This window comes from Leuresthes tenuis, unplaced genomic scaffold, assembly GCF_036924035.1.
Source record: "Leuresthes tenuis unplaced genomic scaffold, fLeuTen1.0.hap1 SCAF_21, whole genome shotgun sequence".
Lineage (NCBI taxonomy): Eukaryota > Metazoa > Chordata > Actinopteri > Atheriniformes > Atherinopsidae > Leuresthes > Leuresthes tenuis.
In genome coordinates this window covers 14,179,950-14,252,038 of record NW_027325375.1, presented here as the reverse complement: position 1 = coordinate 14,252,038, position 72,089 = coordinate 14,179,950, and the positions used below count along the sequence as shown (strand labels likewise).

The 72,089-nt window shown below is 42.9% G+C and overlaps 10 non-coding genes across 10 annotated transcripts; 4 read left to right on the top strand and 6 right to left on the bottom strand.

Moving 5' to 3' along the window:
- Positions 1-14,374: 14,374 nt before the first annotated feature.
- On the bottom strand, positions 14,375-14,485 carry LOC140280783 (U5 spliceosomal RNA). Its single transcript, XR_011909708.1, has one exon. It is a non-coding gene; the product is annotated as a U5 spliceosomal RNA (small nuclear RNA).
- Positions 14,486-16,753: 2,268 nt separating this feature from the next.
- Positions 16,754-16,937, bottom strand: LOC140280460 (U2 spliceosomal RNA). The gene has a single exon (XR_011909426.1). It is a non-coding gene; the product is annotated as a U2 spliceosomal RNA (small nuclear RNA).
- A 308-nt stretch (positions 16,938-17,245) lies between these two features.
- On the bottom strand, positions 17,246-17,359 carry LOC140280694 (U5 spliceosomal RNA). The gene has a single exon (XR_011909627.1). It is a non-coding gene; the product is annotated as a U5 spliceosomal RNA (small nuclear RNA).
- Positions 17,360-19,567: 2,208 nt separating this feature from the next.
- On the bottom strand, positions 19,568-19,751 carry LOC140280459 (U2 spliceosomal RNA). The gene has a single exon (XR_011909425.1). It is a non-coding gene; the product is annotated as a U2 spliceosomal RNA (small nuclear RNA).
- Positions 19,752-20,059: 308 nt separating this feature from the next.
- LOC140280693 (U5 spliceosomal RNA) lies at positions 20,060-20,173 on the bottom strand. The gene has a single exon (XR_011909626.1). It is a non-coding gene; the product is annotated as a U5 spliceosomal RNA (small nuclear RNA).
- Positions 20,174-41,540: 21,367 nt separating this feature from the next.
- Positions 41,541-41,654, top strand: LOC140280620 (U5 spliceosomal RNA). The gene has a single exon (XR_011909560.1). It is a non-coding gene; the product is annotated as a U5 spliceosomal RNA (small nuclear RNA).
- Positions 41,655-41,962: 308 nt separating this feature from the next.
- LOC140280513 (U2 spliceosomal RNA) lies at positions 41,963-42,146 on the top strand. The gene has a single exon (XR_011909473.1). It is a non-coding gene; the product is annotated as a U2 spliceosomal RNA (small nuclear RNA).
- A 3,243-nt stretch (positions 42,147-45,389) lies between these two features.
- LOC140280649 (U5 spliceosomal RNA) lies at positions 45,390-45,503 on the bottom strand. Its single transcript, XR_011909586.1, has one exon. It is a non-coding gene; the product is annotated as a U5 spliceosomal RNA (small nuclear RNA).
- Positions 45,504-61,223: 15,720 nt separating this feature from the next.
- LOC140280591 (U5 spliceosomal RNA) lies at positions 61,224-61,337 on the top strand. Its single transcript, XR_011909532.1, has one exon. It is a non-coding gene; the product is annotated as a U5 spliceosomal RNA (small nuclear RNA).
- A 327-nt stretch (positions 61,338-61,664) lies between these two features.
- On the top strand, positions 61,665-61,855 carry LOC140280797 (U2 spliceosomal RNA). Its single transcript, XR_011909717.1, has one exon. It is a non-coding gene; the product is annotated as a U2 spliceosomal RNA (small nuclear RNA).
- Positions 61,856-72,089: the final 10,234 nt, after the last annotated feature.

The window sequence follows — 72,089 nt, the reverse complement described above, 5'->3', positions numbered from 1 at the left end:
ATTATGATCCGACATTCACACCTACTTGCAGTCGAACAGCTCTGCTCCCCCGCTTTTGATTATGTTTGGTTGGATATTCGAACCTTTTCTTAACTTCTTTTTACAAACTTTGGTCGGACGTTCACAATATCTTGCAGCCGAACACCTCCGCTCCCTCTTTTGATCATACATTGTCGGGCATTTCGCCCCCTTGTCTTACACGTTTTTTACAAACTTTAGTCAGACATTCACACCTTGCAGCTGAACCACCTCCATTCCCTGTTTTGATCATGTGTGGTCTGGAAATACTACCTTTTCTTCCCCCGTTTGTGAGTAATTATGGCTGGACATTCACACCTACTTGCAGCCGAAAAACCACCTCTCCCGCTTTTGATGATGTATTGTCCGGCATTCTAGTCTTTTCTATCACATTTTTCAGCAATTATGATCTGACTTTCACACCTTCTTGTAGCCGAACAACTCCGCTCCTGCTATTGATTGTGTACAGTCGGGTATTTTAACCTTTTCTTACCCGCTTTTTACCAACTATGGTCGGACATTCACACCGTCTTACAGCGGAACACCTCTGCTCCCGCTTTTGATGGTGTATAGTCGGGCATTCGAACCTTTTCTTACCCGCTTTTTACAAACTATGGTAGGACATTCAAACCTTCGTGTATCCGAAAACCTCCGCTCTCTCTTTTGATTATACATTGTCGGACATTCGCACCTTTTCTTACCCGCTTTTTACAAACCATGGTCGGACTGTCACACCTTCTTGTAGCCTAACACATCCGCTCCCGCTATTGATTGTGTACAGTCGGGTATTTTAACCTTTTCTTACCCGCTTTTTACCAAGTATGGTCGGACATTCACACCTTCGTACAGCGGAACACCTCCGCTCCCTCTTTTGATGGTGTATGTTCGGGCATCCAAACCTTTTCTTACCCGCTTTTTCCAAACTATGGTCGGCTATTCACAGCTTCCTCTCCACCATACTTGTATGGTGGGATATTCACACCCACTTGCATCCGAAAACCTCCGCCCCAAATTTTGTTGATATTTAGTCGGACATTCGCACCTTACCCGCTTTTGGCAAACTATGGCCTTCTTGCAGCCTAACAACTCTGATCTTGCTTTTGATGATGTAAGGTTGGGCATTCAGACCTTGCTTCACCTGCTTTTCACCAAATATAGTCGGACATTCACACCTTCTTGCAGCCGAACACTTCCGCTCCACCTTTTAGTGTTCTATCACACCTTTTCTTTCACCGCATTTTATACATTATGGTTGGAAATTTTCAACCACTTTCATCCGAAGACCTCTCCTCCCGCTTTTGTTAATATATTTGAACTTTAGTTTGACATTCAAACCTTCTTGCAGCTGAACCACCTCCGCTCCCTGTTTTGATCATATATGGTCTGGCAATACTACCTTTTCTTACCCGTTTGTGAGTAATTATGGCTGGACATTCACACCTACTTGCAGCCACAACCTATCTCGCTTTTGATGATGTATGGACCGGCATTTTTACCTTTTCTAACACATTTTTCAGCAATTATGGTCGGAGATTCACACCTACTCACAGCCGAACAACTCCGCTCCCGCATTTGATGATGTATAGTTGGGCATTCTCACCCTTTCTCATCAGCTTTTTGCAAATTATGATCTGACATTCACACCTACTTGCAGTCGAACAGCTCTGCTCCCGCTTTTGATTATGTTTGGTTGGATATTCGAACCTTTTCTTAACTTCTTTTTACATATTTTGGTTGGACGTTCACACCTTCTTGTAGCCGAACACTTCCACTCCTGCTTTTGATGATGTATGGTTGGGCATTCACACCTTTTTTTTGCCCATTTTTCAGGAATTATGGGTGGACATTCACACCTTGCAGCTGAACACCTCCTATCCCACTTATGATCATGTGCGGTTTGATTTTCGAAAAGTTTCTTTCATGTTTTCTAGCAATTATTGATGGACATGTAGACCTTCTTGCAGCTGAACACCTCCGCTCCCGCTTTTGATCATACATTGTCAGGCATTCGCACCTTGTCTTACCCACTTTTTACAAACTTTAGTCGAACAGTCACACCTTTTTGCAGCCGAACACCACCTCTCCCGCTTTTGATGATGTATGGTCCAGCATTCTTACCTTTTCTAACACATTCTTCAGCAATTATGGTCGGACATTCACACCTACTCAGAGCCGAACACCTCCGCTCCCGCATTTGATGGTGTATAGTCGGGCATTCTCACCCTTTCTCATCAGCTTTTTACAAATTATGATCTGACATTCACACCTGCTTTTGATAATGTATTGTTAGGAATTCGCACCTTTTTTTTTACCCATTCTTCATGAATTATTGGTGGACATTCACACCTTCTTGCAGCCGAACACCTCCTCTCCCGCTTATGATCATGTGCGGTTTGATATTCGAAAATTTACTTTCTTGTTTTAAAGCAATTATTGATGGACATTCAGACCGTCTTGCAGCTGAACACCTCCGCTCCCACTTTTGATGGTGTATACTCGGGCTTTCGAGCCTTTTCTTCCCGGTTTTTACAAACCATGGTCGGACTTTCACACCTTCTTGTAGCCGAACAACTCCGCTCCCGCTATTGATTGTGTACAGTCGGGTATTTTAACCTTTTCTTACCCGCTTTTTACCAACTATGGTCGGACATTCACACCGTCTTACAGCGGAACACCTCTGCTCCCGCTTTTGATGGTGTATAGTCGGGCATTCAAACCTTTTCTTACCCGCTTTTTACAAACTATGGTGGGACATTCAAACATTCTTGTATCCGAAAACCTCCGCTCTCTCTTTTGATCATACATTGTCAGACATTCGCACCTTTTCTTACCCGCTTTTTACAAACCATGGTCGGACTTTCACACCTTCTTGTAGCCGAACACATCCGCTCCCGCTATTGATTGTGTACAGTCGGGTATTTTAACCTTTTCTTACCCGCTTTTTACCAAGTATGGTCGGACATTCACACCTTCGTACAGCAGAACACCTCCGCTCCCTCTTTTGATGGTGTATGTTCGGGCATTCAAACCTTTTCTTACCCGCTTTTTCCAAACTATGGTCGGCTATTCACAGCTTCCTCTCCACCATACTTGTATGGTGGGATATTCACACCCACTTGCATCCGAAGACCTCCGCCCCAAATTTTGTTGATATTTAGTCGGACATTCGCACCTTACCCGCTTTTGGCAAACTATGGCCTTCTTGCAGCCAAACACCTCTGATCTCGCTTTTGATGATGTAAGGTTGGGCATTCAGACCTTGCTTCACCTGCTTTTCACCAAATATAGTCGGACATTCACACCTTCTTGCAGCCGAACACTTCCGCTCCACCTTTTAGTGTTCTATCACACCTTTTTTTTCACCGTATTTTATACATTATGGTTGGAAATTTTCAACCACTCTCATCCGAAGACCTCTCCTCCCGCTTTTGTTAATATATTTGAACTTTAGTTTGACATTCAAACCTTCTTGAAGCTGAACCACCTCCGCTCCCTGTTTTGATCATATATGGTCTGGCTACTACCTTTTCTTACCCGTTTGTGAGTAATTATGGCTGGACATTCACACCTACTTGCAGTCGAACACAACCTCTCTCGCTTTTGATGATGTATGGACCGGCATTTTTACCTTTTCTAACACATTTTTCAGAAATTATGGTCGGAGATTCGCACCTACTCACAGCCGAACAACTCCGCTCCCGCATTTGATGATGTATAGTCGGCCATTCTCACCCTTTCTCATCAGCTTTTTGCAAATTATGATCTGACATTCACACCTACTTGCAGTCGAACAGCTCTGCTCCCGCTTTTGATTATGTTTGGTTGGATATTCGAACCTTTTCTTAACTTCTTTTTACAAACTTTGGTCGGACGTTCACAATATCTTGCAGCCGAACACCTCCGCTCCCTCTTTTGATCATACATTGTCGGGCATTCGCCCCTTGTCTTACACGGTTTTTACAAACTTTAGTCAGACATTCACACCTTGCAGCTGAACCACCTCCATTCCCTGTTTTGATCATGTGTGGTCTGGAAATACTACCTTTTCTTCCCCCGTTTGTGAGTAATTATGGCTGGACATTCACACCTACTTGCAGCCGAAAAACCACCTCTCCCGCTTTTGATGATGTATTGTCCGGCATTCTAGTCTTTTCTATCACATTTTTCAGCAATTATGATCTGACATTCACACCTACTTGCAGTCGAACAGCTCTGCTCCCGCTTTTGATTATGTTCGGTTGGATATTCAAACCTTTTCTTAACTGCTTTTTACAAACTTTGGTCGGACGTTCACACCTTCTTGCAGCCGAACACCCCCGCTTCCGCTTTTGATGGTATATATTCGGGTATTCGAACCTTCTCTTACCCACTTTTTACAAACCATGGTTGGACTTTCATACCTTCTTGTAGCTGAACAACTCCACTCCTGCTTTAGATGATTTATGGTTGGACATTCGCATCTTTTCCTACCCATTTTTCAGTAATTATAGGTGGATATTCACATCTTCTTGCAGCTGAACACCTCCTCTCCCGCTAATGATCATGTAAGGTTTGATATTCGAAAATTTTCTTTCATGTTTTAAAGCAATTATTAATGGACATTCACACCTACTTGCAGCCGAACACAACCTCTCTCGCTTTTGATGATGTATGGACCGGCATTCTTACCTTTTCTAACACATTTTTCAGCAATTATGGTCGGAGATTCACACCTACTTGCAGCCAAACAACTCCGCTCCCGCATTTGATGGTGTATAGTCGGGCATTCTCACCCTTTCTCATCAGATTTTTGCAAATTATGATCTGACATTCACACCTACTTGCAGTCGAACAGCTCTGCTCCTGCTTTTGATTATGTTTGGTTGGATATTCGAACCTTTTCTTAACTGCTTTTTACAAACTTTGGTTGGACGTTCACACCTTCTTGTAGCCGAACACATGCACTCCTGCTTTTGATGATGTATGGTTGGGCATTCGCACCTTTTTTTTACCATTTTTTCAGGTATTATGGGTGGACATTCACACCTTCTTGCAGCTGAACACCTCCTCTCCCACTTATGATCATGTGTGGTTTGATTTTTGAAAATTTTCTTTCATGTTTTCTAGCAATTATTGATGGACATTTAGACCTTCTTGCAGCTGAACACCACCTCTCCCGATTTTGATTATGTATGGACCGGCATTTTTACCTTTTCTAACACATTTTTCAGCAATTATGGTTGGAGATTCACACCTACTCACAGCCGAACAACTAGGCTACCGCATTTGATGGTGTATAGTCGGGATTTCTCACCCTTTCTCATCAGCTTTTTGCAAATTATTCTCTGACATTCACACCTACTTGCAGTCGAACAGCTCTGCTCCCGCTTTTGATTATGTTTGGTTAGATATTCGAACCTTTTCTTAACTGCTTTTTTACAAACTTTGGTCGGACGTTCACACCTTCTTGCAGCCGAACACCTACACTTCCGGTTTTGATAGTGTATATTCGGGCATACGAACCTTTTCTTACCCGCTTTTTACAAACCATGGTCGGACATTCACACCTTCTCTTAGCTGAACAACTCCGCTCCCTCTTTTGATTGTGTACAGTCGGGTATTTTAACCTTTTCTTACCCGCTTTTTACCAACTATGATCGGACATTCACACCGTCTTACAGCGGAACACCTCCGCTCCCTCTTTTGATGGTGTATGTTCGGGCATTCGAACCTTTTCTTACCCGCTTTTTACAAACCAGGGTCGGACTTTCACACCTTTTAGTAGCCGAACAACTCCGCTCCCGCTATTGATTGTGTACAGTCGGGTATTTTAACCTTTTCTTACCCGCTTTTTACCAACTATGGTCGGACATTCACACCGTCTTACAGCGGAACACCTCCTCTCCCGCTTATGATCATGTACGGTTTGATATTCGAAAATTTACTTTCTTGTTTTAAAGCAATTATTGATGGACATTCAAACCTTCTTATTGATGGTGTATAGTCGGGCTTTCGAGCCTTTTCTTCCCGGTTTTTACAAACCATGGTCGGACTTTCACACCTTCTTGTAGCCGAACAACTCCGCTCCTGCTATTGATTGTGTACAGTCGGGTATTTTAACCTTTTCTTACCCGCTTTTTACCAACTATGGTCGGACATTCACACCGTCTTACAGCGGAACACCTCTGCTCCCGCTTTTGATGGTGTATAGTCGGGCATTCGAACCTTTTCTTACCCGCTTTTTACAAACTATGGTGGGACATTCAAACCTTCTTGTATCCGAAAACCTCCGCTCTCTCTTTTGATCATACATTGTCGGAAATTCGCACCTTTTCTTACCCGCTTTTTACAAACCATGGTCGGACTTTCACACCTTCTTGTAGCCGAACACATCCGCTCCCGCTATTCATTGTGTACAGTCGGGTATTTTAACCTTTTCTTACCCGCTTTTTACCAACTATGGTCGGACATTCACACCTTCGTACAGCGGAACACCTCCGCTCCCTCTTTTGATGGTGTATGTTCGGGTATTCAAACCTTTTCTTACCCGCTTTTTCCAAACTATGGTCGGCTATTCACAGCTTCCTCTCCACCATACTTGTATGGTTGGATATTCACACCCACTTGCATCCGAAGACCTCTGCCCCAAATTTTTTTGATATTTAGTCGAACATTCGCACCTTACCCGCTTTTGGCAAACTATGGCCTTCTTGCAGCCAAACACCTCTGATCTCGCATTTGATGATGTAAGGTTTGGCATTCAGACCTTGCTTCACCTGCTTTTCACCAAATATAGTCGGACATTCACACCTTCTTGCAGCCGAACACTTCCGCTCCACCTTTTAGTGTTCTATCACACCTTTTTTTCACCGCATTTTATACATTATGGTCGGAAATTTTCAACCACTCTCATCCGAAGACCTCTCCTCCTGCTTTCTTTAATATATTTGAACTTTAGTCGGACATTCAAACCTTCTTGCAGCTGAACCACCTCCGCTCCCTGTTTTGATCATATATGGTCTGGCAATACTACCTTTTCTTACCCGTTTGTGAGTAATTATGGCTGGACATTCACACCTACTTGCAGCCGAACACAACCCCTCTCGCTTTTGATGATGTATGGACCGGCATTTTTACCTTTTCTAACACATTTTTCAGCAATTATTGTCAGAGATTCACACCTACTCACAGCCGAACAACTCCGCTCCCGCATTTGATGATGTATAGTCGGGCATTCTCACCCTTTCTCATCAGCTTTTTGCAAATTATGATCTGACATTCACACCTACTTGCAGTCGAACAGCTCTGCTCCCGCTTTTGATTATGTTTGGTTGGATATTCGAACCTTTTCTTAACTTCTTTTTACATATTTTGCTTGGACGTTCACACCTTCTTGTAGCCGAACACTTCCACTCCTGCTTTTGATGATGTATGGTTGGGCATTCACACCTTTTTTTTGCCCATTTTTCAGGAATTATGGGTGGACATTCACACCTTGCAGCTGAACACCTCCTATCCCACTTATGATCATGTGCGGTTTGATTTTCGAAAAGTTTCTTTCATGTTTTCTAGCAATTATTGATGGACATGTAGACCTTCTTGCAGCTGAACACCTCCGCTCCCGCTTTTGATCATACATTGTCAGGCATTCGCACCTTGTCTTACCCACTTTTTACAAACTTTAGTCGAACAATCACACCTACTTGCAGCCGAACACAACCTCTCTCGCTTTTGATGATGTATGGACCGGCATTCTTACCTTTTCTAACACATTTTTCAGCAATTATGGTCGGAGATTCACACCTACTCACAGCCGAACAACTCCGCTCCCGCATTTGATGGTGTATAGTCGGGCATTCTCACCCTTTCTCATCAGCTTTTTGCAAATTATGATCTGACATTCACACCCACTTGCAGTCGAACAGCTCTGCTCCCGCTTTTGATTATGTATGATTGGATATTCGAACCTTTTCTTAACTGCTTTTTACAAGCTTTGGTTGGACGTTCACACCTACTTGTAGCCGAACACATGCACTCCTGCTTTTGATGATGTATGGTTGGGCATTCGCACCTTTTTTTTTACCCATTTTTCAGGTATTATGGGTGGACATTCACACCTTGCAGCTGAACACCTCCTATCCCACTTATGATCATGTGCGGTTTGATTTTCGAAAAGTTTCTTTCATGTTTTCTAGCAATTATTGATGGACATGTAGACCTTCTTGCAGCTGAACACCTCCGCTCCCGCTTTTGATCATACATTGTCGGGCATGCGCACCTTGTCTTACCCACTTTTTACAAACTTTAGTCGAACAGTCACACCTACTTGCAGCCGAACACAACCTCTCTCGCTTTTGATGATGTATGGACCGGCATTCTTACCTTTTCTAACACATTTTTCAGCAATTATGGTCGGAGATTCACACCTACTTGCAGCCAAACAACTCCGCTCCCGCATTTGATGGTGTATAGTCGGGCATTCTCACCCTTTCTCATCAGATTTTTGCAAATTATGATCTGACATTCACACCTACTTGCAGTCGAACAGCTCTGCTCCTGCTTTTGATTATGTTTGGTTGGATATTCGAACCTTTTCTTAACTGCTTTTTACAAACTTTGGTTGGACGTTCACACCTTCTTGTAGCCGAACACATGCACTCCTGCTTTTGATGATGTATGGTTGGGCATTCGCACCTTTTTTTTACCATTTTTTCAGGTATTATGGGTGGACATTCACACCTTCTTGCAGCTGAACACCTCCTCTCCCACTTATGATCATGTGTGGTTTGATTTTTGAAAATTTTCTTTCATGTTTTCTAGCAATTATTGATGGACATTTAGACCTTCTTGCAGCTGAACACCACCTCTCCCGATTTTGATTATGTATGGACCGGCATTTTTACCTTTTCTAACACATTTTTCAGCAATTATGGTTGGAGATTCACACCTACTCACAGCCGAACAACTAGGCTACCGCATTTGATGGTGTATAGTCGGGATTTCTCACCCTTTCTCATCAGCTTTTTGCAAATTATGATCTGACATTCACACCTACTTGCAGTCGAACAGCTCTGCTCCCGCTTTTGATTATGTTTGGTTAGATATTCGAACCTTTTCTTAACTGCTTTTTTACAAACTTTGGTCGGACGTTCACACCTTCTTGCAGCCGAACACCTACACTTCCGGTTTTGATAGTGTATATTCGGGCATACGAACCTTTTCTTACCCGCTTTTTACAAACCATGGTCGGACATTCACACCTTCTCTTAGCTGAACAACTCCGCTCCCTCTTTTGATTGTGTACAGTCGGGTATTTTAACCTTTTCTTACCCGCTTTTTACCAACTATGATCGGACATTCACACCGTCTTACAGCGGAACACCTCCGCTCCCTCTTTTGATGGTGTATGTTCGGGCATTCGAACCTTTTCTTACCCGCTTTTTACAAACCAGGGTCGGACTTTCACACCTTTTAGTAGCCGAACAACTCCGCTCCCGCTATTGATTGTGTACAGTCGGGTATTTTAACCTTTTCTTACCCGCTTTTTACCAACTATGGTCGGACATTCACACCGTCTTACAGCGGAACACCTCCTCTCCCGCTTATGATCATGTACGGTTTGATATTCGAAAATTTACTTTCTTGTTTTAAAGCAATTATTGATGGACATTCAAACCTTCTTATTGATGGTGTATAGTCGGGCTTTCGAGCCTTTTCTTCCCGGTTTTTACAAACCATGGTCGGACTTTCACACCTTCTTGTAGCCGAACAACTCCGCTCCTGCTATTGATTGTGTACAGTCGGGTATTTTAACCTTTTCTTACCCGCTTTTTACCAACTATGGTCGGACATTCACACCGTCTTACAGCGGAACACCTCTGCTCCCGCTTTTGATGGTGTATAGTCGGGCATTCGAACCTTTTCTTACCCGCTTTTTACAAACTATGGTGGGACATTCAAACCTTCTTGTATCCGAAAACCTCCGCTCTCTCTTTTGATCATACATTGTCGGAAATTCGCACCTTTTCTTACCCGCTTTTTACAAACCATGGTCGGACTTTCACACCTTCTTGTAGCCGAACACATCCGCTCCCGCTATTCATTGTGTACAGTCGGGTATTTTAACCTTTTCTTACCCGCTTTTTACCAACTATGGTCGGACATTCACACCTTCGTACAGCGGAACACCTCCGCTCCCTCTTTTGATGGTGTATGTTCGGGTATTCAAACCTTTTCTTACCCGCTTTTTCCAAACTATGGTCGGCTATTCACAGCTTCCTCTCCACCATACTTGTATGGTTGGATATTCACACCCACTTGCATCCGAAGACCTCTGCCCCAAATTTTTTTGATATTTAGTCGAACATTCGCACCTTACCCGCTTTTGGCAAACTATGGCCTTCTTGCAGCCAAACACCTCTGATCTCGCATTTGATGATGTAAGGTTTGGCATTCAGACCTTGCTTCACCTGCTTTTCACCAAATATAGTCGGACATTCACACCTTCTTGCAGCCGAACACTTCCGCTCCACCTTTTAGTGTTCTATCACACCTTTTTTTTCACCGCATTTTATACATTATGGTCGGAAATTTTCAACCACTCTCATCCGAAGACCTCTCCTCCCGCTTTCTTTAATATATTTGAACTTTAGTCGGACATTCAAACCTTCTTGCAGCTGAACCACCTCCGCTCCCTGTTTTGATCATATATGGTCTGGCAATACTACCTTTTCTTACCCGTTTGTAATTATGGCTGGACATTCACACCTACTTGCAGCCGAACACAACCTCTCTCGCTTTTGATGATGTATGGACCGGCATTTTTACCTTTTCTAACACATTTTTCAGCAATTATGGTCGGAGATTCACACCTACTCACAGCTGAACAACTCCGCTCCCGCATTTGATGATGTATAGTCGGGCATTCTCACCCTTTCTCATCAGCTTTTTGCAAATTATGATCTGACATTCACACCTACTTCCAGTCGAACAGCTCTAATCCCGCTTTTGATTATGTTTGGTTGGATATTCGAACCTTTTCTTAACTTCTTTTTACATATTTTTGTTGGACGTTCACACCTTCTTGTAGCCGAACACTTCCACTCCTGCTTTTGATGATGTATGGTTGGGCATTCACACCTTTTTTTTGCCCATTTTTCAGGAATTATGGGTGGACATTCACACCTTGCAGCTGAACACCTCCTATCCCACTTATGATCATATGCGGTTTGATTTTCGAAAATTTTCTTTCATGTTTTCTAGCAATTATTGATGGACATGTAGACCTTCTTGCAGCTGAACACCTCCGCTCCCGCTTTTGATCATACATTGTCAGGCATTCGCACCTTGTCTTACCCACTTTTTACAAACTTTAGTCGAACAGTCACACCTTTTTGCAGCCGAACACCACCTCTACCGCTTTTGATGATGTATGGTCCAGCATTCTTACCTTTTCTAACACATTCTTCAGCAATTATGGTCGGACATTCAGACATTCAAACCTTCTTGTAGCCGAACACATCCACTCCTGCTTTTGATGATGGGTATTCAAACCTACTTGTTGCCCACTTTTCATGAATTATGGATGGACATACACACCTTGTCGCAGCCAAACACCTCCGCTCCCTGTTTTGATCATGTATGATTGGACATTCGCACCTTTTCTCACCCGCTTTTTACTATGGTCGGCCATTCACAGCTTTCTCTCCACCATACTTGTATGGTGGGATATTCACACCCACTTGCATCCGAAGACCTCCGCCCCCACTTTTGTTGATATTTAGTCGGTCATTCGCAGCTTACCCGCTTTTGGCAAACTATGGCCTTCTTGCAGCCAAACACCTCTGATCTCGTTTTTGATGATGTAAGGTTGGGCATTCAGACCTTGCTTCACCTGCTTTTCACCAAATATAGTCGAACAGTCACACCTTCTTGCAGCCGAACACTTCTGCTCCACCTTTTAGTGTTCTATGGGGTATTCACACCTTTTTTTTCACCGCATTTTATTGATTATGGTTGGAAATTCTCACCCACTCTTATCCGAAGACCTCTCCTCCTTCTTTTGTTAATATATAGTCGGGCATTCAAACCTTTTCTTACCCGCTTTTTACAAACCAGGGTCGGACTTTCACACCTTTTAGTAGCCGAACAACTCCGCTCCCGCTATTGATTGTGTACAGTCGGGTATTTTCACCTTTTCTTACCCGCTTTTTACCAACTATGGTTGGACATTCACACCTTCTTACAGTGGAACACCTCCGCTCCCTCTTTTGATGGTGTATGTTCGGGCATTCGAACCTTTTCTTACCCGCTTTTTACAAACTATGGTCGGACATTAAAACCTTCTTGTAGCCGAACACATCCACTTCTGCTTTTGATGATGTATGGTTGGGCAATCGTACCTTTTCTTACCCATTTTGCAGTAATAATTGGTGGACATTCACACCTTTTTGCATTTTAACACCTCCTCTCCCGCTTATGATCATGTGCGGTTTGATATTCGAAAATTCTCTTCCATGTTTTCTAGCAATTATTGATGGACATTCAGACCTTGCAGCTGAACACCTCCGCTCCAGCTGTTGATGGTGTATAATCGGGCTTTCGAGCCTTTTCTTCCCCGATTTTTAGAAATTATGGATGGACATTCAGACCTTCTTTCAGCCGAAAACCTCCGCTCCCTCTTTTGATCATACATTGTTGGGCATTCGCACCTTTTCTTACCCGCTTTTTACAATTCATTATCGGACTTTCACACCTTTTAGTAGCGGAACAACTCTGCTCCCGCTATTGATTGTGTACAATAGGGTATTTTAACCTTTTCTTACCTGCTTTTTGCCAATTATGGTTGGACATTCACACCTTCTTACAGCGGAACACCTCCGCTCCCTCCTTTGATGGTGTATGTTCGGGCATTCGAACCTTTTCTTACCCGCTTTTTACAAACTATGGTCAGACATTCAAACCTTCTTGTAGCCGAACACATCCACTCCTGCTTCTGATGATGGGTATTCAAACCTACTTGTTGCCCGCTTTTCATTAATTATGGGTGGACATACACACCTTGTCGCAGCCAAACACCTCCGCTCCCTGTTAGGATCATGTATGGTTGGGCATTCGTACCTTTTCTTACCCATTTTGCAGTAATTATGGGTGGACATTCACACCTTCTTGCATTTGAACACCTCCTCTCCCGCTTATGATCATGTGCGGTTTGATATTCGAAAATTCTCTTCCATGTTTTCTAGCAATTATTGATGGACATTCAGACCTTCTTGCAGCTGAACACCTCCGCTCCAGCTGTTGATGGTGTATAGTCGGGCTTTCGAGCCTTTTCTTCCCAGATTTTTACAAAATATGGATGGACATTCAGACCTTGTTTCAGCCGAAAACCTCCGCTCCCTCTTTTGATCATACATTGTCGGGCATTCGCACCTTTTCTTACCCGCTTTTTACAAACCATGGTCGGACTTTCACACCTTTTAGTAGCGGAACAACTCTGCTCCCGCTATTGATTGTGTACAATCGGGTATTTTAACCTTTTCTTACCTGCTTTTTGCCAACTATGGTCGGACATTCACACCTTCTTACAGCGGAACACCTCCGCTCCCTCCTTTGATGGTGTATGTTCGGGCATTCGAACCTTTTCTTACCCGCTTTTTACAAACTATGGTCAGACATTCACACCTTCTTGCAGCCGAACACTTCCGCTCTACCTTTTAGTGTTCTATGGGGTATTCACACTTTTTTTTTCACCGCATTTTATAGATTATGGTTGTAAATTCTCACCCACTCTTATCCGAAGACCTCTCCTCCTGCTTTGGTTAATATATAGTCGGGCATTCGAACCTTTTCTTACCCGCTTTTTACAAATTATGGTCGAACATTCACACCTACTTGCAGCCGAACACTTCCGCTCTACCTTTTAGTGTTCTATGGGGTATTCACACTTTTTTTTTCACCGCATTTTATAGATTATGGTTGTAAATTCTCACCCACTCTTATCCGAAGACCTCTCCTCCTGCTTTGGTTAATATATAGTCGGGCATTCGAACCTTTTCTTACCCGCTTTTTACAAATTATGGTCGAACATTCACACCTACTTGCAGCCGAACACCTCCGCTCCCGCTTTTGATGGTGTATAGTCGGGCTTTCGAGCCTTTTCTTCCCCGGTTTTTACAAATTATGGTTGGACATTCAGACCTTGCAGCCGAAAACCTCCGCTCCCTCTTTTGATCATACATTGTCAGGCATTCGCACCTACTTGCAGCCGAATACTTCCGCTCCACCTTTTAGTGATGTATGGTTGGCATTTGCACCTTTTCTTACCCTTTCTTACCCTACTGATTATTTAAGATTAAGTTGTTTTTTCTCAAACTATAACATTTCCGATTTTAGTGTTCTATGAGGCATTCACATATTTTTTTTCACCGTAATGAAGTCTTTAGTAAAAGGCGAAAGACTTGTACGTTATGAAGAGAAACCAGAGTACGATTATCCGTCACTGCGGGAGCAGGGCATCAGGCTAGTTGGCATAGCCACCTTCCCCATGGTGAGCTTTGCTTGGTTGAGACGCTTGCCCCCCCCCTTGCTCCTCGGCTGACCAAGTAGGAACAATCGGGCCCTATTCGATGGCTGCCTTGTCTTTTACTCTGTGCAAAAGACAAGGCAGCAACAAAAACACCACGGGAAAACCGTATTGAGGCTTTGTTCTGACCGCTCATTCGGTGTCGCGTTTCTTTCAAGCAATTCTCCCGGTTAGCCCGCACTCGGCTCGCTCCCAGAGCCGTGTTAAAGTCTACTTCGCATTCACTCTCTTTTCTCAGCAGACTCTTGGGATTTTATCAATAAAATGAATTCCTTCACTCAAACTATGTTAAAACTGCTTTGTCCTTCATATTTACCATGTCTTGAAAGATTTAAACAAAAAAACCAACGTTGTACTTTGCAGTAAAAGAAATAGCAAATCTAAAGTTTCAGGAATCCGAGAATAAGCTTACTTTCATGAGTTCTTCACGATTTCGGATTTTGCTATAAAATGAATTCCTTCACTCAAACTAAATTAAAACTGCTAAACCGCTAATCTGTTACATGTAAGGCAGATGTCAAATTCACCGAATTAGGATTATTCGGTATTCGGCCAATCGAGCTGTAGCAGCTTCGGTAAAAGAGTATAAGTTGAAGAGTTTGTGAATAAAGGTGTGCGCACACATAGTGAGCTGTAGGAAAATAGGCAGGGAGCAATGCCGGCTGGGGTATATGTTCTTGTATGTTGTCTGACTGTTTGATTTGAATGTGTTGTGTAAGTGTCCTGTTGAATGTTACATGTTTGGGCTTTGACACGCTTCACTGTGGTTGTTAACTGTCTGGGGTGTCCTGAAATGTTATATGTTTGGGCTGTGTGACATGCTTAATGCTTGTCAGTAGCTACCCACTTATTCATATATAGCAACTGACAACGTAAGAAGTCCGGACATACTTTGATAGAGTAGTTGTAGAAGTATCCTTATTGATAATAGATAAACTAATTCATAGTGATAGAACAGTAGATGAACAGGTGCCTGCACATGTCTCACGAAAATAAAATGGATGTATGATTGCTGACGGCAGAGCAATACTGCCAAACTTATGAGTTCTTGTGGCAAACTTGATTCAGTGTCTTGACGTGTATACGCTGTTTCGCTGACTTGATTGTCACAAGAAACAAAGTGTGTTTGATAAGATCCGACCATTTTATTACGGGAGGATCAGTATGTATGGATTTTGATGTGACTGATAAACCCATTCGTATCTTAAGCACAATCTAATACGTGAGACAACGCCCTGGCACACGATAAAAAAAAAAAGAGAGAGCGGTTTTGTGTCCCCACAGTCCATAATGTAGAAAAGAGAGAAAAAAGCCTTTCTGATTTGGTGTGTGTGCTCATAGTGCAGAGTGTAGAGAAAAGAAAGCCGTTTTGGTGTCACGGGTGTTGTGACTTACACACACACATTTCTAAATTGAGAAAGGAAATTATTTTAGAGGAAGCACTAGAGTTTAGATCCCACATTTGTTGATAGGCATTCATTTATTTCTTCACTTCTGATAAAAATGATAAGACTGACCTAAAGAATTGGAGGCCCATCACACTTTTAAACTTTGACTGTAAACTTTTTAGCAAGGTTTTAACGACACGGATGTCCTCTGTTTTAGAGGAGGTAATTCACCCAGACCAGGCTTGTGCCATCTCAGAGAGACAACTCACCGACAGCCTCGTACTGATTCGAGACATCATTGATTACGCTAGAGACAGAAACACCCGGCTTGTCATCTTAAATTTAGACTTTGAAAAAGCTTTTGATCGGGTCTCGCATCAATATCTCTTTCAGGTGTTGCAGCCATCGAATAGGGCCCGATTGTTCCTACTTGGTGAGATTTGCTTGGTTGAGACGCTTGCTCCCCCCCCTTGCTCCTCGGCTGACCAAGTAGGAACAATCGGGCCCTATTCGATGGCTGCCTTGTCTTTTACTCTGTGCAAAAGACAAGGCAGCCACAAACACCACGGGAACACCGTATTGAGGCTTTGTTCTGACCACTCATTCGGTGTCGCGTTTCTTTCAAGCAATTCTCCCGGTTAGCCCACACTCGGCTCGCTCCCAGAGCTGTGTTAAAGTCTACTTCGCATTCACTCTCTTTTCTCAGCAGATTAAAAGAAAGTTTCATCTTGGGCTCCCTGAAACTTCCATCCTGCACCGCTGTTTGCTTTTTCACAAGAGCAGAGAAGAGCGCACCGTTCCCAGCGGCACTGCAGTACTGGGTCGATGCTTGGAGTGAACGGAGCAAGCTTCTTTTTCAACTCCTATTCTTAAAAATCCATTTAATATGTAGTCCTCGTATAGAGGACATATTAAACTGATAAGAACAGATACTACACTTGATCTTAGCCAAAAGGCCGAGAAGCGATAACTGTCCACTGTTTCAGGTCCGAGGGCCCTTGCTGGCACAATGCGCACTTGTAGCAGTGTTCTTTTTATGGCCATAGGTGGCCAGAGTGTCACGTTGCACCTCCGCCCACCCGCTGCACTGAGCACTCTTCAGCCCTTTTAAATGGTATAACTTTGCACTCCCGCGTGCTCCAGCAAGCACCATTCAAGCAACAACTTTGCACTCCAGCTTCGAATATCGGCACAATCGCAACAAGTAAGGCGACTCTACTCAGAGAAGTCACTCTGCACAGTAACAAGATTTCTTTTGCACAGACAGAAAGGGCTTCACCCGCAAAGGTAAAGCCTGCCAAAAATAGAAACAACTCATTAGTGCTGCTCTCCACGAAAGTCTTTAGTAAAAGGCGAAAGACTTGTATGTTATGAAGAGAAACCAGAGTACAATTATCCGTCACTGCGGGAGCAGGGCATCAGGCTAGTTGCCATAGCCACCTTCCCCATGGTGAGCGCTGTTTGGTTGAAACGCTTGCCCCTGTGCAATCGACAAGGCAGCAACAAAAACACCACGGGAAAACCGTATTGAGGCTTTGTTCTGACCGCTCATTCGGTGTCGCGTTTCTTTCAAGCAATTCTCCCGGTTAGCCCACACTCGGCTCGCTCCCAGAGCCGTGTTAAAGTCTACTTCGCATTCACTCTCTTTTCTCAGCAGACTCTTGGGATTTTATCTATAAAATGAATTCCTTTACTCAAACTATGTTAAAACTGCTTTGTCCTTCATATTTACCATGTCTAGAAAGATTTAAACAAAAAAACAACAACGTTGTACTTTGCAGTAAAAGAAAGAGCAAATCTAAAGTTTCAGGAATCCGAGAATAAGCTTACTTTCATGAGTTCTTCACGATTTCGGATTTTGCTATAAAATTAATTCCTTCACTCAAACTAAATTAAAACTGCTAAACCGCTAATCTGTTACATGTAAGGCAGATGTCAAATTCACCGAAATAGGATCTAAGGGTATTCGGCCAATCGAGCTGTAGCAGCTTTGGTAAAAGAGTATAAGTTGAAGAGTTTGTGAATAAAGGTGTGCGCACACATAGTGAGCTGTAGGAAAATAGGCAGGGAGCAATGCCGGCTGGGGTATATGTTCTTGTATGTTGTCTGACTGTTTGATTTGAATGTGTTGTGTAAGTGTCCTGTTGAATGTTACATGTTTGGGCTTTGACACTTCACTGTGGTTGTTAACTGTGTGGTGTGTCCTGAAATGTTATAGGTTTGGGCTGTGTGACATGCTTAATGCTTGTCAGTAGCTACCCACTTATTCATATATAGCAACTGACAACATAAGAAGTCTGGACATACTTTGATAGTAGTTGTAGAAGTATCCTTATTGATAATAGATAAACTAATTCATAGTGATAGAACAGTAGATGAACAGGTGCCTGCACATGTCTCACGAAAATAAAATGGGTGTATGATTGCTGACGGCAGAGCAATACTGCCAAACTTATGAGTTCTTGTGGCAAACTTGATTCAGTGTCTTGACGTGCTGTCAGCGCTGTTTCGCTGACTTGATTGTCACAAGAAACAAAGTGTGTTTGATAAGATCCGACCATTTTATTACGGGAGGATCAGTATGTATGGATTCTGATGTGACTGATAAACCCATTCGTATCGTAAGCATAATCTAATACGTGAGACAACGCCCTGGCACACAATCAAAAAAAAAAGAGAGAGCGGTTTTGTGTCCCCACAGTCCATAATGTAGAAAAGAGAGAAAAAAGCCTTTCTGATTTGGTGTGTGTGCTCACAGTGCAGAGTGTAGAGAAAAGAGAGAAAAGAAAGCCGTTTTGGTGTCACGGGTGTTGTGACTTACACACACACATTTCTAAATTGAGAAAGGAAATTATTTTAGAGGAAGCACTAGAGTTTAGATCCCACATTTGTTGATAGGCATTCATTTATTTCTTCACTTCTGATAAAAATGATAAGACTGACCTAAAGAATTGGAGGCCCATCACACTTTTAAACTTTGACTGTAAACTTTTTAGCAAGGTTTTAACGACACGGATGTCCTCTGTTTTAGAGGAGGTAATTCACCCAGACCAGGCTTGTGCCATCTCAGAGAGACAACTCACCGACAGCCTCGTACTGATTCGAGACATCATTGATTACGCTAGAGACAGAAACACCCGGCTTGTCATCTTAAATTTAGACTTTGAAAAAGCTTTTGATCGGGTCTCGCATCAATATCTCTTTCAGGTGTTGCAGCCATCGAATAGGGCCCGATTGTTCCTACTTGGTGAGATTTGCTTGGTTGAGACGCTTGCTCCCCCCCCTTGCTCCTCGGCTGACCAAGTAGGAACAATCGGGCCCTATTCGATGGCTGCCTTGTCTTTTACTCTGTGCAAAAGACAAGGCAGCCACAAACACCACGGGAACACCGTATTGAGGCTTTGTTCTGACCACTCATTCGGTGTCGCGTTTCTTTCAAGCAATTCTCCCGGTTAGCCCACACTCGGCTCGCTCCCAGAGCTGTGTTAAAGTCTACTTCGCATTCACTCTCTTTTCTCAGCAGATTAAAAGAAAGTTTCATCTTGGGCTCCCTGAAACTTCCATCCTGCACCGCTGTTTGCTTTTTCACAAGAGCAGAGAAGAGCGCACCGTTCCCAGCGGCACTGCAGTACTGGGTCGATGCTTGGAGTGAACGGAGCAAGCTTCTTTTTCAACTCCTATTCTTAAAAATCCATTTAATATGTAGTCCTCGTATAGAGGACATATTAAACTGATAAGAACAGATACTACACTTGATCTTAGCCAAAAGGCCGAGAAGCGATAACTGTCCACTGTTTCAGGTCCGAGGGCCCTTGCTGGCACAATGCGCACTTGTAGCAGTGTTCTTTTTATGGCCATAGGTGGCCAGAGTGTCACGTTGCACCTCCGCCCACCCGCTGCACTGAGCACTCTTCAGCCCTTTTAAATGGTATAACTTTGCACTCCCGCGTGCTCCAGCAAGCACCATTCAAGCAACAACTTTGCACTCCAGCTTCGAATATCGGCACAATCGCAACAAGTAAGGCGACTCTACTCAGAGAAGTCACTCTGCGCAGTAACAAGATTTCTTTTGCACAGACAGAAAGGGCTTCACCCGCAAAGGTAAAGCCTGCCAAAAATAGAAACAACTCATTAGTGCTGCTCTCCACGAAAGTCTTTAGTAAAAGGCGAAAGACTTGTATGTTATGAAGAGAAACCAGAGTACAATTATCCGTCACTGCGGGAGCAGGGCATCAGGCTAGTTGCCATAGCCACCTTCCCCATGGTGAGCGCTGTTTGGTTGAAACGCTTGCCCCTGTGCAATCGACAAGGCAGCAACAAAAACACCACGGGAAAACCGTATTGAGGCTTTGTTCTGACCGCTCATTCGGTGTCGCGTTTCTTTCAAGCAATTCTCCCGGTTAGCCCACACTCGGCTCGCTCCCAGAGCCGTGTTAAAGTCTACTTCGCATTCACTCTCTTTTCTCAGCAGACTCTTGGGATTTTATCTATAAAATGAATTCCTTTACTCAAACTATGTTAAAACTGCTTTGTCCTTCATATTTACCATGTCTAGAAAGATTTAAACAAAAAAACAACAACGTTGTACTTTGCAGTAAAAGAAAGAGCAAATCTAAAGTTTCAGGAATCCGAGAATAAGCTTACTTTCATGAGTTCTTCACGATTTCGGATTTTGCTATAAAATTAATTCCTTCACTCAAACTAAATTAAAACTGCTAAACCGCTAATCTGTTACATGTAAGGCAGATGTCAAATTCACCGAAATAGGATCTAAGGGTATTCGGCCAATCGAGCTGTAGCAGCTTTGGTAAAAGAGTATAAGTTGAAGAGTTTGTGAATAAAGGTGTGCGCACACATAGTGAGCTGTAGGAAAATAGGCAGGGAGCAATGCCGGCTGGGGTATATGTTCTTGTATGTTGTCTGACTGTTTGATTTGAATGTGTTGTGTAAGTGTCCTGTTGAATGTTACATGTTTGGGCTTTGACACTTCACTGTGGTTGTTAACTGTGTGGTGTGTCCTGAAATGTTATAGGTTTGGGCTGTGTGACATGCTTAATGCTTGTCAGTAGCTACCCACTTATTCATATATAGCAACTGACAACATAAGAAGTCTGGACATACTTTGATAGTAGTTGTAGAAGTATCCTTATTGATAATAGATAAACTAATTCATAGTGATAGAACAGTAGATGAACAGGTGCCTGCACATGTCTCACGAAAATAAAATGGGTGTATGATTGCTGACGGCAGAGCAATACTGCCAAACTTATGAGTTCTTGTGGCAAACTTGATTCAGTGTCTTGACGTGCTGTCAGCGCTGTTTCGCTGACTTGATTGTCACAAGAAACAAAGTGTGTTTGATAAGATCCGACCATTTTATTACGGGAGGATCAGTATGTATGGATTCTGATGTGACTGATAAACCCATTCGTATCGTAAGCATAATCTAATACGTGAGACAACGCCCTGGCACACAATCAAAAAAAAAAGAGAGAGCGGTTTTGTGTCCCCACAGTCCATAATGTAGAAAAGAGAGAAAAAAGCCTTTCTGATTTGGTGTGTGTGCTCACAGTGCAGAGTGTAGAGAAAAGAGAGAAAAGAAAGCCGTTTTGGTGTCACGGGTGTTGTGACTTACACACACACATTTCTGAATTGAGAAAGGAAATTATTTTAGAGGAAGCACTAGAGTTTAGATCCCACATTTGTTGATAGGCATTCATTTATTTCTTCACTTCTGATGAAGTTTCAACAATAAACAACAAACTTTGTATTATGAGAAAGAACCAGACTCATTCTTCAGGAATCCGAAAATAAGCTCTATTTTACGAGTTATGCACGAATTCGGATTCTCCTATAAAACGAATTCCTTAACTCTAACCAAGTTAAGACTGCTTTGTCCTTCATATTTATTCATGTCTAATCAAGTTTCAACGATAAACAACGTTGTACTTGTAGAATGAGAAAGAACTTCTTCAGCAATAAGCATCTCTCGACATATGACGAAATACAGATTTTGCTATAAAATTAATTCCTTCTATCAGCCTGAATTAAAACTGTTTGTCCTCCTTATTTATCCACTTCAAATCAAGTTTCAACAATTAAAAAAATGTTGTAGTTTGAGAAAAAACAACTTAATCTTAAGCAATCAGTAGGGTAAGAAAGGGTAAGAAAAGGTGCAAATGCCAACCATACATCACTAAAAGGTGGAGCGGAAGTATTCGGCTGCAAGTAGGTGCGAATGCCTGACAATGTATGATCAAAAGAGGGAGCGGAGGTTTTCGGCTGCAAGGTCTGAATGTCCAACCATAATTTGTAAAAACCGGGGAAGAAAAGGCTCGAAAGCCCGACTATACACCATCAAAAGCGGGAGCGGAGGTGTTCGGCTGCAAGTAGGTGTGAATCTTCGACCATAATTTGTAAAAAGCGGGTAAGAAAAGGTTCGAATGCCCGACTATATATTAACCAAAGTAGGAGGAGAGGTCTTCGGATAAGAGTGGGTGAGAATTTACAACCATAATCTATAAAATGCGGTGAAAAAAAAGGTGTGAATACCCCATAGAACACTAAAAGGTAGAGCGGAAGTGTTCGGCTGCAAGAAGGTGTGAATGTCTGACCATAGTTTGTAAAAAGCGGGTAAGAAAAGGTTCGAATGCCCGAACATACACCATCAAAGGAGGGAGCGGAGGTGTTCCGCTGTAAGAAGGTGTGAATGTCCAACCATAATTGGCAAAAAGCAGGTAAGAAAAGGTTAAAATACCCGATTGTACACAATCAATAGCGGGAGCAGAGTTGTTCCGCTACTAAAAGGTGTGAAAGTCCGACCATGAATTGTAAAAAGCGGGTAAGAAAAGGTGCGAATGCCCGACAATGTATGATCAAAAGAGGGAGCGGAGGTTTTCGGCTGCAAGAAGGTCTGAATGTCCAACAATAATTTTGTAAAACCGGGGAAGAAAAGGCTCGAAAGCCCGACTATACATCATCAAAAGCGGGAGCGGAGGTGTTCAGCTGCAAGAAGGTCTGAATGTCCATCAATAATTGCTAGAAAACATGAAAGAAAATTTTCGAATATCAAACCACACATCATCATAAGCGGGAGAGGAGGTGTTCAGCTGCAAGAAGGTGTGAATGTCCGACCATAGTTTGTAAAAAATGGGTAAGAAAAGGTGCGAATGCTCAACCATACATCATCAAAAGCAGGAGTGGATGTGTTCGGCTAAAAGAAGGTTTGAATGTCTGACCATAGTTCGTAAAATGCGGGTAAGAAAAGGTTCGAGTGCCCGAACATACACCATCAAAAGAGGGAGCGGAGGTGTTCCGCTGTAAGACGGTGTGAATGTCAAACAATAGTTGGTAAAAAGCGGGTAAGAAAAGGTTAAAATACCCGACTGTACACCATCAATAGCGGGAGCGGAGTTGTTCGGCTACAAGAAGGTGTGAAAGTCCGACCATGGTTTGTAAAAAGCGGGTAAGAAAAGGTTCGAATGCCCGAATATATACCATCAAAAGCGGAAGCGGAGGTGTTCAGCTGCAAGAAGGTCTGAATGTCCAACAATAATTTTGTAAAAACCGGGTAAGAAAAGGTTCGAGTGCCCGAACATACACCATCAAAAGAGGGAGCGGAGGTGTTCCGCTGTAAGACGGTGTGAATGTCCAACAATAGTTGGTAAAAAGCGGGTAAGAAAAGGTTAAAATACCCGACTGTACACAATCAATAGCGGGAGCGGAGTTGTTCGGCTACAAGAAGGTGTGAAAGTCCGACCATGGTTTGTAAAAAGCGGGTAAGAAAAGGTTCGAATGCCCGAATATATACCATCAAAAGCGGAAGCGGAGGTGTTTGGCTGCAAGAACGTGTGAACGTCCAACCAAAGTTTGTAAAAAGCAGTGAAGAAAAGTTTCGAATATCCAACCAAACATAATCAAAAGCGGGAGCAGAGCTGTTCGACTGCAAGTAGGTGTGAATGTCAGATCATAATTTGCAAAAAGCTGATGAGAAAGGGTGAGAATGCCCGACTATACACCATCAAATGCGGGAGCGGAAGTGTTCGGCTGTGAGTAGGTGTGAATGTCAAACCATAATTGCTGAAAAATGTGTTAGAAAAGACTAGAATGCCGGACCATACATCATCAAAAGCGGGAAAAGTGGTGTTCGGCTGCAAGTAGGTGTGAATGTCCAGCCATAATTACTCACAAACCGGTAAGAAAAGGTAGTATTGCCAGACCATACATTATCAAAACAGGGAGCGGAGGTGGTTCAGCTGCAAGGTGTGAATGTCTGACTAAAGTTTATAAAAAGCGGGTAAGACAAGGTGCGAATGCCTGACAATGTATGATCAAATGAGGGAGCGGAGGTTTTCGGCTGCAAGGTCTGAATGTACAACCATAATTTGTAAAAACCGGGGAAGAAAAGGCTCGAAAGCCCGACTATACACCATCAAAAGCGGGAGCGGAGGTGTTCGGCTGCAAGTAGGTGTGAATGTTCGACCATAATTTGTAAAAAGCGGGTAAGAAAAGGTTTGAATGCTCGACTATATATTAAAAAAAGCAGGAGGAGAGGTCTTCGGATAAGAGTGGGTGAGAATTTCCAACCATAATCAATAAAATGCGGTGAAAAAAAAGGTGTGAATACCCCATAGCACACTAAAAGGTGGAGCAGAAGTGTTCGGCTGCAAGAAGGTGTGACTGTTCGACTATATTTGGTGAAAAGCAGGTGAAGCAAGGTCTGAATGCCCAACCTTACATCATCAAAAACGAGATCAGAGGTGTTTGGCTGCAAGAAGGCCATAGTTTGCCAAAAGCGGGTAAGCTGCGAATGACCGACTAAATATCAACAAAAGTGGGGGCGGAGGTCTTCGGATGCAAGTGGGTGTGAATATCCCACCATACAAGTATGGTGGAGAGAAAGCTGTGAATGGCCGACCATAGTAAAAAGCGGGTGAGAAAAGGTGCGAATGTCCAATCATACATGATCAAAACAGGGAGCGGAGGTGTTTGGCTGCGACAAGGTGTGTATGTCCACCCATAATTAATGAAAAGCGGGCAACAAGTAGGTTTGAATACCCATCATCAAAAGCAGGAGTGGATGTGTTCGGCTACAAGAAGGTTTGAATGTCTGACCATAGTTTGTAAAAAGCGGGTAAGAAAAGGTTCGAGTGCCCGAACATACACCATCAAAAGAGGGAGCGGAGGTGTTCCGCTGTAAGACGGTGTGAATGTCCAACAATAGTTGGTAAAAAGCGGGTAAGAAAAGGTTAAAATACCCGACTGTACACAATCAATAGCGGGAGCGGAGTTGTTCGGCTACAAGAAGGTGTGAAAGTCCGACCATGGTTTGTAAAAAGCGGGTAAGAAAAGGTTCGAATGCCCGAATATATACCATCAAAAGCGGAAGCGGAGGTGTTCGGCTGCAAGAAGGTGTGAACGTCCAACCAAAGTTTGTAAAAAGCAGTGAAGAAAAGTTTCGAATATCCAACCAAACATAATCAAAAGCGGGAGCAGAGCTGTTCGACTGCAAGTAGGTGTGAATGTCAGATCATAATTTGCAAAAAGCTGATGAGAAAGGGTGAGAATGCCCGACTATACACCATCAAATGCGGGAGCGGAAGTGTTCGGCTGTGAGTAGGTGTGAATGTCAAACCATAATTGCTGAAAAATGTGTTAGAAAAGACTAGAATGCCGGACCATACATCATCAAAAGCGGGAAAAGTGGTGTTCGGCTGCAAGTAGGTGTGAATGTCCAGCCATAATTACTCACAAACCGGTAAGAAAAGGTAGTATTGCCAGACCATACATTATCAAAACAGGGAGCGGAGGTGGTTCAGCTGCAAGGTGTGAATGTCTGACTAAAGTTTATAAAAAGCGGGTAAGACAAGGTGCGAATGCCTGACAATGTATGATCAAATGAGGGAGCGGAGGTTTTCGGCTGCAAGGTCTGAATGTACAACCATAATTTGTAAAAACCGGGGAAGAAAAGGCTCGAAAGCCCGACTATACACCATCAAAAGCGGGAGCGGAGGTGTTCGGCTGCAAGTAGGTGTGAATGTTCGACCATAATTTGTAAAAAGCGGGTAAGAAAAGGTTTGAATGCTCGACTATATATTAAAAAAAGCAGGAGGAGAGGTCTTCGGATAAGAGTGGGTGAGAATTTCCAACCATAATCAATAAAATGCGGTGAAAAAAAAGGTGTGAATACCCCATAGCACACTAAAAGGTGGAGCAGAAGTGTTCGGCTGCAAGAAGGTGTGACTGTTCGACTATATTTGGTGAAAAGCAGGTGAAGCAAGGTCTGAATGCCCAACCTTACATCATCAAAAACGAGATCAGAGGTGTTTGGCTGCAAGAAGGCCATAGTTTGCCAAAAGCGGGTAAGCTGCGAATGACCGACTAAATATCAACAAAAGTGGGGGCGGAGGTCTTCGGATGCAAGTGGGTGTGAATATCCCACCATACAAGTATGGTGGAGAGAAAGCTGTGAATGGCCGACCATAGTAAAAAGCGGGTAAGAAAAGGTGCGAATGTCCAATCATACATGATCAAAACAGGGAGCGGAGGTGTTTGGCTGCGACAAGGTGTGTATGTCCACCCATAATTAATGAAAAGCGGGCAACAAGTAGGTTTGAATACCCATCATCAAAAGCAGGAGTGGATGTGTTCGGCTACAAGAAGGTTTGAATGTCTGACCATAGTTTGTAAAAAGCGGGTAAGAAAAGGTTCGAGTGCCCGAACATACACCATCAAAAGAGGGAGCGGAGGTGTTCCGCTGTAAGACGGTGTGAATGTCCAACAATAGTTGGTAAAAAGCGGGTAAGAAAAGGTTAAAATACCCGACTGTACACAATCAATAGCGGGAGCGGAGTTGTTCGGCTACAAGAAGGTGTGAAAGTCCGACCATGGTTTGTAAAAAGCGGGTAAGAAAAGGTGCGAATGCCCGACAATGTATGATCAAAAGAGGGAGTGGAGGTTTTCGGCTGCAAGAAGGTCTGAATGTCCAACCATAATTTGTAAAAACCGGGGAAGAAAAGGCTCGAAAGCCCGACTATACACCATCAAAAGTGGGAGCGGAGGTGTTCAGCTTCAAGACGGTCTGAATGTCCATCAATAATTGCTAGAAAACATGTAAGAAAATTTTCGAATATCAAACTGCACATGATCATAAGCAGGAGAGATGTTCAGCTGCAAGAAGGTGTGAATGTCTACCCATAATTACTGAAAAATGGGTAAGAAAAGGTGCGAATGCCTAACCATACATCATCAAAAGAGGGAGCGGAGGTGTTCCGCTGTAAGACGGTGTGAATGTCCGACCATAGATGGTAAAAAGCGGGTAAGAAAAGGTTAAATTACCCGACTGTACACAATCAAAAGAGGGAGCGGAGTTGTTCAGCTAAGAGAAGGTGTGAAAGTCCGACCTTGGTTTGTAAAAAGCGGGTAAGAAAAGGTTCGTATGCCCGAATATACACCATCAAAAGCGGAAGCGGAGGTGTTCGGCTGCAAGATATTGTGAACGTCCGACCAAAGTTTGTAAAAAGCAGTTAAGAAAAGGTTCGAATATCTAACCAAACATAAGAATGAGTCTTTTCCGCTGTAGAATGCCCGACTATAGACCATCAAATGCGGGAGCGGAGGTGTTCGGCTCTGAGTAGGTGTGAATGTCCGACCATAATTGCTGAAGAATGTGTTAGAAAAGGTAAGAATGCTGGACCATACATCATCAAAAGCGGTAGAGGTGGTGTTCGGCTGCAAAAAGGTGTGACTGTTCGACTAAAGTTTGTAAAAAGTGGGTAAGACAAGGTGCGAATGCCTGACAATGTATGATCAAAAGCGGGAGCGGAGGTGTTCAGCTGCAAGAAGGTCTACATGTCCATCAATAATTGCTAGAAAACATGAAAGAAACTTTTCGAAAATCAAACCTTACATGATCATAAGTGGGATAGGAGGTGTTCAGCTGCAAGGTGTGAATGTCCACCCATAATTCCTGAAAAATGGGAAAAAAAAAGGTGTGAATGCCCAACCATACATCATCAAAAGCAGGAGTGGAAGTGTTCGGCTACAAGAAGGTGTGAACGTCCAACCAAAATATGTAAAAAGAAGTTAAGAAAAGGTTCGAATATCCAACCAAACATAATCAAAAGCGGGAGCAGAGCTGTTCGATTGCAAGTAGGTGTGAATGTCAGATCATAATTTGCAAAAAGCTGATGAGAAAGGGTGAGAATGCCCGACTATACACCATCAAATGCGGGAGCGGAGTTGTTCGGCTGTGAGTAGGTGTGAATCTCCGACCATAATTGCTGAAAAATGTGTTAGAAAAGGTAAAAATGCCGGTCCATACATCATCAAAAGCGAGAGGGGTTGTGTTCGGCTGCAAGTAGGTGTGAATGTCCAGCCATAATTACTCACAAACGGGTAAGAAAAGGTAGTATTGCCAGACCATATATGATCAAAACAGGGAGCGGAGGTGGTTCAGCTGCAAGAAGGTTTGAATGTCCGACTAAAGTTCAAATATATTAAAGAAAGCGGGAGGAGAGGTCTTCGGATGAGAGTGGTTGAAAATTTCCGACCATAATGTATAAAATGCGGTGAAAAAAAGGTGTGATAGAACACTAAAAGGTGGAGCGGAAGTGTTCGGCTGCAAGAAGGTGTGAATGTCCGACTATATTTGGTGAAAAGCAGGTGAAGCAAGGTCTGAATGCCAAACCTTACATCATCAAATGCGAGATCAGAGGTGTTTGGCTGCAAGAAGGCCATAGTTTGCCAAAAGCGGGTAAGGTGCGAATGTCTGACTAAATATCAAAAAAATTTGGGGCAGAGGTCTTCGGATGCAAGTGGGTGTGAATATCCAACCATACAAGTATGGTGGAGAGGAAGCTGTGAATAGCCGACCATAGTTTGGATAAAGCGGGTAAGAAAAGGTTTGAATACCCGAACATACACCATCAAAAGAGGGAGCGGAGGTGTTCCGCTGTACGAAGGTGTGAATGTCCGACCATAGTTGGTAAAAAGCGGGTAAGAAAAGGTTAAAATACCCGACTGTACACAATCAATAGCGGGAGCGGATGTGTTCGGCTACAAGAAGGTGTGAAAGTCCGACCATGGTTTGTAAAATGCGGGTAAGAAAAGGTGCGAATGTCCGACAATGTATGATCAAAAGAGAGAGCGGAGGTTTTCGGATACAAGAAGGTTTGAATGTCCCACCATAGTTTGTAAAAAGCGGGTAGAAAAGGTTCGAATGCCCGGGTATACACCATCAAAAGCGGGAGAGGAGGTGTTCCGCTGTAAGACGGTGTGAATGTCCGACCATAGTTGGTAAAAAGCGGGTAAGAAAAGGTTAAAATACCCGACTGTACACAATCAATAGCGGGAGCGGAGTTGTTCGGCTACTAAAAGGTGTGAAAGTCCGACCCTGGTTTGTAAAAAGCGGGTAAGAAAAGATTCGAATGCCCGAACATACACCATCAAAAGAGGGAGCGGAGGTGTTCCGCTGTAAGACGGTGTGAATGTCCGATCATAGTTGGTAAAAAGCGGGTAAGACAAGGTGTGAATGCCCGACAATGTATGATCAAAAGAGGAGCGGAGGTTTTCGGCTGCAAGAAGGTCTGAATGTCCACCCATAATTACTGAAAAATGGGTAAGAAAAGGTGCGAAAGCCCAACCGCACATGATCATAAGTGGATGAGAAGGTGTTCGACTGCAAGTAGGTGTGAATGTAATCAATGTCTAGATAGATTTCAACAAAAAACAACGTTGTACTTTGCAGTAAAAGAAAGTGCAAATCTAAAGTTTTAGGAATCCGAGAATAAGCTTATTTTCATGAGTTCTGCACGATTTCGGATTTTATGTATAAAATGAATTTCTTCATGCAAACTAAGTTAACACTGCTTTGTCCTTCATATGTACCCATTTCTACATATATTTCAAGCATAAACTTCCTCATATTACCCTGAATGAGAAAGAGCCACACTTGTGATTAAGCCATACCTCCCTTTTGAGGAGTTCTGCATGATTTGGGATTTTATCTATAAAATTAATTCCTTCACTCAAACTATGTTAAAACGGCTTTTACCTTCATATATATCAATGTCTCGATAGATTTAAACAAAAAAAACAACGTACTTTGCAATAAAAGAAAGAGCTAATCAAAAGTTTTAGGAATCCGAGAATAAGCTTATTTTCATGAGTTCTGCACGATTTCGGATTTTATGTATAAAATGAATTCATTCACTCAAACCAAGTTAAAACTGCTTTTTCCTTCATATTTATCAATGTCTAGATCGACTTCAACAAAGAACAACATTGTATTTTGCAGTAGAAGAAAGAGCAAAACTGAAGGATCAGGAATCCGAGAATAAGCTTATTTTCATACGTTCTGCATGATTTGGGATTTTATGTATAAAATGAATTCCTTCACTCAAACTAAGTTAACACTGCTTTGTCCTTCATATGTACCCATTTCTACATATATTTCAAGCATAAACTTCCTCATACTACCCTGAATGAGAAAGAACCACACTTGTGATTAAGCCATACGCCCCTTTTGAGGAGTTCTGCATGATTTGGGATTTTATCTATAAAATCAATTCCTTCACTCAAACTATGTTAAAACGGCTTTTACCTTCATATTTATCAATGTCTCGATATATTTAAACAAAAAAAAAACAACGTTGTACTTTGCAGTAAAAGAAAGAGCCAATCAAAAGTTTTAGGAATCCGAGAATAAGCTTATTTTCATGAGTTCTGCACGATTTCGGATTTTATGTATAAAATGAATTAATTCACTCAAACCAAGTTAAAACTGCTTTTTCCTTCATATTTATCAATGTCTAGATCGACTTCAACAAAGAACAACATTGTATTTTGCAGTAGAAGAAAGAGCAACACTGAAGGATCAGGAATCCGAGAATAAGCTTATTTTCTTATGGGCAAGTGGGAACTGCTTTGTCCTTCATATTTATCAATGTGTAGATGGATTTCAACTTCATTGTTTTTCTTTGTTGAAGTCGATCTAGACATTGATGAATATGGAAGGACAAAGCAGTTTTAACTTGGTTTGAGCAAAGCAATTCATTTTATAGCAAAATCCGAAATCGTGAAGAACTCATGAAAGCAGGCTTATACTCGGATTCCTGAAACTTTAGATTTGCTCTTTCTTTTACTGCAAAGTACAACGTTGTTTTTTTGTTTAAATATTTCTAGACATGGTAAATATGAAGGACAAATCAGTTTTAACATAGTTTGAGTGAAGTAATGCATTTTATAAGCAAAATCCCAAATCATGCAGAACTCACGAAAAGCTTTTTCTCGCTTTTCACTGCTTTTTACAAACTTTGGTCGGACGTTCACACCTTCTTGCATCCGAACACCTCCGCTTCCGCTTTTGATGATGTATATTCGGGCATTCGAACCTTTTTTTACCCGCTTTTTACAAACCATTGTCGGACTTTCACACCTTCTTGCAGCCGAACACCACCTCTCCCGCTTTTGATGATGTATGGTCCAGTATTCTTACCTTTTCTAACACATTTTTCAGCAATTATGGTCGGACATTCACACCTACTCACAGCTGGACACCTCCGCTCCCGCTTTTGATCATACAATGTCGGGACATCGCTCCTTGTCTTACCAGCTTTTTACAAACTTTAGTCGAACATTCACACCTTCTTGCAGCTGAACACCTCCGCTCCCGCTTTTGATGATGTATAGTCGGGCTTTCGAGCCTTTTCTTACCCGGTTTTTACAAATTATGGTTGGACATTCAGACCTTGCAGCCGAACACCTCCGCTCTCTCTTTTGATCATACATTGTTGGGCATTCGCACCTTGTCTTACCCGCTTTTTACAAACTATAGTCAGACATTAACACCTTGCAGCTGAACCTCCGCTCCCTGTTTTGATCATGTATGGTCTGGCAATACTACCTTTTCTTCCCCCGTTTGTGAGTAATTATGGCTGGACATTCACACTTACTTGCAGTCGAACAGCTCTGCTCCCGCTTTTGATTATGTTTGGTTGGATATTCGAACCTTTTCTTAACTGCTTTTTACAAACCATGGTCGGACTTTCACACCTTCTTGTAGCCGAACAACTCCGCTCCCGCTATTGATTGTGTACAGTCGGGTATTTTAACCTTTTCTTACCCGCTTTTTACCAACTATGGTCGGACATTCACACCGTCTTACAGCGGAACACCTCCGCTCCCGCTTTTTATGGTGTATAGTCGGGCATTCGAACCTTTTCTTACCCGCTTTTTACAAACTTTGGTAGGACATTCAAACCTTCGTGTATCCGAAAACCTCCGCTCTCTCTTTTGATCATACATTGTCGGACATTCGCACCTTTTCTTACCCGCTTTTTACAAACCATGGTCGGACTGTCACACCTTCTTGTAGCCGAACACATCCGCTCCCGCTATTGATTGTGTACAGTCGGGTATTTTAACCTTTTCTTACCCGCTTTTTACCAACTATTGTTGGACATTCACACCGTCTTACAGCGGAACACCTCCGCTCCCTCTTTTGATGGTGTATGTTCGGGCACTCGAACCTTTTCTTACCCTCTTTTTACAAACTATGGTCAGACATTCAAACCTTCTTGTAGCCGAACACATCCACTCCTGCTTTTGATGATGGGTATTCAAACCTACTTGTTGCCCGCTTTTCATTAATTATGGGTGGACATACACACCTTGTCGCAGCCAAACACCTCCGCTCCCTGTTTTGATCATGTATGATTGGACATTCGCACCTTTTCTCACCCGCTTTTTACTATGGTCGGCCATTCACAGCTTCCTCTCCACCATACTTGTATGGTGGGATATTCACACCCACTTGCATCCGAAGACCTCCGCCCCCACTTTTGTTGATATTTAGTCGGTCATTCGCAGCTTACCCGCTTTTGGCAAACTATGGCCTTCTTGCAGCCAAACACCTCTGATCTCGTTTTTGATGATGTAAGGTTGGGCATTCAGACCTTGCTTCACCTGCTTTTCACCAAATATAGTCGAACAGTCACACCTTCTTGCAGCCGAACACTTCTGCTCCACCTTTTAGTGTTCTATGGGGTATTCACACCTTTTTTTTCACCGCATTTTATTGATTATGGTTGGAAATTCTCACCCACTCTTATCCGAAGACCTCTCCTCCTGCTTTTGTTAATATATAGTCGGGCATTCAAACCTTTTCTTACCCGCTTTTTACAAATTATGGTCGAACATTCACACCTACTTGCAGCCGAACACCTCCGCTCCCGCTTTTGATGGTGTATAGTCGGGCTTTCAAGCCTTTTCTTCCCCAGTTTTTACAAATTATTGTTGTACATTCAGACCTTGCAGCCGAGAACCTCCGCTCCCTCATTTGATCATACATTGTCAGGCATTCGCACCTTGTCTTACCCGCTTTTTATAAACTTTAGTCAGACATTCACACCTTGCAGCTGAACCACCTCCGCTCCCTGTTTTGATAATGTATGGTCTGGCAATACTACCTTTTCTTACCGGTTTGTGAGTAATTATGGCTGGACATTCACACCTACTTGCAGCCGAACACCACTTTTCCCGCTTTTGATGATGTATGGTCCGGCATTCTAGTCTTTTCTAACACATTTTTCAGCAATTATGGTTTGACATTCACACCTACTCACAGCCGAACACTTCCGCTCCCGCTTTTGATTATGTTTGGTTGGATATTCGAAACTTTTCTTCACTGCTTTTTACAAACTTTGGTCGGACATTCACACCTTCTTGCAGCCGAACACCTCCGCTTCCGCTTTTGATGGTATATATTCGGGCATTCGAACCTTTTCTTACCCACTTTTTACAAACCATGGTCGGACTTTCACACCTTCTTGTAGCAGAACAACTCCGCTCCCGCTATTGATTGTGTACAGTCGGGTATTTTAACCTTTTCTTACCCGCTTTATACCAACTATTGTTGGACATTTACACCGTCTTACAGCGGAACACCTCCGCTCCCTCTTTTGATGGTGTATGTTCGGGCATTCGAACCTTTTCTTACCCGCATTTTACGAACTATGGTCGGACATTCAAACCTTCTTTTAGCCGAACACATCCACTCCTGCTTTTGATGATGTATGGTTGAGCATTCGCACCTTTTCTTACCCATTTTTTACAAACTATGGTCGGACATTCACACCTTCTTGCAGCTGAACACCTCCTCTCCCGCTTATGATGATGTGTGGTTTGATATTCGAAAATTTCTTTCATTTTTTCTAGCAATTATTGATGGACATTCAGACCTTCTTGCAGCTGAACACCTCCGCTCCCGCTTTTGATGATGTATAGTCGGGCTTTCGAGCCTTTTCTTCCCCGGTTTTTACAAAATTATTGTTGGACATTCATACCTTCTTGCAGCCGAAAACCTCCGCTCCCTCTTTTGATCATACATTGTCGGGCATTCGCACCTTTTCTTACCCGCTTTTTACAAACCAGGGTCGGACTTTCACACCTTTTAGTAGCCGAACAACTCCGCTCCCGCTATTGATTGTGTACAGTCGGGTATTTTCACCTTTTCTTACCCGCTTTTTACCAACTATGGTCAGACATTCACACCTTCTTACAGTGGAACACCTCCGCTCCCTCTTTTGATGGTGTATGTTCGGGCATCCAAACCTTTTCTTACCCCATTTTTCCAAACTATGGTCGGCTATTCACAGCTTCCTCTCCACCATACTTGTATGGTGGGATATTCACACCCACTTGCATCCGAAAACCTCCGCCCCAAATTTTGTTGATATTTAGTCGGACATTCGCACCTTACCCGCTTTTGGCAAACTATGGCCTTCTGGTAGCCTAACAACTCTGATCTTGCTTTTGATGATGTAAGGTTGGGCATTCAGACCTTGCTTCACCTGCTTTTCACCAAATATAGTCGGACATTCACACCTTCTTGCAGCCGAACACTTCCGCTCCACCTTTTAGTGTTCTATCACACCTTTTTTTTCACCGCATTTTATACATTATGGTTGGAAATTTTCAACCACTTTCATCCGAAGACCTCTCCTCCCGCTTTTGTTAATATATTTGAACTTTAGTTTGACATTCAAACCTTCTTGCAGCTGAACCACCTCCGCTCCCTGTTTTGATCATATATGGTCTGGCAATACTACCTTTTCTTACCCGTTTGTGAGTAATTATGGCTGGACATTCACACCTACTTGCAGCCGAACACAACCTCTCTCGCTTTTGATGATGTATGGACCGGCATTTTTACCTTTTCTAACACATTTTTCAGCAATTATGGTCGGAGAATCACACCTACTCACAGCCGAACAACTCCGCTCCCGCATTTGATGATGTATAGTCGGGCATTCTCACCCTTTCTCATCAGCTTTTTGCAAATTATGATCTGACATTCACACCTACTTGCAGTCGAACAGCTCTGCTCCCGCTTTTGATTATGTTTGGTTGGATATTCGAACCTTTTCTTAACTTCTTTTTACATATTTTGGTTGGACGTTCACACCTTCTTGTAGCCGAACACTTCCACTCCTGCTTTTGATGATGTATGGTTGGGCATTCACACCTTTTTTTTGCCCATTTTTCAGGAATTATGGGTGGACATTCACACCTTGCAGCTGAACACCTCCTATCCCACTTATGATCATGTGCGGTTTGATTTTCGAAAAGTTTCTTTCATGTTTTCTAGCAATTATTGATGGACATGTAGACCTTCTTGCAGCTGAACACCTCCGCTCCCGCTTTTGATCATACATTGTCAGGCATTCGCACCTTGTCTTACCCACTTTTTACAAACTTTAGTCGAACAGTCACACCTTTTTGCAGCCGAACACCACCTCTCCCGCTTTTGATGATGTATGGTCCAGCATTCTTACCTTTTCTAACACATTCTTCAGCAATTATGGTCGGACATTCACACCTACTCAGAGCCGAACACCTCCGCTCCCGCATTTGATGGTGTATAGTCGGGCATTCTCACCCTTTCTCATCAGCTTTTTACAAATTATGATCTGACATTCACACCTGCTTTTGATAATGTATTGTTAGGCATTCGCACCTTTTTTTTTACCCATTTTTCATGAATTATGGGTGGACATTCACACCTTCTTGCAGCCGAACACCTCCTCTCCCGCTTATGATCATGTGCGGTTTGATATTCGAAAATTTACTTTCTTGTTTTAAATCAATTATTGATGGACATTCAGACCGTCTTGCAGCTGAACACCTCCGCTCCCACTTTTGATGGTGTATACTCGGACTTTCGAGCCTTTTCTTCCCGGTTTTTACAAACCATGGTCGGACTTTCACACCTTCTTGTAGCCGAACAACTCCGCTCCCGCTATTGATTGTGTACAGTCGGGTATTTTAACCTTTTCTTACCCGCTTTTTACCAACTATGGTCGGACATTCACACCGTCTTACAGCGGAACACCTCTGCTCCCGCTTTTGATGGTGTATAGTCGGGCATTCGAACCTTTTCTTACCCGCTTTTTACAAACTATGGTGGGACATTCAAACATTCTTGTATCCGAAAACCTCCGCTCTCTCTTTTGATCATACATTGTCGGACATTCGCACCTTTTCTTACCCGCTTTTTACAAACCATGGTCGGACTTTCACATCTTCTTTTAGCCGAACACATCCGCTCCCGCTATTGATTGTGTACAGTCGGGTATTTTAACCTTTTCTTACCCGCTTTTTACCAAGTATGGTCGGACATTCACACCTTCGTACAGCAGAACACCTCCGCTCCCTCTTTTGATGGTGTATGTTCGGGCATTCAAACCTTTTCTTACCCGCTTTTTCCAAACTATGGTCGGCTATTCACAGCTTCCTCTCCACCATACTTGTATGGTGGGATATTCACACCCACTTGCATCCGAAGACCTCCGCCCCAAATTTTGTTGATATTTAGTCAGACATTCGCACCTTACCCGCTTTTGGCAAACTATGGCCTTCTTGCAGCCAAACACCTCTGATCTCGCTTTTGATGATGTAAGGTTGGGCATTCAGACCTTGCTTCACCTGCTTTTCACCAAATATAGTCGGACATTCACACCTTCTTGCAGCCGAACACTTTCCGCTCCACCTTTTAGTGTTCTATCACACCTTTTTTTCACCGCATTTTATACATTATGGTCGGAAATTTTCAACCACTCTCATCCGAAGACCTCTCCTCCCGCTTTTGTTAATATATTTGAACTTTAGTCGGACATTCAAACCTTCTTGCAGCTGAACCACCTCCGCTCCCTGTTTTGATCATATATGGTCTGGCAATACTACCTTTTCTTACCCGTTTGTGAGTAATTATGGCTGGACATTCACACCTACTTGCAGCCGAACACAACCTCTCTCGCTTTTGATGATGTATGGACCGGCATTCTTACCTTTTCTAACACATTTTTCAGCAATTATAGTTGGAGAATCACACCTACTCACAGCAGAACAACTCCGCTACCGCATTTGATGGTGTATAGTCGGGATTTCTCACCCTTTCTCATCAGCTTTTTGCAAATTATTCTCTGACATTCACACCTACTTGCAGTCGAACAGCTCTGCTCCCGCTTTTGATTATGTTTGGTTAGATATTCGAACCTTTTCTTAACTGCTTTTTCACAAACTTTGGTCGGACGTTCACACCTTCTTGCAGCCGAACACCTACGCTTCCGGTTTTGATAGTGTATATTCGGGCATACGAACCTTTTCTTATCCGCTTTTTACAAACCATGGTCGGACTTTCACACCTTCTCTTAGCTGAACAACTCCGCTCCCTCTTTTGATTGTGTACAGTCGGGTATTTTAACCTTTTCTTACCCGCTTTTTACCAACTATGATCGGACATTCACACCGTCTTACAGCGGAACACCTCCACTACCTCTTTTGATGGTGTATGTTCGGGCATTCGAACCTTTTCTTACCCGCTTTTTAAAACCAGGGTCGGACTTTCACACCTTTTAGTAGCCGAACAACTCCGCTCCCGCTATTGATTGTGTACAGTCGGGTATTTTAACCTTATCTTACTCGCTTTTTACCAACTATGGTCGGACATTCACACCTTCTTACAGCGGAACACCTCCGCTCCCTCTTTTGATGGTGTATGTTTGGGCATTCGAACCTTTTCTTACCCGCTTTTTACAAACTATGGTCGGACATTCAAACCTTCTTGTAGCCGAACACATCCACTCGTGCATTTGATGATGTATGGTTGGGAATTCGCACCTTTTCTTACCCATTTTTCAGTAATTATGGGTGGACATTCACACCTTGCAGCTGAACACCTCCTCTCCCGCTTATTATCATGTGCGGTTTGATATTCGAAAATTCTCTTTCATGTTTTCTAGCAATTATTGATGGACATTCAGACCTTCTTGCAGCTGAACACCTCCGCTCCAGCTTTTGATGGTGTATAGTCGGGCTTTCAAGCCTTTTCTTCCCCGGTTTTTACAAATTATGGTTGGACATTCAGACCTTCTTTCAGCCAAAAACCTCCGCTCCCTCTTTTGATCATACATTGTCGGGCATTCGCACCTTTTCTTACCCGCTTTTTACAAACTTTAGTCGGACATTAACACCTTCTTGCAGCTTAACCACCTCCGCTCCCTGTTTTGATCATGTATGGTCTGGCAATACTACCTTTTCTTACCCATTTGTGAGTAATTATGGCTGGACATTCACACCTACTTGCAGCCGAACACCACCTCTCCCGCTTTTGATGATGTATGGACCGGCATTCTTACCTTTTCTAACACATTTTTCAGCAATTATGGTTGGAGATTCACACCTACTCACAGCCGAACACCTCCGCTCCCGCATTTGATGGTGTATATTCGGGCATACGAACCTGTTCTTACCCGCTTTTTACAAACCATGGTCGGACTTTCACACCTTCTTGTAGCTGAACAACTCCGCTCCCTCTTTTGATTGTGTACAGTCGGGCATACAAACCTGTTCTTACCCGCTTTTTACAAACTATGGTCGGACATTCAAACCTTCTTGTAGCCAAACACATCCACTCCTGCTTTTGATGATGTATGGTTGGGCATTCGCACCTTTTCTTACCCATTTTTCAGTAATTATGGGTGGATATTCACACCTTCTTGCAGCGGAACACCTCCTCTCCCGTTTATGATTATGTGCGGTTTGATATTCGAAAATTTTCTTTCATGTTTTATAGCAATTATTGATGGACATTCATACCTTCTTGAAGCCGAACACATCCACTCCTGCTTTTGATGATGTATGGTTGGGCATTCGAACCTACTTGTTGCCCGTTTTTCATTAATTATGGGTGGACATTCACACCTTGTCGCAGCCAAACACCTCCGCTCCCTGTTTTGATCATGTATGTTTTGACATTCTTACCTTTTCTCACCTGCTTTTTACTATTGTCGGCCAATCACAGCTTCCTCTCCACCATACTTGTATGGTAGGAAATTCTCACCCACTCTCATCCGAAGACCTCTCCTCCCGCTTTTGTTCATATTTAGTCGGGCATTCGAACCTTTTCTTACCCACTTTTTACAAATTATGGTCGAACATTCACACCTACTTGCAGCTGAATACTTCCGCTCCACCTTTTAGGTATGTATGGTTGGCATTTGCACCTTTTGTTACCCTCTTTTTATACTGATTGCTGAAGATTAAGTTGTTCTTTCTCAAACTACAATTTTTTTTTAATTGTTGAAACTTGATTTGAAGTGGATAAATAAGGAGGACAAACAGTTTTAAGTCACGCTGATAGAAGAAATTAATTTTATAGCAAAATCTGTATTTCGTCATATGTCGAGAGATGCTTATTGCTGAAGAAGTTCTTTCTCATTCTACAAAGTACAACGTTGTTTATCGTTGAAACTTGATTAGACATGAATAAATATGAAGGACAAAGCAGTCTTAACTTGGTTTGAGTTAATTAATTTGTTTTATAGGAGAATCCGAATTCGTGCTTATTTTCGGATTCCTGAAGAATGAGTCTGGTTCTTTCTCATAATACAAAGTTTGTTGTTTATTGTTGAAACTTCATCAGAAGTGAAGAAATAAATGAATGCCTATCAACAAATGTGGGATCTAAACTCTACTGCTTCCTCTAAAATAATTTCTTTTCTCAATTCAGAAATGTGTGTGTGTAAGTCACAACACCCGTGACACCAAAACGGCTTTCTTTTCTCTCTTTTCTCTACACTCTGCACTATGAGCACACACACCAAATCAGAAAGGCTTTTTTCTCTCTTTTCTACATTATGGACTGTGGGGACACAAAACCGCTCTCTCTTTTTTTTTTTGATTGTGTGCCAGGGCGTTGTCTCACGTATTAGATTATGCTTAAGATACGAATGGGTTTATCAGTCACATCAGAATCCATACATACTGATCCTCCCGTAATAAAATGGTCGGATCTTATCAAACACACTTTGTTTCTTGTGACAATCAAGTCAGCGAAACAGCGTATACACGTCAAGACACTGAATCAAGTTTGCCACAAGAACTCATAAGTTTGGCAGTATTGCTCTGCCGTCAGCAATCATACACCCATTTTATTTTCGTGAGACGTGCAGGCACCTGTTCATCTACTGTTCTATCACTATGAATTAGTTTATCTATTATCAATAAGGATACTTCTACAACTACTATCAAAGTATGTCCAGACTTCTTATGTTGTCAGTTGCTATATATGAATAAGTGGGTAGCTACTGACAAGCATTAAGCATGTCACACAGCCCAAACATATAACATTTCAGGACACACCACACAGTTAACAACCACAGTGAAGTGTCAAAGCCCAAACATTCAACAGGACACTTACACAACACATTCAAATCAAACAGTCAGACAACATACAAGAACATATACCCCAGCCGGCATTGCTCCCTGCCTATTTTCCTACAGCTCACTATGTGTGCGCACACCTTTATTCACAAACTCTTCAACTTATACTCTTTTACCGAAGCTTCTACAGCTCAATTGGCCGAATACCCTTAGATCCTATTTCGGTGAATTTGACATCTGCCTTACATGTAACAGATTAGCGGTTTAGCAGTTTTAATTTAGTTTGAGTGAAGGAATTCATTTTATAGCAAAATCTGAAATCGTGAAGCACTCATGAAAGTAAGCTTATTCTCGGATTCCTGAAACTTTAGATTTGCTCTTTCTTTTACTGCAAAGTACAACGTTGTTTTTTTTGTTTAAATCTTTCTAGACATGGTAAATATGAACGACAAAGCAGTTAACATAGTTTGAGTGAAGGAATTCATTTTATAGATAAAATCCCAAGAGTCTGCAGAGAAAAGAGAGTGAATGCGAAGTAGACTTTAACACGGCTATGGGAGCGAGCCGAGTGTGGGCTAACCGGGAGAATTGCTTGAAAGAAACGCGACACCGAATGAGCGATCAGAACAAAGCCTCAATACGGGATTCTCGTGGTGTTTTTGTTGCTGCCTTGTCTTTTGCATAGAGTAAAAGACAAGGCAGCCATCGAATAGGGCCCGATTTTTCCTACTTGGTCAGCCGAGGAGCAAGGGGGGGGGGGGCAAACGTCTCAACCAAGCAAAGCTCACCATGGGGAAGGTGGCTATACCAACTAGCCTGATGCCCTGCTCCCGCAGTGACGGATAATCGTACTCTGGTTTCTCTTCATAACATACAAGTCTTTCGCCTTTTACTAAAGACTTCCGTGGAGAGCAGCACTAATGAGTTGTTTCTATTATTGGCAGGCTTTACCTTTGCGGGTGAAGCCCTTTCTGTCTGTGCAAAAGAAATCTTGCTACTTTGCAGAGTGACTTCTCTGAGTAGAGTCGCCTTACTTGTTGCGACTGTGCCGATGTTCGAAGCTGGAGTGCAAAGTTGTTGCTTGAATGGTGCTTGCTGGAGCATGCGGGAGTGCAAAGTTATACCATTTAAAAGGGCTGAAGAGTGCTCAGTGCAGCGGGTGGGCGGAGGTGCAACGTGACACTCTGGCCACCTATGGCCATAAAAAGAACACTGCTACAAGTGCGCATTGTGCCAGCAAGGGCCCTCGGACCTGAAACAGTGGACAGTTATCGCTTCTCGGCCTTTTGGCTAAGATCAAGTGTAGTATCTGTTCTTATCAGTTTAATATGTCCTCTATACGAGGACAACATATTAAATGGATTTTTAAGAATAGGAGTTGAAAAAGAAGCTTGCTCCGTTCACTCCAAGCCTCGACCCGGTACTGCAGTGCCGCTGGGAACGGTGCGCTCTCCTCTGCTCTTGTGAAAAAGCAAACAGCGGTGCAGGATGGAAGTTTCAGGGAGCCCAAGATGAAACTTTCTTTTAATCTGCTGAGAAAAGAGAGTGAATGCGAAGTGGACTTTAACACGGCTCTGGGAGCGAGCCGAGTGCGGGCTAACCGGGAAAATTGCTTGAAAGAAACGCGACACCGAATGAGTGGTCAGAACAAAGCCTCAATACGGTGTTCCCGTGGTGTTTGTGGCTGCCTTGTCTTTTGCACAGAGTAAAAGACAAGGCAGCCATCGAATAGATTGTTTCTACTTGGTCAGCCGAGGAGCAGGGGGGGGGGGCAAGCGTCTCAACCAAGCAAAGCTCACCAAGTAGGAACAATCGGGCCCTTTTCGATGGCTGCAACACCTGAAAGAGATATTGATGCGAGACCCGATCAAATGCTTTTTCAAAGTCTAAATTTAAGATGACAAGCCGGGTGTTTCTGTCTCTAGCGTAATCAATGATGTCTCGAATCAGTACGAGGCTGTCGGTGAGTTGTCTCCCTGAGATGGCACAAGCTTGGTCTGGGTGAATTACCTCCTCTAAAACAGAGGACATCCGTGTCGCTGAAACCTTGCTAAAAAGTTTACAGTCAAAGTTTAAAAGTGTGATGGGCCTCCAATTCTTTAGGTCAGTCTTATCATTTTTTTTATTAAGTAGAGTCACTATTCCCACTCTAAAATTGTCAGGCAGTCGGTCGAGTTTTTCAAAATCTTTAAAAACATCTAAAATGTCTGATGATAAAAGGTCCCAATAGGTCAGATAGAATTCTGCAGGAAGCCCGTCTAAACCCGGAGCTCGACTTCTCTTAAAACCTGTTAGGCATTTTTTAACTCTAAAGCAGTAAAATTCTGTGTCAAGTGTGCATTCTCTTTTACGGTTTTGTCAACGAATTTTAAGATTTCTGCCGATGTTTCCAAGTGCACTGGTTTCTCTTTGTACATGTTACTATAAAAGGTATGTACAGTTTCAATCATCTCTTGTGTGGATTTTGTTAAAAACCCATCTTCTCTTTTTAGATTTTGAATACACTCCTTTTTATTTATAACTTTCTTTCTTTTTCACCTTCCTCAATTTCCTGCTCCCTGCTTCTTACAAAAATTCCTTTACTCTTTATTTCTGCTAAAACTGACATTTCCTTTTTGACATCTTTGATTTCTTCTTTAAAGTCTATGCCACACTGATTTAGTTTAAAGTAGCGCTGTAAGCGTTTATGTAGTCCCATCATACATCTATTCTCTTTCCTTTTTTTACGTTTACCTTGCTGTTTAAAAAAAGTCTGGGTCGTTTCCTTCACCATTTCCCACCATTGTGCATGTGTTTCGTAGAGGTCTTGAAGGGTCTGCCACTCTTTATAACATTCCCTGTACTGACTGACTATGATTTCATCCTCCAACAGGGAACAGTTGAGTTTCCACAGACCACTTCCTACCGTCACACCAGAAGGGGGTGAAAGGGTGCAGGAGAGCATAAGGTGGTCTGAAAAGAAAACAGGGGTTAATCTAACATCAGTGGGTGGGCAACCTCTAGTAAAGAAATAATCAATGCGAGAGGCTCTGGTGCCATCATGACTAAACCAGGTGAAGCCCTCCTCTCTGGGATGCATGGTTTTAAAACAGTCAGTAAGCTTAAAATCCCTGCATATGCCCTGAAGTAAAATCGAAGTCTTATCCACTTTAAAATCTACCCCTGCTCTTTTTCTATCTTTCCTGCTCAAGATACAGTTAAAATCCCCTCCTACAACTAAAGGTACCTGCCCTAGCATGTAAAGCTGTATATCTTCTAAAAGGTCATACCTTTCATTTTTTCCATTGAAACCATAAATATTTAAGAGGTTAAAGTCTTGCCCCATAAAATTCAAGTGTGCTAAAAGTGCCCGTCCGTCTCTCACCACTGTGCTACCTTTCACCAGAACATGCGGATTTTTAATTAGAATGGCCACACCATCATTTTTATTTTGATTTGAGCCACTCCATATCGATAAATGGGGCCACATTTCCTCCCATTGTCTATGGTTTTTTAAAAAAGGTAGTCCACATTCTTGTATTAAAAACACATCTGATTTTATGGAGTCTAAGAAGGATAAAATACTCTGGGCTCTTGTCTTTGATTTCACACTTCTCACATTTAGTGTTGAGAAGGTGAGAACCATTAAAAGCATAAAGGAAAGTAGGTATGTCATTTTCGTTTTTCTAAGTTATCAAAACAAATTACACACAGGTTATTTCTTGGGAAACTAGCTCTTCCTTCATTTCTTTAGGTGAAAAGTGAGTAGGGTGATCTATATTTCCTTTTCGGACTCTCGGTGTTGGCCTCTGACGCAATGTTGCATTTAACTTTGAGTCCCTGGGGGTTGATTGCAGAGCTGAAGTTAAAAAGGAGACCTCATTTGGTGAGTCGGAGGGGAAGACTCTAGGTTCTTCCACTGAAGAACTGTCTGAAAGGGACCTAACCCTTCCCCTCTTCTCTGATACCACTGGGGAATCAGAGGCTCAGATGCCGTCCTCTTCGGCTGTTGACCTTCGGGGAGGTGAGTATCTTCACTAGACTCACCTGTCTGCTCTTCCTCCTCATTTAGCGTAGCTCCACCCTCTGCCTGTGAATTCTCACAGACTTCAACACTGAGTGGTGAAGCCTCTACAGGCCCCTCCCCTTTTTGCTCCTCACTTCCAATCCAAGCTTTTGGCGGGAAGTTTGAATTTATTGGGTCAACCTCTTCACTTTGTTCACCAACTGCCACCTTTGGTCCTTCTCTTTGTTGGCTTGACTGTGGCTTTACCATCTTTAATTTGTTGGCAAAAGATTTAGGGCAATCTCTGAAGAGGTGATTTAATTCTCCACAGAGATTACATTTCCTGCCATTTGGACACTCTCCAAAAGTTTGCCCAATTTCTCTGCTCTTCCCACATAACACCTTGGTACAAGCCTCAACCAGGTGCCCATGCTCACCACACTTGCGGCAGAACTTGGGCTGCCCCTGGTAGTGGATGTAACCTCGGTTTTCAAGGTGGCCAGAGCGTCGCCCACCCGCTGCACTGAGCACTCTTCAGCCCTTTTAAATGGTATAACTTTGCACTCCCGCACGCTCCAGCAAGCACCATTCAAGCAACAACTTTGCACTCCAGCTTCGAACATCGGCACAGTCGCAACAAGTAAGGCGACTCTACTCAGAGAAGTCACTCTGCACAGTAAGAAGATTTCTTTTGCACAGACAGAAAGGGCTTCACCCGCAAAGGTAAAGCCTGCCAAAAATAGAAACAACTCATTAGTGCTGCTCTCCACAGAAATCTTTAGTAAAAGGCGAAAGACTTGTACGTTATGAAGAGAAACCAGAGTACGATTATCCGTCACTGCGGGAGCAGGGCATCAGGCTAGTTGGCATAGCCACCTTCCCCATGGTGAGCTTTGCTTGGTTGAGACGCTTGCTCCCCCCCCCCCCCCCCCCCCCCCCTTCCTTGCTCCTCGGCTGACCAACTAGGAACAATCGGGCCCTATTCGATAGCTGCCTTGTCTTTTACTCTGTGCAAAAGACAAGGCAGCAACAAAACACCACGAGAATCCCGTATTGAGGCTTTGTTCTGATCGCTCATTCGGTGTCGCGTTTCTTTCAAGCAATTCTCCCGGTTAGCCCACACTCGGCTCGCTCCCATAGCCGTGTTAAAGTCTACTTCGCATTCACTCTCTTTTCTCAGCAGACTCTTGGGATTTTATCTATAAAATGAATTCCTTCACTCAAACTATGTTAAAACTGCTTCGTCCTTAATATTTACCATGTCTAGAAAGATTTAAACAAAAAAAACAACGTTGTACTTTGCAGTAAAAGAAAGAGCAAATCTAAAGTTTCAGGAATCCGAGAATAAGCTTACTTTCATGAGTTCTTCACGATTTCGGATTTTGCTATAAAATGAATTCCTTCACTCATACTAAATTAAAACTGCTAAACCGCTAATCTGTTATATGTAAGGCAGATGTCAAATTCACCGAAATAGGATCAAAGGGTATTCGGCCAATCGAGCTGTAGCAGCTTCGGTAAAAGAGTATAAGTTGAAGAGTTTGTGAATAAAGGTGTGCGCACACATAGTGTGCTGTACGAAAATAGGCAGGGAGCAATGCCGGCTGGGGTATATGTTCTTGTATGTTGTCTGACTGTTTGATTTGAATGTGTTGTGTAAGTGTCCTGTTGAATGTTACATGTTTCTGCTTTGACACGCTTCACTGTGGTTGTTAACTGTGTGGTGTGTCCTGAAATGTTATATGTTTGGGCTGTGTGACATGCTTAATGCTTGTCAGTAGCTACCCACTTATTCATATATAGCAACTGACAACATAAGAAGTCCGGACATACTTTGATAGTAGTTGTAGAAGTATCCTTATTGATAATAGATCACTAATTCATAGTGATAGAACAGTAGATGAACAGGTGCTTGCACATGTCTCACGAAAATAAAATGGGTGTATGATTGCTGACGGCAGAGCAATACTGCCAAACTTATGAGTTCTTGTGGCAAACTTGATTCAGTGTCTTGACGTGTATACGCTGTTTCGCTGACTTGATTGTCACAAGAAACAAAGTGTGTTTGATAAGATCCGACCATTTTATTACGGGAGGATCAGTATGTATGGATTCTGATGTGACTGATAAACCCATTCGTATCTTAAGCATAATCTAATACGTGAGACAACGCCCTGGCACACGATAAAAAAAAAAGAAAGAGAGAGAGCGGTTTTGTGTCCCCACAGTCCATAATGTAGAAAAGAGAGAAAAAAGCCTTTCTGATTTGGTGTGTGTGCTCATAGTGCAGAGTGTAGAGAAAAGAAAGCCGTTTTGGTGCCATGGGTGTTGTGACTTACACACACACATTTCTAAATTGAGAAAGGAAATTATTTTAGAGGAAGCACTAGAGTTTAGATCCCACATTTGTTGATAGGCATTCATTTATTTCTTCACTTCTGATGAAGTTTCAACAATAAACAACAAACTTTGTATTATGAGAAAGAACTTCTTCAGCAATAAGCATCTCTCGACATATGACGAAATACAGATTTTCCTATAAAATTAATTCCTTCTATCAGCCTGACTTAAAACTGTTTGTCCTCCTTATTTATCCACTTCAAATCAAGTTTCAACAATTAAAAAAAATTTGTAGTTTGAGAAAGAACAACTTAATCTTCAGCAATCAGTATAAAAAGAGGTGCAAATGCCAACCATACATACCTAAAAGGTGGAGCGGAAGTATTCAGCTGCAAGTAGGTGTGAATGTTCGACCATAATTTGTAAAAAGCGGGTAAGAAAAGGTTCGAATGCCCGACTATATATTAACAAAAGCGGGAGGAGAGGTCTTCGGATGAGAGTGGGTGAGAATTTCCAACCATAATCTATAAAATACGGTGAAAAAAAATATGTGAATGCCTCATAGAACACTAAAAGCGGAAGTGTTCGGCTGCAAGAAGGTGTGAATGTCCGACTATATTTGGTGAAAAGCAGGTGAAGCAAGGTCTGAATGCCCAACCTTACATCATCAAAAGCGAGATCAGAGGTGTTTGGCTGCAAGAAGGCCATAGTTTGCCAAAAGCGGGTAAGGTGCGAATGACCGACTAAATATCAACAAAAGTGGGGGCGGAGGTCTTCGGATGCAAGTGGGTGTGAATATCCCACCATACAAGTATGGTGGAGAGGAAGCTGTGAATGGCCGACCATAGTGAAAGGCGGGTGAGAGAAGGTGCGAATGTCAAACCATACATAATCAAAACAGGGAGCGGAGGTGTTCTGCTGTAAGAAGGTGTGAATGTCCAACCATAGTTGGTAAAAAGCGGGTAAGAAAAGGTTAAAATACCCGACTGTACACAATCAATAGCGGGAGCGGAGTTTTTCGGCTACTAAAAGGTGTGAAAGTCCGACCATGGTTTGTAAAAAGCGGGTAAGAAAAGGTGCAAATGCCCGACAATGTATGATCAAAAGAGGGAGTGGAGGTTTTCGGCTGCAAGAAGGTCTGAATGTCCAACCATAATTTGTAAAAACCGGGGAAGAAAAGGCTCGAAAGCCCGACTATACACCATCAAAAGTGGGAGCGGAGGTGTTCAGCTGCAAGACGGTCTGAATGTCCATCAATAATTGCTAGAAAACATGAAAGAAAATTTTCGAATATCAAACTGCACATGATCATAAGCGGGAGAGGAGGTGTTCAGCTGCAAGAAGGTGTGAATGTCTACCCATAATTACTGAAAAATGGGTAAGAAAATGTGCGAATGCCTAACCATACAACGCTGTAAGACGGTGTGAATGTCCGACCATAGATGGTAAAAAGCGGGTAAGAAAAGGTTAAATTACCCGACTGTACACAATCAAAAGAGGGAGCGGAGTTGTTCAGCTAAGAGAAGGTGTGAAAGTCCGACCTTGGTTTGTAAAAAGCGGGTAAGAAAAGGTTCGTATGCCCGAATATACACCATCAAAAGCGGAAGCTGAGGTGTTCGGCTGCAAGATATTGTGAACGTCCGACCAAAGTTTGTAAAAAGCAGTTAAGAAAAGGTTCGAATATCTAACCAAACATAATCAAAAGCGGGAGCAGAGCTGTTCGACTGGAAGTAGGTGTGAATGTCAGATCATAATTTGCAAAAAGCTGATGAGAAAGAATGCCCGACTATACACCATCAAATGCGGTAGCGGAGTTATTCGGCTGTGAGTAGGTGTGAATCTCCAACCATAATTGCTGAAAAATGTGTTAGAAAAGGTAAAAATGCCGGTCCATACATAATCAAAATCGGGAGAGGTGGTGTTCAGCTGCAAGAAGGTCTAAATGTCCATCAATAATTGCTAGAAAACATGAAAGAAAATTTTCGAAAATCAAACCACACATGATCATAAGTGGGAGAGGAGGTGTTCAGCTCCAAGATATTGTGAACGTCCGACCAAAGTTTGTAAAAAGCAGTTAAGAAAAGGTTCGAATATCTAACCAAACATAATCAAAAGCGGGAGCAGAGCTGTTCGACTGCAAGTAGGTGTGAATGTCAGATCATAATTTGCAAAAAGCTGATGAGAAAGGGTGAGAATGCCCGACTATACACCATCAAATGCGGTAGCGGAGTTGTTCGGCTGTGAGTAGGTGTGAATCTCCAACCATAATTGCTGAAAAATGTGTTAGAAAAGGTAAAAATGCCGGTCCATACATCATCAAAATCGGGAGAGGTGGTGTTCAGCTGCAAGAAGGTCTAAATGTCCATCAATAATTGCTAAAAAACATGAAAGAAAATTTTCGAAAATCAAACCACACATGATCATAAGTGGGAGAGGAGGTGTTCAGCTGCAAGAAGGTGTGAATGTCCACCCATAATACCTGAAAAATGGGTAAAAAAAAGGTGCGAATGCCCAACCATAAATCATCAAAAGCAGGAGTGGAGTTGTTCAGCTACAAGAAGGTATGAAAGTCCAACCATGGTTTGTAAAAAGCGGGTAAGAGAAGGTTCGAATACCCGAATATATACCATCAAAAGCGGAAGCGGGGGTGTTCGGCTGCAAGAAGGTGTGAACGTCCGACCAAAGTTTTTAAAAAGCAGTTAAGAAAAGGTTTGAATATCCAACCGAACATAATCAAAAGCGGGAGCAGAGCTGTTCGACTGCAAGTAGGTGTGAATGTCAGATCATAATTGCTGAAAAATGTGATAGAAAAGACTAGAATGCCGGACAATACATCATCAAAAGCGGGAGAGGTGGTTTTTCGGCTGAGAGTAGGTGTGAATGTCCAGCCATAATTACTCACAAACGGGGGAAGAAAAGGTAGTATTTCCAGACCACACATGATCAAAACAGGGAATGGAGGTGGTTCAGCTGCAAGGTGACTAAAGTTTGTAAAAACCGTGTAAGACAAGGGGCGAATGCCCGACAATGTATGATCAAAAGAGGGAGCGGAGGTTTTTGGCTGCAAGGTCTGAATGTCCAACCATAATTTGTAAAAATCGGGGAAGAAAAGGCTCAAAAGCCCGACTATACACCATCAAAAGCGGGAGCAGAGGTGTTCAGGTGCAAGAAGGTCTGAATGTCCGACCAATAATTACTGAAAAATGGGTAAGAAAAGGTGCGAATGCCAAATCATACATCATCAAAAGCAGGAGCGGATGTGTTCGGCTACAAGAAGGTTTGAATGTCCAACCATAGTAAGTAATAGGTGGGTAAGAAAAGGCTCGAATGCCCGACTATACACCATCAAAAGCGGAAGCGGAGGTGTTCGGCTGCAAGACGGTGTGAACGTCCGACCAAAGTTTGTAAAAAGCATTAAGAAAATGTTCGAATATCCAACCAAACATAATCAAAAGCGGGAGCAGAGCTGTTCGACTTCAAGTAGGTGTGAATATCAGATCATAATTTGCAAAAAGCTGATGAGAAAGGGTGAGAATGCCCGACTATACACTATCAAATGTGGGAGCGGAGGTGTTCGTCTGTGAGTAGGTGTGAATGTCCGACCATAATTGCTGAAAAATGTGTTAGAAAAGGTAAGAAGGCCGGACCATATATCATCAAAAGCGGGAGAGGTTGTGTTCGGCTGCAAGAAGGTGTGAATGTCCAGCCATAATTACTCACAAACGGGTAGGAAAAGGTACTATTGCCAGACCATATATGATCAAAACAGGGAGCGGAGGTGGTTCAGCTGCAAGGAGGTTTGAATGTCCGACTAAAGTTTGTAAAAAGCGGGTAAGACAAGGTGTGAATGCCCGACAATGTATGATCAAAAGAGGAGCGGAGGTTTTCGGCTGCAAGAAGGTCTGATTGTCCACCCATAATTACTGAAAAATGGGTAAGAAAAGGTGCGAAAGCCCAACCGCACATGATCATAAGTGGATGAGAAGGTGTTCGACTGCAAGTAGGTGTGAATGTAATCAATGTCTAGATAGATTTCAACAAAAAACAACGTTGTACTTTGCAGTAAAAGAAAGTGCAAACCAAAAGTTTTAGGAATCCGAGAATAAGCTTATTTTCATGAGTTCTGCACGATTTCGGATTTTATGTATAAAATGAATTTCTTCATGCAAACTAAGTTAACACTGCTTTGTCCTTCATATGTACCCATTTCTACATATATTTCAAGCATAAACTTCCTCATATTACCCTGAATGAGAAAGAGCCACACTTGTGATTAAGCCATACCTCCCTTTTGAGGAGTTCTGCATGATTTGGGATTTTATCTATAAAATTAATTCCTTCACTCAAACTATGTTAAAACGGCTTTTACCTTCATATATATCAATGTGTCGATAGATTTAAACAAAAAAAACAACGTACTTTGCAATAAAAGAAAGAGCAAATCAAAAGTTTTAGGAATCCGAGAATAAGCTTATTTTCATGAGTTCTGCACGATTTCGGATTTTATGTATAAAATTAATTCATTCACTCAAACCAAGTTAAAACTGCTTTTTCCTTCATATTTATCAATGTCTAGATCGACTTCAACAAAGAACAACATTGTATTTTGCAGTAGAAGAAAGAGCAAAACTGAAGGATCAGGAATCCGAGAATAAGCTTCTTTTCATACGTTCTGCATGATTTGGGATTTTATGTATAAAATGAATTCCTTCACTCAAACTAAGTTAACACTGCTTTGTCCTTCATATGTACCCATTTCTACATATATTTCAAGCATAAACTTCCTCATATTACCCTGAATGAGAAAGAACCACACTTGTGATTAAGCCATACGCCCCTTTTGAGGAGTTCTGCATGATTTGGGATTTTATCTATAAAATCAATTCCTTCACTCAAACTATGTTAAAACGGCTTTTACCTTCATATTTATCAATGTCTCGATATATTTAAACAAAAAAAACAACGTTGTACTTTGCAGTAAAAGAAAGAGCCAATCAAAAGCTTTAGGAATCCGAGAATAAGCTTATTTTCATGAGTTCTGCACGATTTCGGATTTTATGTATAAAATGAATTAATTCACTCAAACCAAGTTAAAACTGCTTTTTCCTTCATATTTATCAATGTCTAGATCGACTTCAACAAAGAACAACATTGTATTTTGCAGTAGAAGAAAGAGCAACACTGAAGGATCAGGAATCCGAGAATAAGCTTATTTTCTTATGGGCAAGTGGGAACTGCTTTGTCCTTCATATTTATCAATGTGTAGATGGATTTCAACTTCTTCTACTGCAAAGTCCAATGTTTTTCTTTGTTGAAGTCGATCTAGACATTGATGAATATTGAAGGACAAAGCAGTTTTAACTTGGTTTGAGCAAAGCAATTCATTTTATAGCAAAATCCGAAATCGTGCAGAACTCATGAAAGCAGGCTTATACTCGGATTCCTGAAACTTTAGATTTGCTCTTTCTTTTACTGTAAAGTACAACGTTGTTTTTTTGTTTAAATATTTCTAGACATGGTAAATATGAAGGACAAATCAGTTTTAACATAGTTTGAGTGAAGTAATGCATTTTTTAAGCAAAATCCCAAATCATGCAGAACTCACGAAATGCTTTTTCTCGCTTTTCACTGCTTTTTACAAACTTTGGTCGGACGTTCACACCTTCTTGCATCCGAACACCTCCGCTTCCGCTTTTGATGATGTATATTCGGGCATTTGAACCTTTTTTTACCCGCTTTTTACAAACCATTGTCGGACTTTCTTTGCAGCCGAACACCACCTCTCCCGCTTTTGATGATGTATGGTCCAGTATTCTTACCTTTTCTAACACATTTTTCAGCAATTATGGTCGGACATTCACACCTACTCACAGCTGGACACCTCCGCTCTCTCTTTTGATCATACATTGTTGGGTATTCGCACCTTGTCCTACCCGCTTTTTACAAACTATAGTCAGACATTAACACCTTGCAGCTGAACCTCCGCTCCCTGTTTTGATCATGTATGGTCTGGCAATACTACCTTTTCTTCCCCCGTTTGTGAGTAATTATGGCTGGACATTCACACTTACTTGCAGTCGAACAGCTCTGCTCCCGCTTTTGATTATGTTTGGTTGGATATTCGAACCTTTTCTTAACTGCTTTTTACAAACCATGGTCGGACTTTCACACCTTCTTGTAGCCGAACAACTCCGCTCCCGCTATTGATTGTGTACAGTCGGGTATTTTACCCTTTTCTTACCCGCTTTTTACCAACTATGGTCGGACATTCACACCGTCTTACAGCGGAACACCTCCGCTCCCGCTTTTTATGGTGTATAGTCGGGCATTCGAACCTTTTCTTACCCGCTTTTTACAAACTTTGGTAGGACATTCAAACCTTCGTGTATCCGAAAACCTCCGCTCTCTCTTTTGATCATACATTGTCGGACATTCGCACCTTTTCTTACCCGCTTTTTACAAACCATGGTCGGACTTTCACACCTTCTTGTAGCCGAACAACTCCGCTCCCGCTATTGATTGTGTACAGTCGGGTATTTTACCCTTTTCTTACCCGCTTTTTACCAACTATGGTCGGACATTCACACCGTCTTACAGCGGAACACCTCCGCTCCCGCTTTTTATGGTGTATAGTCGGGCATTCGAACCTTTTCTTACCCGCTTTTTACAAACTTTGGTAAGACATTCAAACCTTCGTGTATCCGAAAACCTCCGCTCTCTCTTTTGATCATACATTGTCGGACATTCGCACCTTTTCTTACCCGCTTTTTACAAACCATGGTCGTACTGTCACACCTTCTTGTAGCCGAACACATCCGCTCCCGCTATTGATTGTGTACAGTCGGGTATTTTAACCTTTTCTTACCCGCTTTTTACCAAGTATGGTCGGACATTCACACCTTCGTACAGCGGAACACCTCCGCTCCCTCTTTTGATGGTGTATGTTCGGGCATTCAAACCTTTCCTTACCCGCTTTTTCCAAACTATGGTCGGCTATTCACAGCTTCCTCTCCACCATACTTGTATGGTGGGATATTCACACCCACTTGCATCCGAAAACCTCCGCCCCAAATTTTGTTGATATTTAGTCGGACATTCGCACCTTACCCGCTTTTGGCAAACTATGGCCTTCTTGCAGCCTAACAACTCTGATCCTTCTTTTGATGATGTAAGGTTGGGCATTCAGACCTTGCTTCACCTGCTTTTCACCAAATATAGTCGGACATTCACACCTTCTTGCAGCCGAACACTTCCGCTCCACCTTTTAGTGTTCTATCACACCTTTTTTTTCACCGCATTTTATACATTATGGTTGGAAATTTTCAACCACTTTCATCCGAAGACCTCTCCTCCCGCTTTTGTTAATATATTTGAACTTTAGTTGGACATTCAAACCTTCTTGCAGCTGAACCACCTCCGCTCCCTGTTTTGATCATATATGGTCTGGCAATACTACCTTTTCTTACCCGTTTGTGAGTAATTATGGCTGGACATTCACACCTACTTGCAGCCGAACACAACCTCTCTCGCTTTTGATGATGTATGGACCGGCATTTTTACCTTTTCTAACACATTTTTCAGCAATTATGGTCGGAGATTCACACCTACTCACAGCCGAACAACTCCGCTCCCGCATTTGATGATGTATAGTCGGGCATTCTCACCCTTTCTCATCAGCTTTTTGCAAATTATGATCTGACATTCACACCTACTTGCAGTCGAACAGCTCTGCTCCCGCTTTTGATTATGTTTGGTTGGATATTCGAACCTTTTCTTAACTTCTTTTTACATATTTTGGTTGGACGTTCACACCTTCTTGTAGCTGAACACATGCACTCCTGCTTTTGATGATGTATGGTTGGGCATTCGCACCTTTTTTTTACCCATTTTTCAGGTATTATGGGTGGACATTCACACCTTCTTGCAGCTGAACACCTCCTCTCCCACTTATGATCATGTGCGGTTTGATTTTCGAAAAGTTTCTTTCATGTTTTCTAGCAATTATTGATGGACATGTAGACCTTCTTGCAGCTGAACACCTCCGCTCCCGCTTTTGATCATACATTGTCAGGCATTCGCACCTTGTCTTACCCACTTTTTACAAACTTTAGTCGAACAGTCACACCTTTTTGCAGCCGAACACCACCTCTACCGCTTTTGATGATGTATGGTCCAGCATTCTTACCTTTTCTAACACATTCTTCAGCAATTATGGTCGGACATTCACACCTACTCAGAGCCGAACACCACCGCTCCCGCATTTGATGGTCTATAGTCGGGCATTCTACAGCGGAAAAGACTCATTCTTATGTTTGGTTAGATATTCAAACCTTTTCTTAACTGCTTTTTACAAACTTTGGTCGGACGTTCACAATATCTTGCAGCCGAACACCTCCGCTTCCGCTTTTGATGGTGTATATTCGGGCATACGAACCTTTTCTTACCCGCTTTTTACAAACCAAGGTCGGACTTTCACACCTTCTCTTAGCTGAACAACTCCGCTCCCTCTTTTGATTGTGTACAGTCGGGTAATTTAACCTTTTCTTACCCGCTTTTTACCATCTATGGTCGGACATTCACACCGTCTTACAGCGGAACACCTCCGCTCCCTCTTTTGATGATGTATGGTTAGGCATTCGCACCTTTTCTTACCCATTTTTCAGTAATTATGGGTAGACATTCACACCTTCTTGCAGCTGAACACCTCCTCTCCTGCTTATGATCATGTGCAGTTTGATATTCGAAAATTTTCTTTCATGTTTTCTAGCAATTATTGATGGACATTCAGACCGTCTTGAAGCTGAACACCGTCTTGAAGCTAAACACCTCCGCTCCCACTTTTGATGGTGTATAGTCGGGCTTTCGAGCCTTTTCTTCCCCGGTTTTTACAAATTATGGTTGGACATTCAGACCTTCTTGCAGCCGAAAACCTCCACTCCCTCTTTTGATCATACATTGTCGGGCATTCGCACCTTTTCTTACCCGCTTTTTACAAACCATGGTCGGACTTTCACACCTTCTTGTAGCCGAAAAATTCCGCTCCCGCTATTGATTGTGTACAGTCGGGTATTTTAACCTTTTCTTACCCGTTTTTTACCAACTATTGTTGGACATTCACACCGTCTTACAGCGGAACACCTCCGCTCCCTCTTTTGATGGTGTATGTTCGGGCACTCGAACCTTTTCTTACCCGCTTTTTACAAACTATGGTCAGACATTCAAACCTTCTTGTAGCCGAACACATCCACTCCTGCTTTTGATGATGGGTATTCAAACCTACTTGTTGCCCGCTTTTCATTAATTATGGGTGGACATACACACCTTGTCGCAGCCAAACACCTCCGCTCCCTGTTTTGATCATGTATGATTGGACATTCGCACCTTTTCTCACCCGCTTTTTACTATGGTCGGCCATTCACAGCTTCCTCTCCACCATACTTGTATGGTGGGATATTCACACCCACTTGCATCCGAAGACCTCCGCCCCCACTTTTGTTGATATTTAGTCGGTCATTCGCAGCTTACCCGCTTTTGGCAAACTATGGCCTTCTTGCAGCCAAACACCTCTGATCTCGTTTTTGATGATGTAAGGTTGGGCATTCAGACCTTGCTTCACCTGCTTTTCACCAAATATAGTTGAACAGTCACAGCTTCTTGCAGCCGAACACTTCTGCTCCACCTTTTAGTGTTCTATGGGGTATTCACACCTTTTTTTTCACCGCATTTTATTGATTATGGTTGGAAATTCTCACCCACTCTTATCCGAAGACCTCTCCTCCTGCTTTTGTTAATATATAGTCGGGCATTCAAACCTTTTCTTACCCGCTTTTTACAAATTATGGTCGAACATTCACACCTACTTGCAGCCGAACACCTCCGCTCCCGCTTTTGATGGTGTATAGTCGGGCTTTCGAGCCTTTTCTTCCCCAGTTTTTACAAATTATGGTTGTACATTCAGACCTTGCAGCCGAAAACCTCCGCTCCCTCATTTGATCATACATTGTCAGGCATTCGCACCTTGTCTTACCCGCTTTTTATAAACTTTAGTCAGACATTCACACCTTGCAGCTGAACCACCTCCGCTCCCTGTTTTGATAATGTATGGTCTGGCAATACTACCTTTTCTTACCGGTTTGTGAGTAATTATGGTTTGACATTCACACCTACTCACAGCCGAACACTTCCGCTCCCGCTTTTGATTATGTTTGGTTGGATATTCGAAACTTTTCTTCACTGCTTTTTACAAACTTTGGTCGGACATTCACACCTTCTTGCAGCCGAACACCTCCGCTTCCGCTTTTGATGGTATATATTCGGGCATTCGAACCTTTTCTTACCCACTTTTTACAAACCATGGTCGGACTTTCACACCTTCTTGTAGCCGAACAACTCCGCTCCCGCTATTGATTGTGTACAGTCGGGTATTTTAACCTTTTCTTACCCGCTTTATACCAACTATTGTTGGACATTCACACCGTCTTACAGCGGAACACCTCCGCTCTCTCTTTTGATGGTGTATGTTCGGGCATTCGAACCTTTTCTTACCCGCATTTTACGAACTATGGTCGGACATTCAAACCTTCTTTTAGCCGAACACATCCACTCCTGCTTTTGATGATGTATGGTTGAGCATTCGCACCTTTTCTTACCCATTTTTTACAAACTATGGTCGGACATTCACACCTTCTTGCAGCTGAACACCTCCTCTCCCGCTTATGATGATGTGTGGTTTGATATTCGAAAATTTTCTTTCATTTTTTCTAGCAATTATTGATGGACATTCAGACCTTCTTGCAGCTGAACACCTCCGCTCCCGCTTTTGATGATGTATAGTCGGGCTTTCGAGCCTTTTCTTCCCCGGTTTTTACAAAATTATTGTTGGACATTCAGACCTTCTTGCAGCCGAAAACCTCCGCTCCCTCTTTTGATCATACATTGTCGGGCATTCGCACCTTCTCTTACCCACTTTTTACAAACCAGGGTCGGACTTTCACACCTTTTAGTAGCCGAACAACTCCGCTCCCGCTATTGATTGTGTACAGTCGGGTATTTTCACCTTTTCTTACCCGCTTTTTACCAACTATTGTTGGACATTCACACCGTCTTACAGCGGAACACCTCCGCTCTCTCTTTTGATGGTGTATGTTCGGGCATTCGAACCTTTTCTTACCCGCATTTTACGAACTATGGTCGGACATTCAAACCTTCTTTTAGCCGAACACATCCACTCCTGCTTTTGATGATGTATGGTTGAGCATTCGCACCTTTTCTTACCCATTTTTTACAAACTATGGTCGGACATTCACACCTTCTTGCAGCTGAACACCTCCTCTCCCGCTTATGATGATGTGTGGTTTGATATTCGAAAATTTTCTTTAATTTTTTCTAGCAATTATTGATGGACATTCAGACCTTCTTGCAGCTGAACACCTCCGCTCCCGCTTTTGATGATGTATAGTCGGGCTTTCGAGCCTTTTCTTCCCCGGTTTTTACAAAATTATTGTTGGACATTCAGACCTTCTTGCAGCCGAAAACCTCCGCTCCCTCTTTTGATCATACATTGTCGGGCATTCGCACCTTCTCTTACCCGCTTTTTACAAACCAGGGTCGGACTTTCACACATTTTAGTAGCCGAACAACTCCGCTCCCGCTATTGATTGTGTACAGTCGGGTATTTTCACCTTTTCTTACCCGCTTTTTACCAACTATGGTCAGAAATTCACACCTTCTTACAGCGGAACACCTCCGCTCCCTCCTTTGATGGTGTATGTTCGGGCATTCGAACCTTTTCTTACCCGCTTTTTACAAACTATGGTCAGACATTCAAACCTTCTTGTAGCCGAACACATCCACTCCTGCTTTTGATGATGGGTATTCAAACCTACTTGTTGCCTGCTTTTCATTAATTATGGGTGTACATACACACCTTGTCGTAGCCAAACACCTCCGCTCCCTGTTAGGATCATGTATGGTTGGGCATTCGTACCTTTTCTTACCCATTTTGCAGTAATTATGGGTGGACATTCACACCTTCTTGCATTTGAACACCTCCTCTCCCGCTTATGATCATGTGCGGTTTGATATTTGAAAATTCTCTTCCATGTTTTCTAGCAATTATTGATGGACATTCAGACCTTCTTGCAGCTGAACACCTCCGCTCCAGCTGTTGATGGTGTATAGTCGGGCTTTCGAGCCTTTTCTTCCCAGATTTTTACAAAATATGGATGGACATTCAGACCTTGTTTCAGCCGAAAACCTCCTCTCCCTCTTTTGATCATACATTGTCGGGCATTCACACCTTTTCTTACCCGCTTTTTACAAACCATGGTCGGACTTTCACACCTTTTAGTAGTGGAACAACTCTGCTCCCGCTATTGATTGTGTACAATCGGGTATTTTAACCTTTTCTTACCTGCTTCTTGCCAACTATGGTCGGACATTCACACCTTCTTACAGCGGAACACCTCCGCTCCCTCCTTTGATGGTGTATGTTCGGGCATTCCAACCTTTTCTTACCCGCTTTTTACAAACTATGGTCAGACATTCACACCTTCTTGCAGCCGAACACTTCCGCTCTACCTTTTAGTGTTCTATGGGGTATTCACACCTTTTTTTTCACCGCATTTTATAGATTATGGTTGTAAATTCTCACCCACTCGTATCCGAAGACCTCTCCTCCTGCTTTGGTTAATATATAGTCGGGCATTCAAACCTTTTCTTACCCGCTTTTTACAAATTATGGTCGAACATTCACACCTACTTGCAGCCGAACACCTCCGCTCCCGCTTTTGATGGTGTATAGTCGGGCTTTCGAGCCTTTTCTTCCCCGGTTTTTACAAATTATGGTTGGACATTCAGACCTTGCAGCCGAAAACCTCCGCTCCCTCTTTTAATCATACATTGTCAGGCATTCGCACCTACTTGCAGCCGAATACTTCCGCTCCACCTTTTAGTGATGTATGGTTGGCATTTGCACCTTTTCTTACCCTTTCTTACCCTACTGATTGCTTAAGATGAAGTTGTTTTGTCTCAAACTACAACATTTTTTTAATTGTTGAAACTTGATTTGAAGTGGATAAATAAGGAGGACAAACAGTTTTAAGTCAGGCTGATAGAAGGAATTAATTTTATAGCAAAATCTGTATTTCGTCATATGTCGAGAGATGCTTATTGCTGAAGAAGTTCTTTCTCATTCTACAAAGTACAACGTTGTTTATCGTTGAAACTTCTTATGTTGTCAGTTGCTATATATGAATAAGTGGGTAGCTACTGACAAGCATTAAGCATGTCACACAGCCCAAACATATAACATTTCAGGACACACCACACAGTTAACAACCACAGTGAAGTGTCAAAATCCAAACATGTAACATTCAACAGGACACTTACACAACACATTCAAATCAAACAGTCAGACAACATACAAGAACATATACCCCAGCCGGCATTGCTCCCTGCCTATTTTCCTACAGCTCACTATGTGTGCGCACACCTTTATTCACAAACTCTTCAACTTATACTCTTTTACCAAAGCTGCTACAGCTCGATTGGCCGAATACCCTTAGATCCTATTTCGGTGAATTTGACATCTGCCTTACATGTAACAGATTAGCGGTTTAGCAGTTTTAATTTAGTTTGAGTGAAGGAATTCATTTTATAGCAAAATCCGAAATCGTGAAGAACTCATGAAAGTAAGCTTATTCTCGGATTCCTGAAACTTTAGATTTGCTCTTTCTTTTACTGCAAAGTACAACGTTGTTTTTTTTTCGTTTAGATCTTTCTAGACATGGTAAATATGAAGGACAAAGCAGTTTTAACATAGTTTGAGTGAAGGAATTCATTTTATAGATAAAATCCCAAGAGTCTGCTGAGAAAAGAGAGTGAATGCGAAGTAGACTTTAACACGGCTCTGGGAGCGAGCCGAGTGTGGGCTAACCGGGAGAATTGCTTGAAAGAAACGCGACACCAAATGAGCGGTCAGAACAAAGCCTCAATACGGTTTTCCCGTGGTGTTTTTGTTGCTGCCTTGTCTTTTGCACAGAGTAAAAGACAAGGCAGCCATCGAATAGGGCCCGATTGTTCCTACTTGGTCAGCCGAGGAGCAAGTGGGGGGGGGGGGCAAGCGTCTCAACCAAGCAAAGCTCACCATGGGGAAGGTGGCTATGCCAACTAGCCTGATGCCCTGCTCCCGCAGTGACGGATAATCGTACTCTGGTTTCTCTTCATAACGTACAAGTCTTTCGCCTTTTACTAAAGACTTCTGTGGAGAGCAGCACTAATGAGTTGTTTCTATTTTTGGCAGGCTTTACCTTTGCGGGTGAAGCCCTTTCTGTCTGTGCAAAAGAAATCTTGTTACTGTGCAGAGTGACTTCTCTGAGTAGAGTCGCCTTACTTGTTGCGACTGTGCCGATGTTCGAAGCTGGAGTGCAAAGTTGTTGCTTGAATGGTGCTTGAATGGTGCTTGCTGGAGCGTGCGGGAGTGCAAAGTTATACCATTTAAAAGGGCTGAAGAGTGCTCAGTGCAGCAGGTGGGCGGAGGTGCAAAGTGACACTCTGGCCACCTATGGCCATAAAAAGAACAGGGGTGTTAGCGGACAAGTGCGCATTGTGCCAGGAAGGGCATTCGGACGTGAACCAGTGGACAGTTGTCGCTTCTCGGCCTTTTGGCTAAGATCAAGTGTAGTATCTGTTCTTATCAGTTTAATATCTGATATGTCCTCTCTACGAGGACTACATATTAAATGGATTTTTAGCAATAGGAGTTGAAAAATTAGCTTGCTCCGTTCACTCCAAGCATTGACCCCGTACTGCAGTGCCGCTGGGAACGGTGCGCTCTTCTCTACTCTTGTGAAAAAGCAAACAGCGGTGCAGGATGCAAGTTTCAGGGAGCCCAAGATGAAACTTTCTTTTAGTCTGCTGAGAAAAGAGAGTGAATGCGAAGTAGACTTTAACACGGCTCTGGGAGCGAGCCGAGTGCGGGCTAACCGGGAGAATTGCTTGAAAGAAACGCCATACCAAATGAGCGGTCAGAACAAAGCCTCAATACGGTGTTCCCGTTGTGTTTTTGTTGCTGCCGCTGTTTGCTTTTTCACAAGAGCGCACCTGTTGAGGGGGGGCCTGGGTGATGGTGGGTCTCAGGCCCGGGCTGCTGCGACTGGTGTGACCGGGTGGTTTGTTTGTTTGTTTTTTGTTGTTGTTTGTTTGTTTTTTGTAGAGGTCCTCCGGAGTGGGGTTGGGTTGAGTGGGGTGGGGCGGGATGGGTACCTTCTGGGGGTACAGTAGCTCCCAGAATATGGTCGCTGCAGGCCCCGAGCCTGGTGGACATCAGGCCCTCCTGTCCTGTGTTGGCTCCCTGGTAGCGGGGATGCCTATTGCAGCCAGTCCCTGGCTGCCCCCAGTGTATATCCCCATACCCCTCTCCCTTCTGGCTCCTGTACACAGCACACACTCACACATGAAGGGTTTTGGGGGCGTGTGTGTTCGGTGGGGTGTAGTGGACTCTGCAGTAGTTGCCCTCTGCAGTTCCCACCCCTGTTTTAATTACACCTTAGACATTACTACTTATCAAACACACTCACACACACACATTAGGTCTTGGGGGGTGGTTACACTGAGTGGCATCTGGTGGGCGGGGCTCTTTGGGTATGTAGGCTGCCCAGAGGGCCACGCTCCCAGTTCTACAAGTTTGGCTGCCCCTCAATTTTAATTGCTCACTATTAGAAAATATTGAAGAGCCAGAAGGGTGAGGGGAGGGGTCTTCTTCGCACACCCCTGCTTCCTGGTTGCTGCTCGGGGCGGGAGGGGCCAGGAGGATTAATTAATTGTTCTGCTGGTTTGGGGTCTGTGGTGGCTGGGGGGCTGCTGGCCCCCTGGTGTGCCCGCTGCACTACACCCCAGCGGAGTCGAGGGAGGGAGGACGTGTGGATGTATGGGACATGAAAGTGTGTGTGGTAATGATTGGGCCTGGATCTTGGACTTGCTGTCGCCTGGCCTGCCTGTGCTTCTCCCGATGGGGGGGGGCGGCGTGGCCTCTCTCCGCTGCTCGCGACTTCACCCACCTGTGGGCACGTCTTGACTCCCAGGGCACTTGGCCAGGGGTGCTGGGGCAGGCACTGACCCACTGTGTGGCTGTCTGGGGCGCTTGGCCCTCCTGGGTATTGGGTGGGGCCTCTGCCGGGGGGTTTGGGGGCGCTCGGGCTCCTGGGGGATCCAGTGCACGGCCCATGTCTGGGCGGCTGGGGCCTGGCGACGTCGGTGGGCTGTTGCCCCTGGCTCCCGGAAGGCCTCTGCCCTATGCTTATGGGGGCTCTTTCCGGGGGCTTCCTCTGCAGTCTTCTGGGTGGATGCGTGGTTGCCCCTGCGGTGGGCTTCCTGGGTTCTGTGCTCTGTGGGGGCTGCTGGTGGCCTGGGTCTTGTGGCCCTCTCTGCCTGCTTCTGATTGCTTGGGGGGGCTGTGGATTGTGGCCCTGTACGCTTATACACTCATAACTAAGCACGGTTATCATGTAGGTCCTGTGCCATGGGTGTTGCATGTTCTCACACACACACAACCACATTCATTAGTCCAGTAGCATGGTCGCTAAGCAGTTGATGTATTATCATGTCGTCTCAGGTCATCTATATCCACAGCTGTGTTGTATGCGATGTATGTTCTGTTTTTCTCTTCTTTCCTCTTCTTCTTCTTTCCTTGTCCCCCGGTCCGGTTCAGTTCTATTACATGTCATATATTGTAAACAGAAATAAATATATTTATTATATATATAAAAATCATATTTACCATGTCTTGAAAGATTTAAACAAAAAAACCAACGTTGTACTTTGCAGTAAAAGAAATAGCAAATCTAAAGTTTCAGGAATCCGAGAATAAGCTTACTTTCATGAGTTCTTCACGATTTCGGATTTTGCTATAAAATGAATTCCTTCACTCAAACTAAATTAAAACTGCTAAACCGCTAATCTGTTACATGTAAGGCAGATGTCAAAATTTCCAACCATAATGTATAAAATGCGGTGAAAAAAAGGTGTGATAGAACACTAAAAGGTGGAGCGGAAGTGTTCGGCTGCAAGAAGGTGTGAATGTCCGACTATATTTGGTGAAAAGCAGGTGAAGCAAGGTCTGAATGCCAAACCTTACATCATCAAATGCGAGATCAGAGGTGTTTGGCTGCAAGAAGGCCATAGTTTGCCAAAAGCGGGTAAGGTGCGAATGTCAGACTAAATATCAAAAAAATTTGGGGCAGTGGTCTTCGGATGCAAGTGGGTGTGAATATCCAACCATACAAGTATGGTGGAGAGGAAGCTGTGAATAGCCGACCATAGTTTGGAAAAAGCGGGTAAGAAAATGTTTGAATACCCGAACATACACCATCAAAAGAGGGAGCGGAGGTTTTCGGATACAAGAAGGTTTGAATGTCCCACCATAGTTTGTAAAAAGCGGGTAAGAAAAGGTTCGAATGCCCGACTATACACCATCAAAAGTGGGAGCAGAGGTGTTCCGCTGTAAGACGGTGTGAATGTCCGACCATAGTTGGTAAAAAGCAGGTAAGAAAAGGTTAAAATACCCGACTGTACACAATCAATAGCAGGAGCGGAGTTGTTCGGCTACAAGAAGGTGTGAAAGTCCGACCATGGTTTGTAAAAACCGGGAAGAAAAGGCTCGAAAGCCCGAATATACACCATCAAAAAGAAGGTTTGAATGTCCATCAATAATTGCTTTAAAACAAGAAAGTAAATTTTCGAATATCAAACCGTACATGATCATAAGCGGGAGAGGAGGTGTTCCGCTGTAAGACGGTGTGAATGTCCGACCATAGTTGGTAAAAAGCGGGTAAGAAAAGGTTAAAATACCCGACTGTACACAATCAATAGCGGGAGCGGAGTTGTTCGGCTACTAAAAGGTGTGAAAGTCCGACCCTGGTTTGTAAAAAGCGGGTAAGAAAATGTTCGAATGCTCGAACATACACCATCAAAAGAGGGAGCGGAGGTGTTCCGCTGTAAGACCGTGTGAATGTCCGATCATAGTTGGTAAAAAGCGGTAAGAAAAGGTTAAAATACCCGACTGTACACAATCAAAAGAGGGAGCGGAGTTGTTCAGCTAAGAGAAGGTGTGAAAGTCCGACCATGGTTTGTAAAAAGCGGGTAAAAAAAGGTTCGTATGCCCGAATATACACTATCAAAACCGGAAGTGTAGGTGTTCGGCTGCAAGAAGGTGTGAACGTCCGACCAAAGTTTGTAAAAAAGCAGTTAAGAAAAGGTTCGAATATCTAACCAAACATAATCAAAAGCGGGAGCAGAGCTGTTCGACTGCAATTAGGTGTGAATGTCAGATCATAATTTGCAAAAAGCTGATGAGAAAGGGTGAGAAATCCCGACTATACACCATCAAATGCGGTAGCGGAGTTGTTCGGCTGTGAGTAGGTGTGATTCTCCAACCATAATTGCTGAAAAATGTGTTAGAAAAGGTAAGAATGCCGGTCCATACATCATCAAAAGCGGGAGAGGTGGTGTTCGGCTGCAAGTAGGTGTGAATGTCCATTAATAATTGCTTTAAAACATGAAAGAAAATTTTCGAATATCAAACCTTACATGATCATTAGCGGGAGAGGAGGTGTTCAGCTGCAAGAAGATGTGAATATCCACCTATAATTACTGAAAAATGGGTAGGAAAAGATTCGAATGTCCAACCATAAATCATCAAAAGCAGGAGTGGAGTTGTTCAGCTACAAGAAGGTATGAAAGTCCAACCATGGTTTGTAAAAAGCGGGTAAGAGAAGGTTCGAATACCCGAATATATACCATCAAAAGCGGGAGCAGAGCTGTTCGACTGCAAGTAGGTGTGAATGTCAGATCATAATTGCTGAAAAATGTGATAGAAAAGACTAGAATGCCGGACAATACATCATCAAAAGCGGGAGAGGTGGTTTTTCGGCTGCAAGTAGGTGTGAATGTCCAGCCATAATTACTCACAAACGGGGGAAGAAAAGGTAGTATTTCCAGACCACACATGATCAAAACAGGGAATGGAGGTGGTTCAGCTGCAAGGTGTGAATGTCTGACTAAAGTTTGTAAAAACCGTGTAAGACAAGGTGCGAATGCCAATGTATGATCAAAAGAGGGAGCGGAGGTTTTCGGCTGCAAGGTCTGAATGTCCAACCATAATTTGTAAAAATCGGGGAAGAAAAGGCTCGAAAGCCCGACTATACACCATCAAAAGCGGGAGCAGAGGTGTTCAGGTGCAAGAAGGTCTGAATGTCCGACCAATAATTACTGAAAAATGGGTAAGAAAAGGTGCGAATGCCAAATCATACATCATCAAAAGCAGGAGCGGATGTGTTCGGCTACAAGAAGGTTTGAATGTCCAACCATAGTAAGTAATAGGTGGGTAAGAAAAGGCTCGAATGCCCGACTATACACCATCAAAAGCGGAAGCGGAGGTGTTCGGCTGCAAGACGGTGTGAACGTCCGACCAAAGTTTGTAAAAAGCATTAAGAAAAGGTTCGAATATCCAACCAAACATAATCAAAAGCGGGAGCATCAATAATTGCTAGAAAACATGAAAGAAAATTTTCAAAAATCAAACCACACATGATCATAAGTGGGAGAGGAGGTGTTCAGCTGCAAGAAGGTGTGAATGTCCACCCATAATACCTGAAAAATGGGTAAAAAAAAGGTGCGAATGCCCAACCATACATCATCAAAAGCAGGAGTGCATGTGTTCGGCTACAAGAAGGTGTGAACGTCCAACCAAAGTTTGTAAAAAGCAGTTAAGAAAAGGTTCGAATATCCAACCAAACATAATCAAAAGCAGGAGCAGAGCTGTTCGACTGCAAGTAGGTGTGAATGTCAGATCATAATTTGCAAAAAGCTGATGAGAAAGGGTGAAAATGCCCGACTATACACCATCAAATGCGGGAGCGGAGTTGTTCGGCTGTGAGTAGGTGTGAATCTCCGACCATAATTGCTGAAAAATGTGTTAGAAAAGGTAAGAATGCCGGTCCATACATCATCAAAAGCGAGAGAGGTTGTGTTCGGCTGCAAGTAGGTGTGACTGTTCGACTAAAGTTTGTAAAAAGTGGGTAAGACAAGGTGCGAATGCCTGACAATTTATGATCAAAAGCGGGAGCGGAGGTGTTCAGCTGCAAGAAGGTCTACATGTCCATCAATAATTGCTAGAAAACATGAAAGAAACTTTTCGAAAATCAAACCGCACATGATCATAAGTGGGATAGGAGGTGTTCAGCTGCAAGGTGTGAATGTCCACCCATAATTCCTGAAAAATGGGCAAAAAAAAGGTGTGAATGCCCAACCATACATCATCAAAAGCAGGAGTGGAAGTGTTCGGCTACAAGAAGGTGTGAACGTCCAACGAAAATATGTAAAAAGCAGTTAAGAAAAGGTTCGAATATCCAACCAAACATAATCAAAAGCGGGAGCAGAGCTTTTCGACTGCAAGTAGGTGTGAATGTCAGATCATAATTTGCAAAAAGCTGATGAGAAAGGGTGAGAATGCCCGACTATACATCATCAAATGCGGGAGCGGAGTTGTTCGGCTGTCAGTAGGTGTGAATCTCCGACCATAATTGCTGAAAAATGTGTTAGAAAAGGTAAAAATGCCGGTCCATACATCATCAAAAGCGAGAGGGGTTGTGTTCGGCTGCAAGTAGGTGTGAATGTCCAGCCATAATTACTCACAAACGGGTAAGAAAAGGTAGTATTGACAGACCATATATGATCAAAACAGGGAGCGGAGGTGGTTCAGCTGCAAGAAGGTTTGAATGTCCGACTAAAGTTCAAATATATTAAAGAAAGCGGGAGGAGAGGTCTTCGGATGAGAGTGGTTGAAAATTTCCGACCATAATGTATAAAATGCGGTGAAAAAAAGGTGTGATAGAACACTAAAAGGTGGAGCGGAAGTGTTCGGCTGCAAGAAGGTGTGAATGTCCGACTATATTTGGTGAAAAGCAGGTGAAGCAAGGTCTGAATGCCAAACCTTACATCATCAAATGCGAGATCAGAGGTGTTTGGCTGCAAGAAGGCCATAGTTTGCCAAAAGCGGGTAAGGTGCGAATGTCCGACTAAATATCAAAAAAATTTGGGGCAGTGGTCTTCGGATGCAAGTGGGTGTGAATATCCAACCATACAAGTATGGTGGAGAGGAAGCTGTGAATAGCCGACCATAGTTTGGAAAAAGCGGGTAAGAAAAGGTTTGAATACCCGAACATACACCATCAAAAGAGGGAGCGGAGGTGTTCCGCTGTACGAAGATGTGAATGTCCGACCATAGTTGGTAAAAAGCGGGTAAGAAAAGGTTAAAATACCCGACTGTACACAATCAATAGCGGGAGCGGATGTGTTCGGCTACAAGAAGGTGTGAAAGTCCAACCATGGTTTGTAAAAAGCGGGTAAGAAAAGGTGCGAATGTCCGACAATGTATGATCAAAAGAGAGAGCGGAGGTTTTCGGATACAAGAAGGTTTGAATGTCCCACAATAGTTTGTAAAAAGCGGGTAAGAAAAGGTTCGAATGCCCGACTATACACCATCAAAAGTGGGAGCAGAGGTGTTCCGCTGTAAGACGGTGTGAATGTCCGACCATAGTTGGTAAAAAGCAGGTAAGAAAAGGTTAAAATACCCGACTGTACACAATCAATAGCAGGAGCGGAGTTGTTCGGCTACAAGAAGGTGTGAAAGTCCGACCATGGTTTGTAAAAACCGGGAAGAAAAGGCTCGAAAGCCCGAATATACACCATCAAAAAGAAGGTTTGAATGTCCATCAATAATTGCTTTAAAACAAGAAAGTAAATTTTCGAATATCAAACCGTACATGATCATAAGCGGGAGAGGAGGTGTTCCGCTGTAAGACGGTGTGAATGTCCGACCATAGTTGGTAAAAAGCGGGTAAGAAAAGGTTAAAATACCCGACTGTACACAATCAATAGCGGGAGCGGAGTTGTTCGGCTACTAAAAGGTGTGAAAGTCCGACCCTGGTTTGTAAAAAGCGGGTAAGAAAAGGTTCGAATGCCCGAACATACACCATCAAAAGAGGGAGCGGAGGTGTTCCGCTGTAAGACGGTGTGAATGTCCGATCATAGTTGGTAAAAAGCGGGTAAGAAAAGGTTAAAATACCCGACTGTACACAATCAAAAGAGGGAGCGGAGTTGTTCAGCTAAGAGAAGGTGTGAAAGTCCGACCATGGTTTGTAAAAAGCGGGTAAAAAAAGGTTCGTATGCCCGAATATACACTATCAAAACCGGAAGTGTAGGTGTTCGGCTGCAAGAAGGTGTGAACGTCCGACCAAAGTTTGTAAAAAAGCAGTTAAGAAAAGGTTCGAATATCTAACCAAACATAATCAAAAGCGGGAGCAGAGCTGTTCGACTGCAATTAGGTGTGAATGTCAGAGAATAATTTGCAAAAAGCTGATGAGAAAGGGTGAGAAATCCCGACTATACACCATCAAATGCGGTAGCGGAGTTGTTCGGCTGTGAGTAGGTGTGATTCTCCAACCATAATTGCTGAAAAATGTGTTAGAAAAGGTAAGAATGCCGGTCCATACATCATCAAAAGCGGGAGAGGTGGTGTTCGGCTGCAAGTAGGTGTGAATGTCCATTAATAATTGCTTTAAAACATGAAAGAAAATTTTCGAATATCAAACCTTACATGATCATTAGCGGGAGAGGAGGTGTTCAGCTGCAAGAAGATGTGAATATCCACCTATAATTACTGAAAAATGGGTAGGAAAAGATTCGAATGTCCAACCATAAATCATCAAAAGCAGGAGTGGAGTTGTTCAGCTACAAGAAGGTATGAAAGTCCAACCATGGTTTGTAAAAAGCGGGTAAGAGAAGGTTCGAATACCCGAATATATACCATCAAAAGCGGGAGCAGAGCTGTTCGACTGCAAGTAGGTGTGAATGTCAGATCATAATTGCTGAAAAATGTGATAGAAAAGACTAGAATGCCGGACAATACATCATCAAAAGCGGGAGAGGTGGTTTTTCGGCTGCAAGTAGGTGTGAATGTCCAGCCATAATTACTCACAAACGGGGGAAGAAAAGGTAGTATTTCCAGACCACACATGATCAAAACAGGGAATGGAGGTGGTTCAGCTGCAAGGTGTAAATGTCTGACTAAAGTTTGTAAAAACCGTGTAAGACAAGGTGCGAATGCCAATGTATGATCAATAGAGGGAGCGGAGGTTTTCGGCTGCAAGGTCTGAATGTCCAACCATAATTTGTAAAAATCGGGGAAGAAAAGGCTCGAAAGCCCGACTATACACCATCAAAAGCGGGAGCAGAGGTGTTCAGGTGCAAGAAGGTCTGAATGTCCGACCAATAATTACTGAAAAATGGGTAAGAAAAGGTGCGAATGCCAAATCATACATCATCAAAAGCACGAGCGGATGTGTTCGGCTACAAGAAGGTTTGAATGTCCAACCATAGTAAGTAATAGGTGGGTAAGAAAAGGCTCGAATGCCCGACTATACACCATCAAAAGCGGAAGCGGAGGTTTTCGGCTGCAAGACGGTGTGAACGTCCGACCAAAGTTTGTAAAAAGCATTAAGAAAATGTTCGAATATCCAACCAAACATAATCAAAAGCGGGAGCAGAGCTGTTCGACTTCAAGTAGGTGTGAATGTCAGATCATAATTTGCAAAAAGCTGATGAGAAAGGGTGAGAATGCCCGAATATACACCATCAAATGCGGGAGCGGAGTTGTTCGGCTGTCAGTAGGTGTGAATCTCCGACCATAATTGCTGAAAAATGTGTTAGAAAAGGTAAGAATGCCGGTCCATACATCATCAAAAGCGAGAGAGGTTGTGTTCGGCTGCAAGTAGGTGTGAATGTCCAGCCATAATTACTCACAAACGGGTAAGAAAAGGTAGTATTGCCAGACCATATATGATCAAAACAGGGAGCGGAGGTGGTTCAGCTGCAAGAAGGTTTGAATGTCCGACTAAAGTTTGTAAAAAGCGGGTAAGACAAGGTGTGAATGCCCGACAATGTATGATCAAAAGAGGAGCGGAGGTTTTCGGCTGCAAGAAGGTCTGAATGTCCACCCATAATAACTGAAAAATGGGTAAGAAAAGGTGCGAAAGCCCAACCGCACATGATCATAAGTGGATGAGAAGGTGTTCGACTGCAAGTAGGTGTGAATGTAATCAATGTCTAGATAGATTTCAACAAAAAACGTTGTACTTTGCAGTAAAAGAAAGTGCAAATCAAAAGTTTTAGGAATCCGAGAATAAGCTTATTTTCATGAGTTCTGCACGATTTCGGATTTTATGTATAAAATGAATTAATTCACTCAAACCAAGTTAAAACTGCTTTTTCCTTCATATTTATCAATGTCTAGATTGACTTCAACAAAGAACAACATTGTATTTTGCAGTAGAAGAAAGAGCAACACTGAAGGATCAGGAATCCGAGAATAAGCTTATTTTCTTATGGGCAAGTGGGAACTGCTTTGTCTTTCATATTTATCAATGTGTAGATGGATTTCAACTTCTTCTACTGCAAAGTCCAATGTTTTTCTTTGTTGAAGTCGATCTAGACATTGATGAATATGGAAGGACAAAGCAGTTTTAACTTGGTTTGAGCAAAGCAATTCATTTTATAGCAAAATCCGAAATCGTGCAGAACTCATGAAAGCAGGCTTATACTCGGATTCCTGAAACTTTAGATTTGCTCTTTCTTTTACTGCAAAGTACAACGTTGTTTTTTTGTTTAAATATTTCCAGACATGGTAAATATGAAGGACAAATCAGTTTTAACATAGTTTGAGTGAAGTAATGCATTTTTTAAGCAAAATCCCAAATCATGCAGAACTCACGAAATGCTTTTTCTCGCTTTTCACTGCTTTTTACAAACTTTGGTCGGACGTTCACACCTTCTTGCATCCGAACACCTCCGCTTCCGCTTTTGATGATGTATATTCGGGCATTTGAACCTTTTTTTACCCGCTTTTTACAAACCATTGTCGGACTTTCTTTGCAGCCGAACACCACCTCTCCCGCTTTTGATGATGTATGGTCCAGTATTCTTACCTTTTCTAACACATTTTTCAGCAATTATGGTC